Source organism: Bidens hawaiensis, unplaced genomic scaffold, assembly GCF_021521415.1.
Source record: "Bidens hawaiensis isolate Kalapana, Puna unplaced genomic scaffold, B.hawaiensis_p1.1 tig00045601_1, whole genome shotgun sequence".
Classification (NCBI taxonomy): domain Eukaryota; kingdom Viridiplantae; phylum Streptophyta; class Magnoliopsida; order Asterales; family Asteraceae; genus Bidens; species Bidens hawaiensis.
The window spans coordinates 8377-80465 of record NW_027498134.1 but is presented as its reverse complement, the minus strand read 5'-3'; the positions used below and the strand labels follow the sequence as shown (position 1 = coordinate 80465).

Genomic DNA, 72089 nt, shown 5'->3' with positions numbered 1-72089 from the left:
GAGCAGATCCAAGATTTGAATAAAAATAAAGAAAAAATCAAATTGAATTTCTTTGCAAAATAAAAAGAAAAATAAGTTGAATTTCTTTGCAAAATGAACACATGCACACACAACAATCTTTAAACTTTTAATTTCCTTAAAGTAGATATTAACTAAGCTTCAAGATGTTAATCCACTAGATTCGGCTGTATTTAGGTTTATATCACATAGTTTTCCTTCCTTGTTTGTTTTAAACGCCTACCAATGCACTGATACAATTAAGCACTCAACCTTTTATGCCTACTTTTTACTGGATTTGGGACCAAATGATCAATATACTATCATCTTCCCTTTTTGCTTCAAAAACTCATTTTTGATTTCCCTTTTTTTTACACTCTTAAATGTTTTTGAATTTTCTCAAAATTTTTATCTTCAAAAACTCATTTTTGATTTCCTTTTTTTTACTCTCTTAAATGTTTCTAAATTTTCTTAAAATTTTTACCCCCCCCCCCAAAAAAAAAATAAAAAACATTATCAAAATAAACTTGACTGTTTGATGCGGTCTATAGATATTTTTAGATCACTTTCAGTTAATCACAATGGCAGCCTCATTAACAAGAATAAACAGTTAAGCAATCCAAAATGGACATGAAAAGCAAACCGTAATGAGCTCCATCTTTCTAGATTTCCTGTGTTTGCCCGCCCTCCATTGATTTGGCAATATTTAGCACAACCATGCTCCAATGATATACATTATGACTTATAGGAGCCCCTGCACACATAGTTTAAGAAAATAGAGAAATCCAAGCCCGCTTGATCTTGGACCTCATGACATTTTCAAAAGTCTCAACAGTTTCAAACGTTTCAGACAAATTTGTTACCACAGAATGCTTGCTGTCTAAACACTCAGAATTAACATTTAAAACATTTGAATTTTCTGAAGTTTCGAATTTTTCAGATATGACAATGTTATCCGAACTTTCAGAACAAGACTCTTTCTCAACAAAATTTTGTTTTGATTTGACGTTTGAGTCCTTTTTCTTGATGATCCAATGATACAACTTTGATTTGGATCTTTTCACATAAACTTTCAAACTTTCAAACCTTTTTGCATCACAATCTTTCAAATCAACAACCTTAACAAATTTAGGTTTGATATTTGAATTGACATTTGAGCTTGCATTTTTAGATTTTGAATTTTGAAATTTTTGTTTTTCTCTTTTTTAACTTTCCTGGTTGATTTTAGATGTAACAACGTCTGATTTTTGAACGTAAGCAAAATTAGGACTCTTCTTATAACAAGGAGATTCCTCAGTTTGTTTACGTTTGACTTTTTGAACAAAGAAATCCTTGTTGGATTGATTTCGGTACTGGATTTCTTTATCACTTTCAGATGTCCTACCATATACAAATTCAACCTTATTAACAATTTTTTTGTGGTAACCATGACTGTGCTTATAACGATTAGGACACACAAAGGACACATGCCCTACTTCGTTACAGTTAAAACATCTTCTGCGGTCAACAGACTTTCTAACCAGAGGCTCTTGAACATGATCATGCCCAGTTTTTTTATTTTCAGATTTTAGAGGCTCAAGGGAACTTAGGGTTTGAACTTTCTTATACCCTAAACCATGATCATTATAACCATAGACAACTTCCCCAGATATTTCATCTTTACCTGTCGGTTTAGGGAGAATATTGTCCAGGAGGTGAGATGCTGCTTTGAAACTGTTAAGCTTCAAATCAACATTTTCATTAACAGTTTGTTTTAACATCAAAATTGTTTTCTCATTTTGATCAATCTTTTCTCCCAGTGCCTTTTCACATGTTTGAAGCTTAGCATAAGCTTCCTTAATACGTTTAAGCTCATTTAGTAAAGAGTCATTGTGAGTTTTTAACAACTTATTCTCCATATCTTTTTCTAAACATTCTTTATGAAGTAACTCACATTTTTCACATGACTTTACCTTATGAATGTTTAACGACTCATGATTAGACTCTGATTTGATTTTAACATGATGAGCAAAAGGTTCAGAGTGTAACTCGAATAACTTAACCTCTTCGACTTTCATAGTCGGGATGTCTGAACTTTCTGTTTTAGCTTGATTGAGAATAAGTTCAGTTCCCTTAGCTCCAGCAACAGCTTCCTCAGCTTCATCCTCAACCTTAATTTCCCTCAATTCCAACTTCAGAGGATCACATGTAGACTGACACCATGATTCCAAAACCAATTCTTCATCAAATTCTGAATCACTATCATTATCGAACTTTGGAGTGTTCTCGAATTCTGGTAGTGATAGTTCTTCAGATTTGACAATCTTTTCAGCAAGTTTATCAGTCATTTCAAACTTTTCAGACTGGTCATTTTGAATTTCAACCACAGGTTCATCATTCACTAACTTCTCAGAATCTTCAATAACCACATGCATCATTAGCTTCTCGATGAATCGGGAGAGATTATTGTATGTGTTGGGGTTTGAATGTATTGACAAAATGATTGTACCCAAATCAGGTGAAGTTTCAACAAGTATATCGGACAACCTGTCAATGTATTCGAACTCTCGTCTCTCAATCCCGATATGTTTCATTTCGCTCACTAGCTTGCAATATCTTTTGATTAGATGATCAAACGATTCTCCAGTCATCATCTCAAAATCATCAAATTCTTTCTTCAAAACTTTCATTCTGTTTCTTCTCGGAGTAGCTTCAACGTTAAACAAACTCGAAAATTTCATTTTGAAAATTTTTGTAATCTTAATTCAACAAATTTCAGCAACTTTTTTGACTTGTTTAGGCTCGTTTAACAGCAAAACAACAAATTTCAGCAGCTTTCGGGTTCGTTTCAGCAATTTCAAGCCAAAAACAGCACGTTTCGGCCCGTTTTAACAGCAATTCAGCAACTTTCAGACGCGTTTCAGCTATTTCAGCACGTTTCAGCACTAAAACAGCTAACAGCACGTTTCAGCTCGTTTAACAGCAGTTCAGCATGTTAAACAGCTCGTTTAAGCACGATTTCAGCAGTTTCAGCACGTTTCAGCTCGTATAACAGCAGTTTCAGCTACGAATCAGCAAGTTTTAAGTTTGTTTACTTTTGGCGTGTTTTCAGCGCGTTTTAGCAATTTCTCAGTTCGTTTCAGCACTTAACAGCGCGTTTTCAGCGGTCTCAGCTCGAAAACAGTAAAATTCAACACCGAAAAAAGCACGTTTTGGCGCGTTTTTTTACCCATTTCAGCACCTAAACAGTAAACTCAGCACGTTTTGTCACTTTTCGGCTCGTTTCAGCACTAAAAACAGTGTATTCCAGTTTGAAACCGCAGTTTCAGCGTGTTTTTTGCCCGTTTTAACACCTAAAACAGTTCGTTTCAGTGTGTTTTAACCAGGTTTGCAGCATTGCAGCACTAAAACTCAGCAAATTCTGTTCGTTTGGGCCCGTTTGCACGTTTACAACTGTGAACCAGCAGCAAGTGAACTTATACTTGTCGTACACGACAAGCCGGAATGTCTTCTTCTCCGTTTACATAGATGATCGGAATTGAAACGTGACGTGACGCAAACAGCAAATTTTAACGGAATACTAAACGCGCAACACCGAAACAAAACAGAGACAACGCGGAATCAACACGATTACCAAAACTAGAACAGTAACATAATCAGAAATTGAACGGAATGTGTGATGTACACGGATTTGAACTGAAATGAAATAATCAGAAATTGAACGGAATGTGTGATGACTCGAACACCATGAATATGAATGAACGTAATCGAATTGGAATTGGAATGGAATTTGGAACAGAATTCGGAACGGAATTTGAAACGACATGATTTGTTACATTAAAAGCAAAGGCTGCCGGAATAACATAAACTCGCCGGAAATACTGTTAACTCGCCTGAATAGCGTTTTCACCCCGGAGAATTCAGTTATGGCTGGAACTGGAACAGACTATTAACTGCACTAATTGATTAATACACCACAAAGTCTGATATGAACGGAATCGAAACAAGATAAACTTGAATATTGAATTACTAACGAAACCGAAAATGAATTGTTTGATATAAAACTCAATCTGAACATAATCAAAATTGACTTGTAGAGAGTTTTGGTGGCCGGAAATTATTATTACAGTTGCCGGAGAAGACGGTTACAAACGGTTATTAGCGGAAACACACCGCCGGAAAAACGGTTAAAGTGAAAGCTCACAACAATGGCGTCCTCACAACAATATCGTCCATGACGTCATGACTCCAAAACAGATCTGACAATTTATATAGAAATTATCGCCGGAAAAACGAAAATGGCCGGAGAAAGTTGTTAGCTCGCCGGAAAAGAAGATACTTCGCCGGAAAATCGTTTTTCATGCCGGAAAAATGTGAATTCAATCGAAACATCAAATCGAACACAAATTTAAACCCGAACACACTCGTATATCAATTCTAAACGATCCTATACGTCAAACATCAACTGATTGTCATCCGAATCAATCGAAAAACAAAACGATTAGTATGAACACACTGAATCAAAATCGAACAAGTTAGAAGCAACGTTTAAGTACAAGATTCAAGGAATAGACGTAGAAATCGAGCACCGAAAGGTTCTGAGCTTTTGGATATGATTTGACTTTAATGAATCCGAAACAAACTTTTTAACAAGTTGAGAAATATATCGAATTTTGACGTGAAACGAGTGTGTCTTGTTATTTTTTTCCGATATCGAGCACCAAAGCTCTGATACCACTTGTAGGAACGTGTTCATGTCGTGAACAAGACGTAGATCGATATCTATAATCAACGTGAAGGTGCGGAATCCCTAAACGTGATCGGAAACAACAAAGTTTCTCATTATCTTCTCTCTATTTCTCATATATATCAAGGTATACAACAAGATATGACAAATATCAGTACATATACGTTCTGGATCAAAGAGTTATGAAAACATATGTCAAAATCATTATTTATAGGGTGGTTAGAGCATTTCTGGCGTATATGTTCTCAACCAGCTTATATGTCAGGCGTATATGTTTTACCGTATATGTTTTCAATGTATAACATATACGACGTATATGTTATGCGCCGTATATGTTATCCGGACGTATATGTTATACCCTAGAAAACCAGAAAACTGTTTTGTGCATAACTTCTTCGTTATAACTCTGTTTTACGTGCCATTTTCTCCCACGTGCTCGTATTCAAATTCTCTATCACCCCATATAATAATATCTTCATTTTAACTCCATCTAAAATGCACTCCAATTTAGCTTCTTTAAGCTCCGCTCACCTTCATTTGACGAAGATGAAAGCAATAGACGTATGCACTAACAAAAATAATGTTACATGAAAAAGTTATTGACATTTTAAAATGATGGAAGAATTGACATGTGCCTTGCATGTGGAAAGATAAAGTCAACAAAAGTGGCTTATTACGTTTATGTCCTTCCCTATTAATTTACTTTCTTAAATTAATCTCAATCATTCAAATCTAAGATTAATGGATTAGATTCCTTCTCATACTTCTCATTTTTGTTGTCCTTTGTATTTTAACTTTACCATATATATATATATATATATATATATATATATATATATTATAATAAGAAGTGGAGTGTGTCTAAAAAGTGTAGGAAGTAATCTGGTGCGTTAGATTTGATGATCTGATGGTCTAGATGAAAACTTTGTTTTTTAGGCGGTGTGTTTTATTTTAATTCTTGTTTTATAACACTCCAGGGGCATATTCGTCCAGTGTGTTATAATTTTTAAACACAAGACCAAGAACATTAAGAACAATAACACACTATGTTGAATAAAAACACAATAAACATCACACTAATGCATCAACTTTAAACACTCCACGACACGTTATTACTCTTTGGCATTTCATCAAACAGTTGGCGTGCAACACACTATGTTGAACATGATGAACATAAACACAATAAACATCATACTAATACATCAAATTTAAACACTCTACGACACGTTATTCCTCTTCGGCATTTCATCAAACATTTGGCGTGCAAACTCCACTTTCCCCAACTTCACATACCCGTTTATCATCGCAATCCACGTAAAAACATCCTTATTCAAACACCCATCATACAATCTTTGACACCCGTCTAACCAACCACAAACAGCATACAAACAAATCAACCCATTTAGCACAAAATTTTAACTTTCCCATCCCAAATAACGGTTGAACACGATGGTGGTGATGACGGTGGTAGTTAAAGATGGCGGTACCTGAGGTTGAAGACGACAATGAAGATGGAGGTGGTGTTAAAGCCTATTGATAGTGAGTGGAATCCGAGGTGGTGAATTCCGGTGGTTAACGCAATGGTGGCAAGCTGAACGCGACGGTGGCGGAGTGGGCAGTGGTGGTGACTTCCGGTGGATGAACGCAATGGTGGCTGTGGATGGCTGAACGCGGTGGCGGTGGGCAGCGGTTGTGACTTCCGGTGGTTGAATGCATTGTGGCAGTGGATGGCTGAACGCGGCGGAGGCGGGGCAGCGGTGCTGACTGCTGGTGGTTGACCTGATTGGTGTTGGTGGCTGCTTGAATGACTATGATAGCAGGTTAAATCGGAGGTGGGTGGTTGTAGATGGTGTTGTCAAAATTGAAAGAGTTATGAGTAGGGTTTTTTGTTTTGATTTGAAGAGAAGATGATATAGTGGTTGGGATTATATTAAAAAGAGAGAGAAATAAACATTTTCCCATCCTACCCCCATGTGTTAGTTTTAATCCAATGGTTCTAATAACTTCCTACACTTCTTAGGAAATGTTTACTTTTTATTCTAACCTTACTATATATATATATATATATATATATATATATATATATAGGAGATTTCAAATGAGAACCACTTTGAGTTTTAGGAACTAGAAATAACTCAACATAACCATTTTTTTATATTTTTTTATACATATGTAATATATGTAGGTTACATATACGTAAAAAAATCTGTAATTTTTTTACGCACCGAGTTGCATTATTACATATGTATAACGGATGTTTAAACGTGCGAAATGAACAAAAATTAAAATTTTGGCGGTGGCATAATCGTAAATAACAGGACATTGATTCTTTACGCTCCATAGATAAACATCGCTCGACGTCTTCATCAAATTTAATTGTTTCATCAAATTATTTTGATTTTAGAATTAGAATCATTTGCCATACACTTCAATTTGGGTTTTGGGATCGTTTAATTGAGCCCACGTAATGCAATAACCAGTCGATAAAGGTTTTAAAGTTTTTAGGGTTTTTAAAGAATGTTCAGATGTAGAAGATGATATGATAATTACTCTATTTATATAACTAGAGTAATTATGAAATCAAACAAATTATGAACCCCGTTGTTTCACAAATTACTCTACTTATAGATGTTATTACTCTACTTGTAATATTTACGCTACTTGAAAATGAAAATTACTCTATTTGTAATAAAATTACACTACTTGTAATTGAAAATTACTCTACTTATAATAAAATTACACTACTTGTGATTGAAAATTACTCTACTTATAATATAAATTACACTACTTGAAATTGAAAATTACTCTAATTTTATGTTTACTCACAATACCAGTTACATAATTACTCTACTTATGACCAAAATTACTCTATTTACATGTTTAGGTCATAACATCCAATAATATAATTACTCTACTTAGGAAAATAATTACTCTAGTTATCATATGAAAACCTTTGAAGTGTAATACCCAACAATATATCATATACTCTGTTTTTTGATATTTGATTGTTTTAAAATATCTCCGTTGAAAGCTTAAATCATTAATCAACTCCATTTGCAAAAAGCTTTATTTGTTCAATTAGTTCAATTCACAAGCTTCAAATTGATGGATTAATACAATTTGTAAGCATCAATTCGTCTCTGTTGTGAACTTTTTTCATGAAATTGATTTCTTTAATTGATTGATTGATTATGTATTTACAATTAATCGATTGATTTGGTATTTCAAATGATCAATTAAGTGTTTTATAATTGATTGATTGCTTTGAAAGCTTTAATTGTTTGATATGTTTGAAGCAGGAGGATGAAAGAGATGAAACCATTTAATTACAAAAATGTCATCGCCATAAATTTGTGAAACCTTCAATTCGCACGTTTTGTACAATATTTTAGTTTGTATTTGATCAAAACCCTATATATATATATATATATATATATATATATATGAGAGATTTCAAATGAGAACCACTTTGAGTTTTAAGAACTAGAAAGAACTCAACGTAACCATTTTTTTTTAATTTTTTTACACATACGTAATATATGTAGGTTACATATACGTAAAAAAATTACAGAATTTTTTATGCACCGAGTCGACTTATTACATACGTGTAACGGACGTTTAAAGTTGTGTAATCACTGTACATCTTTATTCTCTCTCCTACTTCAATTTTTTAATCATATTTAATCTCAATCACATAATCTAATCTATTTAATTAAATGTGTGGTCAATAATGAAGTTCTTAAGCTATTAAAACTTAACAAGGTTCTCAAATATCCCTCCCCTATATATATAGGTTTAGGTTCAGGAGAAAAACGAAATTACTGCGATAAATGCGAGAAATGAATATGGGCCACTAGTTTTATTTTAGGTTTTAAAAGTTTAAAAATAAATGAAAAAATTGTAAATGCAATAATAAATGCATTCTCTCTCTTCAACTAATACAAATAATATAACCATAATAAATCACAATCTAATTAATATAACAAACTAATTTAACTACAATAGTTACAAAGATAAATCACTAATTTAGTTTTATATATAATTTGTTTACCCCCTCTTCGTTTATCCAACAAAATATAATTTATTCATATAATACTATTTCTTTTTATTAAAAAAATAATTTTTTCCACTCAATTTATTAGCATATACCAACACGCAATTTTTAACAATGAATATCAAAACATAATATTTTTTTTTTTCAATTTATATACTTAGAACAATTATTGGGATAAATAATAATAAAAAAATATCATATAAATGTGTCTATTAAATATAAACAATAAATACACAACATACACAAAATTATATAACATAAACTTGTTAATGTTTGAATAAATTGTATTTGTGTAAGATAAAATTTTCGAGTGTAGGTTATACGTTTTTTGTATGTAGGTTATACGTTTTCGTGTGCGTGTGTAGTTTATTGATGCTGAATTTTGTGTGTCGGTTATATGTTTTTGGTGTGTAGGTTATATGTTTTTGTGTAGGTTGTGTACTTTTTTGTTGATATTTAATGCAAACACGTGTAAGATAGTTTTTTGTCCTATTCATCACAATGTAACTACGTGTTGATGAATATTAATATTTTGAGTTGAAAGAAATTGGTTTTGGATAGAAATAAATTTTAATGTATGAATTAATTGTACTTGTGTAGGATAAATATTCAAGAGAGAAAAAGAAAGTTATAAAAATAAATGAATTCTTAATATTTTTCAATAATAATAATTTGATTAGTTATATTAATTGAATAGATAACTATAACATTTATTAGTTATATTAATTGAAAAGAGAACATGCATTAATACTTTCCTCATTTATCTTTAAGCATTTAAAACATAAAATAAAACTTGTGGCTTACATTCATTTCTCGTAGTAATCTCATTTCTCTCCTGAACCATCCCTTATATATATATATATATACATATATATATATATATAAAATCCTTTTATCTACATAATAAAATATGTATTACAAGCATTAAGGGCTGTAGCTTGATCGATGTCGAAAGGTCAATTAAAAACATTTATAAAATACCTTTACTAGCTAAGGCAAGTAAGGTGTCGAATCCACAGGGAATTATTGGAAAGTGCTAATCAAGTTTGATGATTTTTAATTAATTTTTCTAAGGTGGGCAAACGATGTCAAGCGATTTAAAAGGTTTGTTTAATGAAAACACTATTAAGTTGATTTGTAAACAATAAAGAAAAAGGTAACCAATCTCTAGGTTTCAGGTTTTGAAGCAAGTTGGATAGAAAATTAAACCTATTTGATTATAATCTTTCTTTGAATCAATAAACCAAAATACTAAATGTTTGACTATGTTGATTATCAGAACTCAATCCGAATGATTGACGCGGCTAAACAATAATCTAATTAATTGTTAATTTTAGGTATTGATGAATTATTAGTTCTATGGTTAAAGATAGTTAGGTCAATGACACTAAGAACTTAATCCTAATTGTTGATGACCACAAATCATTTAATTGATAAACTATAAATCAATCAATAACCAAAAACACTTTCAAGCGCACAAACAAAATCCAAAAGTTAGGTTTAGAATACCAACAATCCAACAAACAACTCAACCCTACACCCAGAGATGGTCACAAGCAGATTAGCCTTACATAGTTGTCTTTTATTAGCTATCTTGATTCTTCAATGGATGATGGCATGGATGATTATGATGATTGGGATGTGTTAAAAGGGTGGAAAACGGCTCCAAAATCGTCCAAGTATGTTAGGGTATGAAGCATAGGCGGCCTAGGGTTGAACCGGGCTTAAATATGGAAGAAATAACCTAAAAATCGCATTTTTCCACCCAGGAAACCGTAGCCTACGGTCTCCCCACCATAAGCTACGGTGGGACCGTAGCCTACGGTCATCAGACACTGCTTTATAGTGACTGCCCCCTCGCACTGTTTTGCCCATAACTTCTTCGTTATAGCTCCGTTTTACGCACCGTTTTCGGCCACGTCTGTCACACCCCAAAAACCTTAATTTAACAGCGGAAGACTTAGTCAACTAATTTCGGTGGTGACAGATGCCGTTTGGACATCAGTATTTAAGCACAACGTATTCTTATACCAGTTGGACCTTTATTCCTTATAAGCTGTCATAAAGTACACATGTCAGAGTACACGTTTTGTTTAAAATTGAAGTCCAACATTCAAGTATTACACTCGTTTTTCCCACATCATCTTCACAAAGGTTGGTGAGTTCTTAATTTAAAAACCACGATGTAATAGCTTTCGACTTTTACATCAATTATTTCTTCATTTTAATCAATGGGAATATCATTTTTAACTTTAAATCTTGCATTTTAATTAATTTTTATGTCATTGAAACAAAGCTATTCTTTGTTTAACTATTTCCATAATTGCCACTTCAAAGTCAACTTTCGTTTAATTACGAAAGCGTATGAATATAACATTTTAATTCAAAGTGTGACAATTCATATTCACATAAAATCCTCTTCGAATTCTTACGAAGATAACCTTTAATCACAACTTTCTCAAAGTTTATAATATTAACATTTTATTTCTTTAAACAAAACGTATTAGTCATAAGCTAGCTAAGAATATGACACATGTATGACTATTAAATCAAAAACCCGACACATACCATACTCAAAATATTTTCCCTCAACATTTAACCAGAGCGACTGCTCGGCAGGCAGGACGTCAACCTGATAGATCTATTAATATTTCTGTGCCCTAGACCAAGGTTAACAGTTATAACGAGCGGGCGGTTGTTTCCTCACCTTCGCGTTCATACTATATTTAGGCAGTTGTTTCCTTACCTAAGTATTTCACGCCAGTCTAATTTAACTCATCCCATTTAACACATTTGTAAAAATAAAATGCAATCCATGAAACGTGTTCTTCCCCCAAAACATTTATAACTAATTAAAACATTTAAAAAGTGGGGATTGTGAGAAACTCATCTTTAGCGGGTAATACGTCAATAACGTCCAAACACTTGTGTCCTATTGGTATATAGTGCAGGTTTTAATAATATATTCTTGTATAGAAATTTTAAGTTGTTCATTCATGTAAGGCCCCGAACCTTGGGAACCCCACAGTTGGTATTCATACAAAACACTAATAAAAATATTTAAACTTGAAAGTAGTTCATTCCATTAAAACAACTAATTCAGAGTATAATTCAGCGGAAAACATAAATAATAAAATAAGTTCCCAAAACCTGGGAATTATGCCCAAAACCAATTTAAATGTATTTAAATAAATGTTAAAGAGAAAACGTTTATTATTATTGAAACATCCGACTAAGCACGCTCTCCACCGCCCAAGTAGCTTCGTACACGTCCAAGCGGTAATGTATCCGCCTCCTATCTTGAAACTCACACTAAACATGCACACAATGTCAACTTAAGCTGAGTGAGTTCAAGTTTTAATAAATAACATTAATAATAATAATAATCATAATAGTCATTCCCAAAGGTTTTAAACTATAAAAGGGATACATCAGTTAGGCCATCATCTTCGATAAATAATCATCCTTATGTATATATGTACATATACAAACCTACATATAAACATCTTTATAAGTGCATCCCTATATATATATATATATATATATATATATCACATCCAAGTAATAACATCAGGGTCGAGCAAACGTATAACCCAAACACATAACATCTCATCAACGTATGCAAACACAAAGTAGGCATACGCAACATCCGTAGTCAATAACGACTACTAACACCGCCAAATATTGGCCATACAATAATATATACATACATACTATAACATCCCAAGGCCTACCATATACGAGCAAGCCTATATAAAACAGTTTAAATGTTTCATCAAGTAAAATCGTTTAGGTGTGCATGCTAGCCCAAAACTTAAAAAGAGTTAAAAGGGGCATCATGAACTCACCTGACACGAGACACGGATTCACCAGGAGCTAGAGAATCCCTAAGTAATCCCAAGACTCAAACACCTGCCGGTTTACATTCAATCAATACTAATGATATCAAGATGACTCGTTTATCCTACGAGACGTTCTAACAGGGTTCGGGTCACCTAAAGCCTCGATCTCATCAAACAAAATCACAACAGCCCCCGAGGCCTCACATTCACCAAAACGACCCTTAGACACTCCCGGGAAATATACATACTCTACATGCTAAAAATCTTTAAACCGAAAAGTTAGCGGGCGTTACAAATCCACCCCCTTTACAGTGGGATTCGTCCTCAAATCCCGATGCGACATGAACAACTGAGGATAGAGTTTCATCATCTCATATTCGGACTCCCAAGTAGCCTCGGGACCCCTACGGTGCCTCCACTGCACCTTCACCTGCCTAACCACTTTATTCCTCAAACGCCTTTCCTGACAATCAAGAATAGCGACCGGTTCTTCAACGTAGTTCAACTTGCTATCGAGCTCAATATCATCAAGAGGCACATGGGCCTCCTCGTCAGCTAAACATTTCATCAAGTGGGACACGTGGAAAGTAGGATGAATCCCCGCGAGCTCATCGGCCAACTCCAGTCTATACGCTACCTCACCAACACGGGACAATATATAGAACGGACCAATGAACCTCGGGCTAAGCTTCCCCCTCTTACGAAAACGAATAATACCCTTCCAAGGAGAAACTTTCAACATAACCCGATCCCTAGCCTCAAAGACAATTGGTCTTCGCCTTTTATCCGCATAGGACGATCCTGAGCGGCCTTCATAAAAACCTTAATCTTATCGAGCTTCTCAGTCGTAGCCTCAACCACCTCCAAACTACCCAACTGCTTCTGAACAATGGAACCCCAACAGACTGGAGTCCTACACCTCCTACCATACAACATCTCAAACGGTGGCATCCCAATCGTGGCGTGATAACTGTTATTATACGAGAACTCTACCAGCGGTAAGTGACGATACCAACTACCACCAAAATCGATAACACAAGCCCGCAACATATCCTCAAGAGTCTGAATGGTCCTCTCGGACTGACCATCCGTCTGCGGGTGATATGCGGTACTGATGAGGAGTTTGGTACCCATCTCCTCATGAAATTTCTTCCAAAACCTGGAGGTAAAACGTGCATCCCTATCCGAAACAATAGATACCGGCACCTCGTGCCTAGAAACGATCTCACGAATAAACACATCAGCCAGCTGGTCAGAATTAAATGTTTCTCGAATCGGCAAGAAATGAGCGCTCTTGGTCAATCTATCAACGATTACCCAAATGGTGTCATAACTACCCCTAGGAGTACGAGACAGTTTAGTAACAAAATCCATCGTAAGATGCTCCCATTTCCACTCAGGTATTTCCAATGGTTGAAGTTTCCCGAACGGCTTCTGGTGCTCGGCCTTAACTTGTAGACACGTCAAACACTTACTCACATACTGAGCCACCTCAAACTTCATCGCAGGCCACCAATAATTCTTTTTCAGGTCTTGGTACATCTTGGTCACGCCCGGATGAATGGAATAGCGCGACTTGTGTGCTTCATCCAAAATTTTACCTCTGAATCCCCCATACCTCAGTACCCATAAACGCCCATCCTTATACTTCACCCCATCACCGACATCTTCCAACAACTTTACCTGACCCCAAATACGTTCTGACATAATCCATTCCACCTGCAAAGCTTCATTCTGGACGTTGGCTATTTGTTTTAAAATATCGGGTTTAAGAATAAGTTGTTAAGATTTCACACGAATAGGTTTCGGTCTCTCATTCCGGTTCAATGCGTCGGCCACCATGTTAGCCTTACCGGGATCGTACATAATCTCCAGGTCATAATCCTTAATCAATTCCAACCATCGACGTTGTCGCATATTCAGTTCCTTTTGTTCAAAGAAATACTTTAAGCTCTTATGATCGGTGTATATAACGCAAGGAACACCGTACAAATAATGCCTCCACAACTTAAGCGCAAACACAACCGCCGCCAGCTCTAAATCGTGAGTAGGATAATTCGCCTCATGAGGCTTCAACTGCCGTGAGACATAAGCGATGACTCGGCCTCGCTGCATCAGAACACACCCAAGTCCCTGGTAAGAGGCATCAGAATAAACCACTAAATCATCGGTGCCATTGGGTAAAGCTAGAATCGGGGCATGCGTCAACCTGTTATTCAATTCGAGAAAAGCCTCCTCCTGCTCAGTACCCCAAACGAACTTAACGCTCTTCTTAGTCAACTAGGTCAATGATGAAGCAATTTTTGAAAAGTCGGGAATGAAGCGGCGGTAATACCCTGCGAAGCCAGAAAGCTACGAATTTCGGATGGAGACTTAGGAGATTCCCATTCGTTTACGGCTTCCACCTTTGCAGGGTCAACCAAAATACCACTCAGGTTAATAACATGACCCAAGAACTGAAACTCGCGTAGCCAAAATGAACACTTAGAAAATTTTGCATACAACTTATTCTTTCGCAAAGCTTCCAAAACTTCCGAGAGATGACCGGCGTGATCGGATTCGCTTTTGGAATATACAAGAATGTCGTCGATGAGCACAATAACCGAACGATCGAGCATCGGTCTACACACCCGGTTCATAAGATCCATGAACGCAGCCGGTGCGTTGGTCAAACCGAAAGACATCACGAGAAATTCGTAGTGCCCATAACGAGTGCGGAATGCAGTTTTAGGAATATCCTCCTCCCGAATTTTCAACTGATGATACCCGGACCTAAGGTCGATCTTCGAGAACCAGCTAGCTCCCTGGAGCTGATCAAATAAGTCGTCGATCCTTGGGAGAGGGTACCGATTCCTAATAGTGAGTTTATTCAATTAACGGTAGTCGATGCACATCCGCATGCTACCGTCCTTCTTCTTAACGAACAGGACCGGGGCACCCCAAGGTGAGATGCTCGGTCGAATGAAGCCCTTGTTGAGCAAGTCTTCCAACTGAGCCATAAGTTCTTTCATCTCATTCGGTGCTAGACAGTAAGGGGCTCGAGCAACGGGTTTTGCGCCCGGCACAAGGTCTATCTGGAACTCAACCTCGCGGTCCGGCGGCACATCTGACAAATCATCTGGAAATACATCTGGGAAATCCCGAACGATAGGAACATCGCCGACGGTAGCAACCTCGGTTTTCATATTTATAGCATACGCTAGATACGCCCCGCAACCCCGTCGCATCAACCTTCGCGCCTTAAGCATGGATATGATATGTGGCGTCGCATTATTCCGGTCACCAAAGACTGTAATTTAGGTCCCATCCAGGGCCCTCAGACGAACAAGTTTCTGACCACAAATGATCTGAGCATCAACACTCGCAAGCCAATCCATCCCGAGCACCACATCGAAACAACCAAGCGGCATCAAATACAACCGCACCGGAAATTTATACCCAGACAACTCGATAGAACAACCCTGAATAGCTCTAGACACGGGAACGGATTTTCCTACGGCGACCTCAACCTCAAACACACCGACTACGCGCTCGGGTGATTTATTCAACGAGGAACAGAAAGCGGTAGACACGAAAGTTCTACTGGCGCCCAAATCAAATAAGACTGACACCTGTAATTCATCAAGTAAAAAGGTACATGGGATAATATTATACAACTGCTTAGCTACAAGATCATCACATACGATTCCAAAGGAACGAGAACTTATAACGGTGGAATAAAAGCTAAATAAGGAAAAGTACCTGAAACAACATCGGCATCATCCTTCGCCTCCTTCTTGGAGATGTTGAAGGCCCTCGCCCTGGCCTTCGGCTTCTCTTCCATCTTCCCCCTCGAGGAATTCCCCTGACCGGACCCTCCCGCCATACTGGTAGGACAGTTTGATGCCAAGTGACCGGAACCCTTACAGCGGAAACAAGTCAACGTCGGACACTCGAAATGGGGGTGTCCCACCTTATCACAACGAAAACAGGAGCCAGACCCACTCTTACATTTCCCCTTGTACGGTTTCCCGCACTTCTTGCAATTACCGGACGCCGCCTCCCTCTTAAACTCAGAAGTCTCAGTCTTCACCCTTTTCTCAGACGAATTAAAATTGCTTCCCTCAGACCGCTTACCATACGAATTAGTGTTCCAAGTCTTCCTATTCTCGGTCGGCGGGAACTTCTCCCTCTGATCATACAATGTACCTGCTAGGGTAACCACCGAGTGGAAGGATTTCATGTCGGTGGTCACCACACCCCTACGAATATCTGCCGGAAGCCCCTTCACATACTTTTTAATTCTCTTGGCTTAGGGAGTAACCAAATCTGGACATAAGCGAGCCATCTGGTTAAACTTTATGGTATACTCCCGATGCATCAAACTACCCGCCTCCAAGGTCAAGAATTCCTGTTCCATCTTATCCAATTCATGCGGAGGACAAAACTGATCGAGAACCAACTTCTTCAACTCATCCCATGTCATCCTCCTGATCAAACGATCACCCATAGCCTGTGCCAAGTTGTCCCACCAACACAGTGCCTCAGAACGAAAAGAGGCAGTAGCATACGTCACCATGCCATCCCCCCTTACATTTACTGACTCTCAGAACTGCCTCCATCTCCCTCACCCACTGATGTGCTGCCAACGCATCGTTAGTACCATCAAAAGAAGGGGGGTCACACTTCTTAAAGTCACCATATGAGCAACCCCGAGTAGACACACTAACAGTCCGCACTTCGTCTTCATCCCCACTCGGCACATACAACTCTTCCTCCCCATCAACCTGCGTCTCCCTACCCTTCCTTTCTTTACCCGAACTCTTACCAACCATAGACTCCTCCATGGCCCTAACGACCTCAGCAATGATCTCGGGAATGGCGCTATGGAGCACCTGATAAACCTCGTCCGCGATAGCTGAGCGCATAGCAGGATCTAAGGCGGGGTTATCCCCCTCCTCATGAATAGGGGCTTCCTGCCGGGAAGTAGGAATCTCATTCTCGGTTTCGGCACGTGGCTTACGACCACGACCACGACCACGTACACTAGGACGGCCTCTCTTAGCTGGTCGAGTATTAACCATGACTTATCCATACAAAGACAGAATTTTAACACGGTCAAGTACAAGTGGAATTTAGAACATGTAAGGTAAGGGTAAACTGCTAATGACGTTGATCAAGTGTAATTAGTCGTTTATTTTACCCGCCCGTCCTAATCACCCCTGCCCCTAACCACATTAGCCTTCTATCTAACACTTAAACAGTTAATCACATAATGGAAAATTTTAAATTGGAAGGAATGACTAAATAATTTAAAGTTACCTCTTGGCGTGCAGCTACTCGCGGTGGGCATACTAGTCTCTTTTCTTACAGTTCGAGTCCAAGCATTCGGGGATGCTCGGATCCCTCGAACCATGGCTCTGATACCAACTTGTAAGGCCCCGAACCCCGGGAACCCCACAGTTGGTATTCATACAAAACACTTATAAAAATATTTAAACTTGAAAGTAGTTCATTCCATTAAAACAACTAATTCAGAGTATAATTCAGCGGAAAACATAAATAATAAAATAAGTTAACAAAACCCAGGAATTATGCCCAAAACCAATTTAAATGTATTTAAATAAATGTTAAAAAGAAAACGTTTATTATTATTGAAACATCCCACTAAGCATGCTCTCCACTGTCCAAGTAGCTTCGTGCACGTCCAAGCGGTAATGCATCCACCTCCTATCCTGAAACTCACACTAACATGCACACAAAGTCAGCTTGAGCTGAGTGAGTTCAAGCTTTAATAAATAACATCAATAATAATAATCATAATAGTCATTCCCAAAGGTTTTAAACTATAAAAGGGATAAATCAGTTAGGCCATCATCTTCGATAAATAATCATCCTTATGTGTATATATACATATACAAACCTACATGTAAACATCTTTATAAGTGCATCCCTATATATATATATATATAACATCCAAGTAATAACATCAGGATCGAGCAAAAGTACAACCCAAACACATAACATCTCATCAACGTATGCAAACACAAAGTAGGCATACACAACATCCGTAGTCGATAACGACTACTAACATCGCCAAATATTGGCCATACAATAATATATACATACATACTATAACATCCCAAGGCCTACCATATACGAGCAAGCCTATATAAAATAGTTTAAATGTTTCATCAAGTAAAATCGTTTAGGTGTGCATGCTAGCCCAAAACTTAAAAAGAGTTAAAAGGGGCATCATGAACTCACCTAACACGAGACAGGGATTCACCATGAGCTAGAGAATCCCTAGGTAATCCCAAGACTCAAACACCTGATGGTTTATATTCAATCAATACTAATGACATCAAGATGACTCTTTTATCCTACGAGACGTTCTAACGGGGTTCGGGTCACCTAAAGCCTCGATCTCATCAAACTAAATAACAACAGCCACCGAGGCCTCACATTCACCAAAACGACCCTTAGACACTCCCGGGAAATATACATACTCTACATGCTGAAAATCTTTAAACCGAAAAGTTTGCGGGCGTTACAATTCAACTTGTGTCCACACAAAGGCTTTATTCTTTAAAACGTTTAATTTCATTGTTTTATTATCTTTGTGTTCAAATGACCCACTACGAACTTTCAATTGGTAAAGCCCAAATTGTTAATTCTCACACAAGCACACAATTCCTAACACATTATAGTCCTCTATTATTATAAGTCTAACTTACTCATTTCTATGCACATAAAACACTTAGGCAAACTAGTAATGCACTTAGATATTACTATTAACTATTAGTTAAAGATTATTTATTTTACCAAACTTAAGTTTTAGTATAGTTTTATTACTGAAAATAAACACTTTTATTTCCAAATTTTATAAACTTTGTGTTTTTAAACGTTTTCCAGTTTTGCCGGTTTCGTGTCTAACGGAGAATCGGTTAATCTTTTATATAATGTTTTATGGTTTTAAGTATGAAAACACTTTTTATAGTTAAAATATATAGGTCTTAAAGTCTAGTTTATAAATATAGAAATATTTTTTTATTTCGTTAACATTTACGTAAAATTATCATTTTTAATGGCTTCACGTCGTGTTTCGTGACGCGAACCACCTACGATCAAGTTTTACCAACTTGACCTTATTATATATATATATACATTATAATATGTGTTAAATATTTAAAATTTGGTTTTTCTTGCAGTTTTAAAACCGTTTTTGAAACTCTTTCAGTTTTGCATCGAAAATTCGTATTTTCAACTATTTAAGCAAATAGTTTACCATCTAAACCAAGCAAAGCACGTCTTCAAAATTTTCATTTTTACATTTGATTTTGGTGTGGGTCTTTTTTTGTGTGATTTATCTTAGTGTATGAACAACTAATTATCAAAAATTTAAAAGATATCATAACTTAAATAAAAGTGGGTTTTTACCTTAGAGTTGGGGGTGAAGATGATGGTTCTTAGTGTGTGTGACCACAATTAATCTTTTTATAACTCTGTAAAGTAGCTCTAAAAGTGGCTCTAGATTAACTTCAACACTTAAACTTGAATAGTTTCTAGCATAATATTTTTAGGATGCTAAAAAATGAAAGAGATAGGAAGTTGGGTGGTTTCTAGCGTACATGTCTTGACTGGTCGGGTTTCTCGGTATGTCAAAAAGGCCACCCGAACCTTCTATATATAGTAAGTCAAGTGACAAGTCATCGCAACACTTGTCTCATGCAGAAGGGAGGCATGCACACACGTCGACACTTGTCATTCTTGTTGCGACACATGGCAACACATATTACATACACATGACACATGTCTAATAAGGTGTCATGCATGCAAGGGTGGTAGGTTCAGGTGCTGACACATGGCGTAGTGGCTCACCACATCTACCGACACTTGGCGCTGCATATTCTACATATTATAAATTTTAACTAAGAAAATGGTGTTCATGAATTCTAATAGCTTACTGGTTGAATCCGATATTAAATTCCCTACAATACTAGCTAAAGATATCAAGTTTTAGTGAAGGCTGGATCTGGTGCTCTTACGGTGTGCTATACTGGCTCCTATGCGCTTAGTTTCTAAGTTTCGTGAATCGAAGCCTTTAACTTAATAATAATAATAATAATAATAATAATAATAAGTTATGACCTATTATTAATATTTTCATTAATAATATATTATTTTGGGTCATTCCTATTGATTTAGTTTGGACTTTTAATTTTTATTCAACTCGTCGCCAGCGTTCGTTTCGCGCAGTGTCTACTAAGCGGCAAAGTTTAATGTAATAAAATATAACTCACATATTTTTGGAGATTTTGGACTAGCATAACATTATTTTAGTAAAAATAATATTTTATTATTCATAACCTCTGATTATATAAGTAACGGATTAGGCTTAAAATAGCCTGGTGTCACATTCTCTCCCCCTTTTGGAGAGGTGGTACTTATGTTTGATTATGTAGGGAAGAGGCGACAATATCTTATTTTCATCTGACGTTTTCATTCCTATGCTATCGTAGGGCCATGTTTGGAATTCAACCTACTTTGACTAGCTTGATTTTGTTTTGCCTAAGTTACTGGATTTCGAATCCGTGATTTCAGCATGTTTAACAATATAACAAAGCTTGTTGTCTATGAGGACTTTGTTAGATGGAATGATCAAAGATTTGTCGGATATGTATTTCTTTAAACTAGACGCGTGGAATGCAACAAATAGTTTACTAAATACCGGAGGTAATTCGAGCTCGCAAGCTACCAGACCCACATGATTGGCGATTTCGAAAGGTCTAACATAATGAAAACTCAACTTCCCTCAACTTTGCTTAGCAATGTGAAGATAGAAAATATTTATTTCCATATAAGGCTCCGAATGGTGGGACCCTAATACTGGAAGATAATTGTTTTAGAGAACTTAGCCAATGGAAGGCTAATATTCCAAAGATTCTTGGACAGGCTTGCCATATTCTTGACATAGAAAAGCCATATTAGAGTTTAAATGCACCTACAAATTCACAATTACGTTCTAGAACCATAATTGTCAATTTATCTTACAAGAATTCTCTAGTATTCTTTTCATCATGAACTGGTCAATTTCGATGTCTGATTCTTCGATTACGTAACTTCCTAACAAGTAGAAGTCACAATATACACCCAATATTTCACCGATAACACATTCGTGCCAGATTACTTAACGTTCCTCTTGCTAAGGAATAGATCCACCTAGCATAGAACGTTAGTAAATCACATGTATTTCTTTAAACTAGACGCATGGAACGCAACAAATACTTTACTAAATATTGGAGGTAATTCGAGCTCGCATGCTACCAGACCCACATGATTGGCGATTTCGAAAGGCCTAACATAATGAAAACTCAACTTCCCTCAACTTTGCTTAGCAATGTGATGATAGAAAATATTCATTTCCATATAAGCCTCCGAACGATGGGACCCTAATACTGGAAGATAATTGTTTCGGAGAACTTAGCCAATGGAAGGCTAATATTCCAAAGATTCTTAGAGAGGCTTGCCAGCTTCTTGACATAGAAAAGCCATATTAGAGTTTAAATGCACCTGCAAATTCACAATTACGTTCTAGAACCATGATTGTCAATTTACCTTACAAGAATTCTCTAGTATTCTTTTCATCATGAACTGGTCAATTTCTCCATCTTCTGTTCTCCTAGAGAACAAGCGAATCGCTCTACAATTTCGATGTCTGATTCTTCGATTACGTAACTTCCTAACAAGTAGAAGTCACAATATACACCCAATATTTCACCGATAACACATTCGTGCCAGATTACTTAACGTTCCTCTTGCTAAGGAATAGATCCACCTAGCATAGAACGTTAGTAAATCGCACTTATTTTTGTGTTCCAGCCTAAGTCTTACTTGACTATATTTATTTTTAATTTCAAGGGAGCATAGACAAAATAAGAAGTTGATCCTCTATTGTCAGCAACAAACATCATTATATGTTGACGTGGCAACAATATGATGTTATATGAGGGAATGACAAAATTTGTGTATATACCCAATACTACTGAAATAGTAGATTCAATGGGGGCATAATAGTAACAAGGATGGGTCCATGTACATTAGACAATCCTTTTCAATAAAGGATAAGAAGTTAACGAGGGGTTACATTGTTTAAACAATACAGAGTTATGTATCATACAGATTTGATTGAGCATTAGTATGAGTGCGCATGATGCATTTTATGTAACTAATGATCGAATTTGAAGTTAGGATGGATTTGAGATAACTGTTTAAGATCATATACTGTCCTACTAAGAAACTCGAGTGCTGCGAGCACCAAGGAGGTTTGGTTCGAATCAATGAAGAGAAATTTTAATTCTAATCCTATATTACGAAATCTTGCTACCAAGTAACGATATTAGTAATAATTGCGTGTTAGTTATCATTACTAAAGGAAGAAAATAACAAAATCATAGGTGATTAATTCCAGACGAGAGATAATATTTTTATTTCTCTGGGCAATGATAGATCGTCTGAAATTTTAGTTTTCGGGTAAAGTCTAGAAGTACGGGGGTGAGCAAGAGTTTGAAGCATAAATTCCTACCAAAGATTAGTCAAATGACCACGCGTCATTTTAAAGTCAGGCAGTAGAAAACATAATACAGTAATGATTTTACAATATTTTTATCATAGGCTTTTATAATAAGCATTATTCAAGTAACCAAGTTCTGTAAACCTAATAACTTTTTGTTTAGCCTTAATGGTATCAATGCATCGAAACTCCTTTTTAACAAAAGTTGAGTATGGATACATTTTTGTTGAAGACTTAATCTCACAAAATCGTTGTTTTGCATTGAATTAGGGTCGACATTTTCATTATGAGAACTGAGTTGTAAATTTTTACTAGATGTTGATCCCACGGTTTTGGGCTTGGATTCTACAGTTTGAATTATTAAGGATGTGATTATATTCATCATCATTATTAGTAGTGAGGGGCCTACCGATTTGAGAAAATCATGCTTAACTTAATTCCGTCAAAAATATTTTTGAAGCCAATAATAGATTTTATTTGTTGAAAATAGCATGATAATCATATAATCTACATGAACAATTGATTGGTTGGCGATAACTTATCTCTTGTCCATTAGAAGGGAATTTGAAACATGTGGGGTCAATAAGAATTTGCGCCGATTTGACAATCTTAGGCTTAGTGGGTAGTCATAAATATGGGAGACATGATTAATCAGACCACTTAGAATCTCCAAAGTGCATCTAGTCTTAAATGTGGCTTAGTGATTATTAAGAAATTACACGATTAGTGTACTATCAAAGGACTTGAGGTTGCATGTTTAGAATGTATGTATTAGACTTTTGACAAGAGCTACGATGCCTACTTGTCTCTGATTTGGTCTATACACAACATTTAGTTATCGCACATGTACAAACATGATACAAATTATTATACAAGGGTGTATAAAGAAGTGACAAATAAGAATATTAGACAGAGTAGTCATTAGGATTTGTCAAAGAACTGACGCATTTGTGCGTAGTGTCATCCTCGAGTTTGGAAAATAGGAATATCCTATTCATGCCTAAATTCCAAAGGAGACGATTTCTTTAATAAAGATATGATATATGTGCTTCATGCGCAAAATCCTTTGATGCATCTACCATAGTCAACTGTAATATCCTAAATCCGCAAAGGAATTTATACACCATTTACCCTGATAATATAATCATCAAGATTTAAGATATGGAGCAAAACTTGTTTAGATATAAGAACTGGCACTTATGCCACCAAGTGATCAATATAATGAAGACATGCGAATGCAATAATGATGAAGGGTCACCGCAAAGTACACATGAATAAGTCCAAAGAGGATATAATGATCGTTGGAATCGAAAGAAAGGATTCTTTAAGATTTTAAACCAGAGTGTTATCGCAACGAATTCCTTATTAATGAATCAAAGTTTTAAGGGAACAAACTTTTACGAATTGATGGATGACTTACCGATTACTATCGAATTCCCAATAGTAATTGACTATTATATTATATTATATTCATAGGTCATCACAATAGGATTTCCCAGAATTCTCTCGTACCTGTAAATTCACAATTACGTGATATCAAGTGTAATTGTCAATTTACCTTACAGGATCATTCTAGTATTCTCCTATTGTGGTTCATAATGTGGGTAACACAAGTTTGCACATACATACATGTATTATATACTAATCACATATTCCACCCATTCATTTTTAGAATCCATATAAGGACTTAATTTGTGTAGCCGCGTACGTTAAAGTTGACCAAGTTTTCTCGCCACAGTTGGAATATTTACACTCAAATATTAGGTGTTCTTAATATCCAAGCCATAGTACCATTGGAGAATATTTCACTGTTCTAAAACAGTGTTAACGTGTTGAGAGGTTAGTTGAGCTAATCCTTCAGAGTAGGTCGGTAATCCATATCTTCTATTAGAAAATTTTTGTCTTGTTTTTTGTGGTATGTTATCATTTATGTTATTTTCGAATAACATAGATAAAACAATATTCATTATTAATTATTAAATGTGTATGACTAAATATAGGAAATAATCACATTCGCACAATAACCAATAAATCGGCCAAAGATCATCGTGACATTTTAACTTGGAAAATTATAAATACTTGTTTAGAAGTTAATAAAACAACTACTATAATAGGTGTGAATACGCATCAGCACCAATCACAAGTTTTTAAATTTTCCATACTAAAATATCCAAGGCATGCGATGCCTATCTAGATCGACAAGAGAAAATTATTGGAGGTCCAAGTACTCCATCAATGGTTATAACAGCTTAACCAAAACAGTACTGGCATCCACAACTGAGTTATACAACCTCAAGAATCGCTAGAGATAGGGTCACATTGTCATCCTCAATCCACTTATTACTTGAATTAGCCATAGGATAGCCAACAGTAACAAACGCAAATTGACTTGTGTGGAAAGAAGACATGTAGCCAAAAGCTAGTAGGGGAGTAGGTTATAGAAGTACGTGCACGGTTATCAACATAACAGAGGCCAGTGAAAGCGGCCCGCCGACTCACTGCTAATGTTGTATATTTCGCTAATATTGTGTGAATCAGGCGTTTGTGACGTAAGCCGTACTAGGTAATCCTAATAAAATAAATTGTAAATAACATGTAAATTTTATCAATTAAATTTCACATAATACACAAACAAATTCCATGCAGCCTTTTTCTTTTGCAATTTTTTTTAGCTTCGTGAAGTGGGAAAATGTTTGTTTCAAATACTGGGTTATAGTCTAGAAATTTTCTTCAGATATTTCTAGTTCAGTATAACCATTGGCTCTGATACCAACTTCTATCACACCCCAAAAACCTTAATTTAACAGCGGAAGACTTAGTCAACTAATTTGGGCGGTGACAGATGCCGTTTAGCCGTTAGTATTTAAGCACAACATATTCATATACAAGTTGGACCTTTATTCCTTATAAGATGTCATAAAATGCACGTGTCAGACTACAAGTTTTGTTTAAAATGTAAGTCCAACATTCAATTATTACACTCGTTTTTCCACATCATCTTCACGAAGCATTCACTTTTCATTTACCTGAAAAACACGTTTTAAAATTTTGTCAACACAAAGGTTGGTGAGTTCTCGATTTAAAAACCATGATGTAATAGCTTTCGACTTTTACATCAATTATTTCTTCATTTTAATCAATGAGAATATCATTTTTAACTTTAAATCTTGCATTTTAATTCATTTTTATGTCATTGAAACAAAGCTTTTCTTTGTTTAACTATTTCCATAATTGCCACTTCAAAGTCAACTTTCGTTTTAATTGCGAAAACGTATGAATATAACATTTTAATCCAAAGTGTGACAATTCTTATTCACATAAAATCCTCTTCGAATTCTTACGAAGATAACCTTTAATCACAACTTTCTCAAAGCATATAATATTAACATTTATTTCTTTAAGCAAAACGTATTAGTCATAAGCTAGCTAAAATATGACACATGTATATCTATTAAATCAATAACCCGACACATATCATACTCAAAATATTTGCCCCCAACATTTAACCAGAGCGACTGGTCGGCAGGCAGGGCGTCACCCCGATAGATCTATCAATATTTATGTGCCCTAGACCAAGGTTAACGGTTATAATGACCGGACGGTTGTTTCCTCACCTTCGCATTCATACTATATTTAGGCAGTTGTTTCCTTACATAAGTATTTCACACCAGTTTAATTTAACTCATCCTATTTAATACGTTTGTAAAAATAAAATGCAATCCATGAAACGTGTTCTTCCCCAAAAACATTTATAATTAATTAAAACATTTAAAAAGTAGGGATTGTGAGAAACTCACCTTTAGCGGGTAATACGTCAATAACGTCCAAACACTTGTGTCCTATTGATATAGTGCACGTTTTAATAATATATTCATGTTTATAAATTTTAAGTTGTTCATTCAACTTGCATTCACACAAATGCTTTATGCTTTAAAAACGTTTATTTTCATTGTTATATTATCTTTGTGTTCAAACGACCCACTGACGACCTTTCAATTGGTAAAGTCCAAATTGTTCATTCTCACACAAGCATACAATTCCTAACACATTATGGTCATCTATTATTATAAGTCTAACTTACTCATTTCTATGCACATAAAACACTTAGGTAAACTAGTAGTGCACATAGATATTACTATTAACTATTAGTTAAAGATTATTTATTTTACCAAACTTAAGTTTTAGTATAGTTTTATTACTGAAAATAAACACTTTTATTTCCAAATTAAATAAACTTTGTCTTTTTAAACCGTTTTCCGGTTTTGCCAGTTTCCTGTCTAACGGCGAATCCGTTAATCTTTTGTATAATGTTTTATGGTTTTAAGTATGAAAACACTTTTTGTAGTTAAAATATATAGGTTTTAAAGTCTAGTTTATAAATATAGATATATTTTTTTTATTTCGTTAACAATTACATAAAATTGTCATTTTTAAAAGTTTTGCGTCGTGTTTCGCCATGCGAACCATCTAAGATCAAGTTTTACCAACTTGACCTTATTATATATATACATTATAATATGTGTTAAATATTTAAAATTTGGTTTTTCTTGCTGTTTTAAAACCGTTTTTGAAACTCTTTCGGTTTTGGGTCGAAAAGTCGTATTTTCAACCATTTAAGCAAATAGTTTACCATCTAAACCAAGCAAAGCTCGTCGAACACATAATACATAAGATATGAATTTTTCAAATGTGTTTAACTTATATATTTTTATATTATATGTGGTGACTTTCAAAAATGCATTTTCACTATTTAAAGTGTGCATTTTTGTGCATCACAATCATGTATATATATATGTAATTCATGGATGACCAAATATATATTTTATGCATACATTAAGATATAAAACTATATGTGGACTAATTTTTTTTAAACAATCATCAACATGGATCATCATTTAAACTTAACAAACTAGCATTTCTAAGTAACTAGTTAACAAAACACAAACATGCATATACACACATACATGCTCACGGCCACACACGTCTTCAAAATTTTCATTTTTACATTTGATTTTGGTGTGAGTCTTTGTTTGTGTGATTTATCTTAGTGTATGAACAACTTATTATCAAAACTTTAAAAAAACATAACTTAAATAAAAGTGGGTTTTTACCTTAGAGTTGGGGGTGAAGATGATGGTTCTTAGTGCCTGTGACCACAATTAATCTTTTATAACTCTTTAAAGTAGCTCTAAAAGTGGCTCTAGATTAACTTCAACACTTAAACTTGAATAGTTTCTAGCATAATATTTTTAGGATGCTGAAAAATGAAAGAGATGGGAAGTTGGGTGGTTTCTAGCGTACATGTCTTGACTGGTCGGGTTTCTCGGTATGTCAAAAATACCATCCGAACCTTCTATACATAGTAAATCAAGTGACGAGTCATCACAACACTTGTCGCATGTAGAAGGGAGGCATGCACACACGTCAACACTTGGCAACCAACATGACACTTGTCATTCTTGTTGCGACACATGGCAACACATATTACATACACATGACACGTGTATAATAAGGTGTCATGCATGCAAGGGTGGTAGGTTTAGGTGCTGACACACGGCGCAGTGACTCACCACATCTACCGACACTTGGCGCTGCATATTCTACATATTATAAATTTTAACTAAGAAAATGGTGTTCATGAATTCTAATAGCTTACTGGTTGAATCCGATATTAAATTCCCTACAATACTAGCTAAAGATATCAAGTTTTAGTGAAGGCCAGATCTGGTGCTCTTATGGTGTACTATACCGGCTCCTATGCGCTTAGTTTCTAAGTTTCGTGAATCGAAGCCTTTAACAAAATAATAATAATAATAATAATAATAATAAGTTATGACCTATTATTAATATTTTCATTAATAATGTATTATTTTGGGTCATTCCTACTGATTTAGTTTGGACTTTTAATTTTTATTCGACTCGTCGCCAGCGTTCATTTCGCGCGATGTCTACTAAGAGGCAAAGTTAAATGTAATAAAATATAACTCACATGTTTTTGGACTAGCATAACATTGTTTTAGTAAACATAATATTTTATTATTCATAACCTCTGATTATATTAGTAACGGATTAGGCTTAAAACAGCAGGGTGTCACAACATCTTCGTCTTCAAATTCTCTATCATTCCATGCAATAAAATATTTATTTCCATCCATCTCATATGTTCCAATTTAGCTCCTTTAAGCTCCGCTCAACATAAAACTACTCAAAGTAATCGTGTTTCCGGCATATAAACACACAAAACACATGCCATGACTCATTTAACACATGATATTTCACCCATACATCATAGCACAGTAAAGGATTGTCAACAAGGGCGTTCTAGTTCGTTGTACCTTTTTTATTTTTACTAGAAAAATACAAACTAAAAAATTTATTAATTGATATATTCCTTTTGTAATGATAGTTTATCAGTATGGGCATGGATGTTTTTATTTGGAAATCTTGTTTGGACTACTGGATTTATGTTTTTAATGCCTCAATGGGGGAAAGAAAATGGAGCACCTAACTAAGAGTATGGGTGCAAAAAAGACACACCGGCTCGAGCTCGGCTTGTTTTGACTTATTATTATTAGAGCTCGAGCTTGGCTTATTTCGAACTTTTTTGTTAAAACTTCTTGAGTTCGTTGGTCGTTTTTTCAAGTTTCGAGTTTGGCTCAGCTGGGTTCATTTATTATTTATTAATACTATTTTTATATTTGAAAAAACAAAACCCTAAAATAGGCCTAAGCTTGGTTCGAGCGCGTTTGTGCAATGTGAAATTAATACATATAAGTCCCAAATAGTTATAACTTAAAAATAAACTAAAATCGAGGGCCTAAACTGTAAGGCCCCGAACCCGGTGACCCTACTTTAGCGTCGGATTTACTCATAAACACAGTTCTTCAAATCAGAGTTTATTAAAACTTTTCGCGGAATATAAAACATCAATCATTTGTTACAAAACATTAAATCTTTTCTTTGATACCATAACACAAAACTTTATATTTAAAACATCTTTACTTCTTTCTTCAGATGCCAGCCGTTCAATCCATGCCGTGTGTCATCCTCATGCTAACTCTATAATCAGCTCACCTGCGTGCATACTAAAAGTCAGCTACGCTGAGTGAGTTCTAGTTAATCGAACGCCATACAATACATACACATACATACATATCTGTAGATACATATCCATACTTCACTAGTTACCCTTCTGTTCTACATACATACTCGCTACCATACATACATACATATCTACAATCACTAACCTCAGTCTATCGAGAGTACGTTCATAGTTCACCGTCTATACCTGTACTCAAGGTCGTGAACACGTACAAGGTTCGCAGTCCTTACCTATGTTCACCATTTATGGTACGTACAAGGATCGCGGTCCTTCCCTATACCATAGTACATCCACAACACGTACAAGGTTCACAGTCCTTCCCTATGTTGCAACCTAATTCATAGCACGTACGAGGTTCGCAGTCCTCCCCTATGCTACAAAATCAGCACGTATAAGGTTCACAGTCCTTTCCTATGCTGAAATACATCCACAACACGTACAAGGTTCGCAGTCCTTCCCTATGTTGCAACCTAATTCATAGCACGTACGAGGTTCGCAGTCCTCCCCTATGCTACAAATACAGCACGTATAAGGTTCACAGTCCTTTCCTATGCTGACGCCTATTTACATTACGTATAAGGTTCGCAGTCCTTATCTACGTTTACATATATCATCTACTTCACGTATACGGCTCGCAGTCCTTAACTACGCCATCACCAGCCGAGTCTATGTCCGACAGAAGCTAGAGGGATTTGCCATCCTAACTTACTATGTCGAACGTAGAACTCACATGCCATTCGTGTACCTATATACACATACTTACATTATAACATAAGAACACTCTAGGCATTCCTTACCTCATTCATTTAACAACCATACCCTTGTCGTTACGTGCAATATCCGAAGATCGTTCACGCCCCGACAAGTATTCATTTGAAATATTCATATATCTTCGATATATAATATTCGTACCTTTATTTTTAACCTGACAGTACGCGCAATATCCGAAGATCGTTCGCGTACCGACAAACAATCATTCATATCTATCACACATATCACATATGACATACACTTATCACTTAGGATAAATGTATTAACAACACATCGAGTATGCACACAGCCCCGAAAACATAACAAGGAATGGGGCTAGAAACTCACCTGAACACGGTTACGTTCACCGTTAATCGTAATCCCTTTCTTCAGCTGTGCACGGCTGACTGTATAACAAGTACACGTATCAAACAACTATCACTACTCATATCATCTTTCTAGTCTTAACTACTACCCACAACGAACGGGGGTCCGGGGGCAGCGCCCCTGGCAGCGGGGTCTAGGGGCGGCAGCCCCTAGCAGGGGGCAGCCCCTAGCAGTTATTTACATTAACTGTCTTAACACATTTTCCATTAGGTTTTTAATTTATTTTCTAAGCGAACTTAACTTTAGGCGAAGTTAAACCTTAAGCGAACTTAGCTTTAGGCGAAGTTAAACCTTAGGCGAACTTAGCTTTAGGCGAAGTTAAACCATAGGCGAACTTAGCTTTAGGCGAAGTTAAACCATAGGCGAACTTAGCTTTAGGCGAAGTTAAACCTTAGGCGAACTTAGCTTTAGGCGAAGTTCATCAGGCGAACTTAGCTTGCAGGCGAAGTTCATCAGGCGAACTTAGCTTGCAGGCGAAGTTGTCGTCTGCAGGTTCTGTTCGCTCTTAAATCCTTCGTTCCTTAACCAAATAACTCGATTTGGGTACCCATGGAATCGTCTGACCAGCGCCTACAAACCCCAACTATCAAATCGACCTAACATCGATGTTTAGAGGGTGCGATTTAGGCATATAGGTTACGGGTCCTTTTTATCAATCGATTAACCCATCAAATCATAACCATTTTCAGTAAGTTTAGCTTTGTTGGATTCGTTTTTACCATACAAACTCAGATCTACCATTTCTCAAATCAAACCGAACCTATACGAACGATTTCTAACCATAAACGTACCTTGAACGAGTCGAACTTACGAACACGAGCTGGTCTTGTTGCTTTGGTTCGTCACGACGATCTAGCACCAACTAACGTTTACTCTCTCTCGGATCCTGCTCGTTTATGGTGTGTGTGTTTTTGAATGTGTAGAGATTAGAATGGAAAGAGATGAGGTTTAGGGTTTTATGGTGGTTTAGGGGATATTTATATCCCTTAAAGCCCATGGATCTAAGGCCCATTCTCATTTAACCCATCTCAAATAATCTAACACTAGCCCGACTCATACCAACTCCTACTCTATTATTTATTTCCCGAACCCGAGTCAACTTTCCCTCTATTATTAAGTAATATAATAAATATCATTTTGGAAATTTCGGGATGTTACATAAACGATATTTGCATACAATGCTCGAGCTCATACTCGATTAATAAATGAGCTCGATAAGGTTCCCTTGTACCCTACTTTAGACTCATATTTCGTTAAATTTTGTTTGATCTTCCAAAACTCATTTTCCATATTTATCTTTATATATTTTTTTAATAATTTCTTTCTCTTTCTTTTATTCTATTCTATGCCTAAGAGCATTCTCAACTTATCTCTCATCTTTATTTCTATAATTACGATAAAAAACAATACATTTCTTTCTTCTGTTTAATTAAATAATATTTTTTATACTTTTATCATTACAGTTTTCTCTCTCATCTACTCACAACCAATTCAACAACTACTAAAAAATAAATAAGGGCAAATAAAGTTTTCTCAAATTTATAAAAAATCATTACCTTTCTCTCTCCACCCTATAATTTACACTCACAACTCAATCCTATAATTTATAAACTTACCTCACAAAATTGTAGAGGATAGAATGAGAATGCTCTAAGGTATGATCTTTAAATTTTAGAGAGGTGAATAGGGATTGACAATAAACAAAATCTTTATATTTAAAGATGGAAATTCATATAGAAAAGAAAAATAGGAGAAATCTTAAAACTTAGAGATGGAGGCTTACAACTATACTATATAATAAATAAAAGTAACCTATTGTCATATGTCATTCTCTTATACATTTTTTTTTACCTTTTTTCCGGTCTCTCTTTCCTATTAATTATACATATTTTAAAGTTCTTTTTATATATTTTTTGTTTAATGATTTCTCTAATTGCTTTTACAAAACGTATTTTCTTTTTTATAAACATTAGGGTTGTTTATAAAGCATTTTTATAAACTGAACATTTTCATTATTTAACTTGTATAATATAAATTATATTATTTATATATATATATATAAGAAAACATATACATATATATGAAACATTTTAGCTCCTAAAACTTAGCGGGTTCATTGTTAAAAATACGTGGATATTTAACTGAGCTCAACCCTCATTCTTTCCCCTGTAACCTTAATCTCTTTCTTTCTATCCATATATTGCCGATCAAAACCTTATTGATTCTCTTTTACTACACATTATTCGACTGATTGAAAGCTTTCTTCTATTGATGACTGGTTCGTGTTGTTCCGATTGTACGGTTTATGCTCTCATAATTCTATTTTATTTTAGTTTTATCATAGTTTTAGTGTATCGTCTATGTATTGAAATAAATATTTTGGCGATTTATGATTTATTTTTAAGATTGTGAATATTAGTTGTAATTTAACTTCATATATACTTATTTAATGTATTACTCAACTTTATTTATCAAAAGTGATCACTTAAAGAATTTAAGTTGTTAAACCCATATAAGACATGTGTACCTAACCTAGTAAAAAATATAGACTAATAGTGATAGACCAATTTTTTTCACGAATGTCAGAAACTTCAGGAGTAGGTTGCCTATCACAAAGAAAAAAAATAAAAATTTCGGTTCATGTCGGGTCGCGCCCGGTCAAATCATATAATAGAAAGACAACCAAATTAAATTTTAATAATCTAAGCATCTAGTAACAAGTTTCAATATTCAAGCTAATGCTAACATTTAGTAACGATTCAATAATCAAGCATTCTAGCAAATAATTAACCGATAAATCAAACAACCCAATCCACTAATAACAATCTGATACTTAATTTACCAATTAATCAACTAATAAGTTGAATTTAGAAAACAAAAAAGTTTTAAAAGTACAGGATGGCATAATTAAGGATTTTGAAGAATGAAAATTGGATTACAGAATGACGCGCGGTTGGGTGACTGTTAAGATGTCGGCTAATGTCTGAGTTGTTTCCAAATGTCGTTAATTGGATTACATTATTAGGCTTAATGTTAATAGTTAAATAGGCTTACTTGTTTAGCTTAGACATGAATTATTCAAATGAACTATTTTACATTTGTTAATTAGCGGTGGTCGCCGAGTAGCGGTGTGAAGGTTTTCATATCTAGGGTTGCGTTGGGGGAGGATGAAGATGGTAGAAAAAATACTGATCTATCCTTATGTGCGTTGTACATTACCAAATTTAATAAGAAAAACTAACTGGATTAGAGCCAAAAGTCAAACTGTGTAATATTAAAATAATTAAGTACAAATCTCGTCAATTTTAAAGGTAAATGACATACATTAAAATTTAGTACGAATATAAAGAACAAAATTTGCAATTTATTCTTTATAAAAAGTTTATATTTATAAGATGAGAGCACTATAGAATAGTAATTCAGTCGGTGTCTATATTTCATCAGAATAAGTGTCAGAATTAATATAGAGGTAAGTCGAAATTAAGAGCATGTTTGGCATTGAGTTTAAAAAATGCTTATTGGTTTATTTGCGTTTTCAAAAAGCCATTTTGAAAAGTCAGGATTTGGTGCTTTTGAAAAACTGCTTTTCAACCATTTCAAAAATCTAAAATAAGAAAGGTTTTTGTGATTGTCAAACACATTTTAATTTATTGGCTTTTTAAAAACACCAATAAGCAAACAAGAATTTTTCAAACTCAATCCCACGCTCAAAATGGTATACTCTATTGAAAAAAAAAGTGGCCGAAAGTTGTTTGTTGAAGATGACTAGAAACTTCGTGAGGAGCGGTGAAGGAAAACCGTATATACTATATTTTAGCTTTTAGTATTAAAAGAGCATTTTCCTTTGTATACAGTCTTTGTTATATGTTCTATTTTTCAATTTTGATTTTTAATTTTTATCATTACGTCTAAGAGAAAAACTTGGCAAACATGAAACATATACATCGACAGGAACCATTACATTTAAATCATTAAGACTAAGGGTTGGTTGTTAGTCTCTTAATGATTCTAAGGGTCGTTTGTTAGTCTCTTAATGATTTTATTAGAAAACTACCTCTTAATGCCCAGGTTGTCTCTTAATGATTCAGATAAGATTGCAAAGTGATAAATAAAAGTTAAGAACCAAATTCGTGTAATTAACCATTTTAAATATAAAAACATTTTATTTGTATACATTTTCTTTGATTAATTGATTTGGATACATTTTTAACAGAAAGCGCGCTAGTGAAGGTGACTTCAAACCTCAAAAATGAGCAGCTTAAACTGATATTAATCGAATACTATAAAAAATATTTGTAACAGCCTTTTAAACTGACCATCTTGTCCAAACAGTGTACATAAACTCGAGAAACATTCATTTGTCTTTAGACTAAAAACAAACCGACTCAGTCCCACTCTTGCATTTAGCTTCATCAACACTCAACAGTATCCAAATCGAGAAGATGCTGTTTGACATATCGACGCAAACAAGTGCTAGTGTTAGCTGTCAAAGTGCTGTTTGACATTCTTTACTTGGTCGGTTTAGTCCATGTTGTCTCTGATGTCTTCGAGTTACCATAATAAACCTGCTTTGATGATTCATCCCAATATGCCTGCATAAAGTAAGTTCATAACAGCTTGTTAGGAGAAACCAAATCGAGACATTAATGTTAAACCATTACAATATAGAATGATTAAAAAAAACTACCTGCCATCCTGTTGGGAGTTGTTTGGAAAGTTCAGCAAGATCCGGCTGTTGTTTTGATTCGTCACTGGCGTTTGCTATATTTTCTTCAGCTTGTGTTGATTTTTTAGCTCTCTTTCGCCTAACTCTCTCCCGCCTTTGTAAAAAAAAACAAAACATGAAACTATGAAAGTTATAAAAAAAATATATAAAACACAACTAAAATGAAGATGATTCAAACATCTTACCAATCACCACCAAGTGGCTGAAAGTTGGCATTGTCTTTGGCTTCTCCTGATGCAATCTGCTGAGCATGCCATAGCTGCATCATAAAAATGGGGTCCGCCATAAGCAGCCATCCAATTTTTCATAAAAAAAAACAAAAAAAAAATTGAATATCAAACCTCAATTTCTCGTTGTCGTTTCTTTTCTAAAACCTCTAATGCGTTTTCAGGTTCATCTTCTTCATCTTCATGAAATTCCTCTTTAACAGCCATCCACTGAAAGTACAACCATCAATATCTAATATGATACATCTTAGAATGTTAATTATTAAATTTGAAATGCTTAACAATGTGAAACTTTACCTTATCCACCAGGCCAGAAACTTTCTTATTCGCCCTCAAAGTTGGAACCGTTGCAACAGTTCTTTTTTTTATACGCGTAACTAAAACAACAAAGGAAAATTATTATTTGGATACCGTAAAACATAAATATTAAAATAAATGATAATGTTCCAGATTATACCTTTCGGTTGAGCCTTAGTAGCCGTTTCTGTTGGAGCAACAGACGGAGCCAACAAAACAGAAACATCATGTTTTACACTAGAACTTTCGGGTAAAGGAGAAGAAGCTGAAACAGAAGGAACCACTGTAGACGATTTGGTTTGATCAGAGACGAGATTTTCATAAACCGAATTCTGCAAACCTGAACTAATGACTGGTGCAGTTGGTATGGCCCCATCTGGTAAAGTGTAATATGTCACGGGCTCTGGGTTTACTACTGGTGCATAATAAACGGTTGGGAGGGGAGCGGCTATATGAGACCTGTTAGCGTCTACATAATAACCGTTACTTGGGATTTCAGTGTTTGTTTGTCCATAGTAATCATAGCCAGACCCCGGGTATGTATAACTATATTGTTCTCCATAAGAGTAAGGTTGCGTTGTCTGTATATCTGAAGGTTGTGGTGGAAACGGAATTTCAGGCAGCTCGTCTGGCGGTGGAGGCGGTAGCGGTTCTTCATCCGGTGGTGGTGGCGGCGGAATCCAGTCATCATTTGGAGGAGGTGGAACGCCAGACTCTTGCTCAGGTTCCCGAGAATCAAGATGGGGCATGTTCGTGCCGCCCACTTCATCTTTAGAATGACTTGCAGTAGCGGTATCTTCAACTTCCATCTCGACATCCATGTCATCATCTTGCACCGAGTGGGCCACATTCGGGTTAATATCTGTCGGAATTGCATTTTCATGTTCACCACTGTTTTCTTGAAATCTGTCTTTAGTTTCGTTAATTTCACCAGTATTTGTGAGTTGTGAATATTTTAGAACTTCATTGTTGACAGAGGATTCCAGAATCTTCAGCTGATTTTCAGAATGCAACCAAAAAGGAAGCAATGATGATCCATATGGTACTAGTGACTTAATGTCTGTAAGCCTTATGTCAAGTTCAAACATCAGCTTTTGTATCTTGTCACTGAACCCTTCAGACCTAAAATTATATCATTAAAGATATACAAAATAATATCAATAGTATGCACATGTTATGTTGCAATAATAAGCAAAAAAGGCAAGAGAAGTGTGCAACAGTAACAAAGAATAAGTTTATACCCTTCCAAAGATTTTAATCTTTCTGATAGACTTTCACAAAGTTGCAGAAGACGAAAAGAATCAGAAGATACGTCACCATGACCACCGATATCTTGAATTACAGAATCATTATTATGGGCTTCAGCATTACTCAAAGCAACACAAGATTGTGTCACAAGGCCCTCATCTTTACAATTTACCATGATATTAGTGTAGTTTTCATTATGCACTTTGGCCTCAAGAACCACACCATTTGTAGATTCATTATTAGCTTGCGTATCAACAGAAGCTGCATGTGTTTCTTCAATTTCTGTCACAGATTTAGGATCATATGCTGACTCATTTCCCTGGGTCAAAGCAACTGGAGTTTCCCAAGAAGTTTCACCAGTCACAATGTTCCAATAATAATATGAATTACTTTCCTCATGCAACACCATTTTCCAGCCCGAATCCACATCCCCTGTTGCCTGCATATCAGATGTCAATAAAACAGAGGCCCGATCCAGTGTATCTACATCATTGTGTAGTGGTTCAGGTTTATCATCTTCTATAACACTAATTTTCTCCAACTTTGGCTCGGGTTCCTTGTTCTCTTGATCAACTTTCTCAGCAAAATGGTTTTCATCTATATCTGCTTCTGTTTTATCATGAATATTTGACTTTACCTGCCAGCAAAAAACATTATTGATACACCTTTTGTAACATTAAATTATTCAAGATCTTGTAATCTAGCATACCTGCTCATCCAGCACATTTGGAGTGCTTTCTCTAACTTCATGGTTTACTTCTTTACTCAATTCTTCCTCCACTTCTTCATCACTATATTGTCCAAGCAACAACAGAGGATTTTCTGGCCTTTGATCTGAAAACAAGATATAAACATGTTAATCGTCATAACATAGAACAAGCATAACCCTGGTTGCAACTAACATAAACTTTTCTCATATTAGTAATTGACCTAAACTAATAATAAAGAATTGTAAAAAAAGTTAGATAAATCATGATGAGGGACTTTGCATATCATGTCACGGTCACCTGCAACATTGGAAATAAATTAGTAACTTAGAATATAGCAAAAGGGCAGAGACATACGAACCAATAATCTTGTTGAAATGTTGAAACTCTGCGTAGAACATAACATGTCAGGAATTTCAATCAAAGAAACAATGTGGCAGAACGGGCTAGGAAGACCAACTGAGTTCCCAATACCACAGCCACGTAACAGTCTGAAAGGATTATTGTGGAAGAGAAAACATGATGTATAAAGTAAAGGTCAACCAATACAATGATGTCGACTCTACAAAGATCAGTCCATGTAGAAATTTGACGGAACCCACCTGAAGATGATGGTGAACAGGGTGACCCAGCTTGATTTTTCCCATTGCCTCCAACTCCAACTTCTTGGTTAGACGGATCACCAAAATCTCCTATAAATGTTTCAGTAACGATAACAAATCAGATCATCAATAGCATGCACTATAAAATAACTTGGATTCTAGTAACACAAAAAATATTTTAATTCCAAAAGGTAAGTCACAAATATAGTAAATAGCATGAAGCCAACAAATAACAAAAGTATTCAGGTGTACATGATGGGTCAAAATATAAAATGATGTTTGCTTGGGTGATATAAATGAATGTGAGAACTAATTCTATATTAAAATCATCATAAGGCCATTGATTTAATTTTGAGAAATAACTGGAAGCCCTAATTCACCAACCTAGGAATCAGCCTAACGAATAGATTGAAAAAAATATATATATAACATTTTTTTTATAAAATGGAGTTCCCGATCATTTCCCTTTAAAATCCAACATGTCACATAAAATCACTCAGCTTCCAACACCACTGAAAAGATTTTAATTCCCAAAAATAACTTGCAGACATAATAAATAGCATGCAAGTTACTAAATACCAAAAATAACTACAATACTTTGAACATGATAGGCGATGATATAAAATAAGAAACGACGTTTGCTTGCGTGATATCAATGAATGAGACAACTGAATTCTGTATTAAATTCACCATATGGCCATTGATTTAATTTTGAGAAATAAATGGAAGCCCTAATTCACCAACCCTAAGAATTGGCTTGAGAAAATCTTTAAGGGTTATTGGATTTTAATACTCCCAACTTTCATCTATTGACTGGAATTAATCCCAACTCAGGAAATGCTTACAGCCAGTCCCAACTTTGAATGTATTTTCCTCCGACAATCCCATACATATTTTCAACGTCATCAAAAAGCTAGCGAGGTTACTTTTCAGTTAGTATTAAAGTTGAGACTGCCTGTCAACTTATCCAGAAATGGGATGAATCCTGGCCAATAGGTGAAAGATGAGATTATTAAAATCCGATAACCCAAGTTTTTAAATTTGACAACTTTTCAATGAAATAGATTCGATTAATTAGGTAATTAGGGCTCCGATCATTTCTATTTACTTCTTTCTAAGTACAAAAAGATCATGATGAACTTTATTCATAGGTCATATTAAAAGGCAAGCTGAAAGTTAAAAGAAGCAACATGATCACAATTTTAACATACAACGCTACATCGGTCCTGCGAAAACACAAACACACAGACGAAGACTATGCAGATAATGTGGAAAAATATCAGATATCGGTATTTGAGATATCGGTTTTCGCAGTGGGATATCGATATTTTAATTTCATGCAGAATTTATACATATATAGCAATTTAATACTAGCAATTCAGTATAGTCTCCTACCATTAAGGCATTAACAAATGAACCTTTTGCAACTTACAAAACACTAACAATTGTGGCAAGTAGGAATTGTTTTAAGACATAAAGCACTAAAAATTGTCAATTAAAACTTAAAAAAACTGATATTGGAAGCTGATATTATCAGTAGCAATATTTTGGCCGATATTATGCTAGAGGTCAGATGACCGCTATAGCACCGATATTGACTGCATAACACGCACAAACAAAAGCAAGCATTAAACAAAACACGAGAATTTTACGTGGTTCGGATCCGATGCGAATCCTTCATCCACCTGCTGCAACTAAAGTTTTCTTATTATTGAATAAACAGTGACCTAGTTTTATAAATCAATTATCATATAGGTAGGTTACAGTCTGCAATTACTAGCTACGATCACGATCAATTATCGATAAAAACAGTAAACGAAGAGGCAGAAAGAGTATACCAGAGGGTTCCGGTAGAAGATCGAGTTTGACTCTTCGATTGGCACCAGCAGCCTTCGCAGATCGTCTACGCTCCTTACGGTTTCCCATCAGCCAAAACGATGGTGTTTCGATTTCAAGTTATATAAACCCTAGGGCTCGATTGATTGATTATTCTGCTGTTAAATGGCAAATTATACGATATAATAATAATAATATGATATTATGACGTTGGTTTTCCCATATTTCACTGGGCTCTCAAGTCCGTATGCATTGGGCCTGTAACTTCTCTTTTTCTTTTTTAATATTTTAGTAGAGGTGGGGAAAAACCCGTTAACTAACCGATCGTAAATTACTCAAAAAGCCGGTTTTAACCTGAACTGGTCAAAAAACGGCCTTGACTTATGTTGATCAAACCAAAATGGTTTCAACTCGAACCGGTTTAGGGTTTGAAACTAGTTTATGCACCTCTAATTTTTAGTATGTACAGATCGGTTTATAAATCCAAACCGTCAAACCGATCAGGGTTGGTCAAAGTTTGGTCCGAACCATATTTGGAGGGTTTATATAACCATATTTGTTAAGCCGTATCCGAATTAGTTTGGATAGGGTTTATATAACCAGTTTGGGACAAAAAACGGTTTGTTGGCAATTTTAGAAATCTAGTCGGGTCCAAAAGCGGGTTGTACAGAATAAGACCACGAACAGGCAGGTTGGGTCAGGGCCAAACTGGTTTTTTGGTGACGTGGGTCTGGTTATATACCGGGTTGGTGGGCTTAGCTGGTTTTTTTTTCACCTTTAGTGACTATTATAATGAAGGATTTCATTAATTTTTTTACTTTTCTTATAGAAGCAAGAAAAAATGCTACTTCTACGGAGAGTACGATTTATGGGGATTTCAATTGCCATGCCTAAAAAAGGTAGTGTAAGACGATAAAACGACATATTATTGAATGCATATATATACTCTGTTACAACAAATTTGGGAATATGCTTTACGTAAACAAATCTCTTTTCAAAGGATTTGTAGGAAACTATAGTGCGTTGCATTTATTTTATAGTCGGTTGTAAGTCATGTACTTTTAGGTTTTATTTTAGTAATTTCACTTGGTTTTTATTTAGAATTTCGATACTTCAAGTATGCTTTTGATTTATAGGTTGGTGAGAGTTAAAGATAGGAAGATCGGAGCGTTACACAAGTGTTGGAAACAAAGAGAAACAAATTGGTTGAAATTCAGCTCCTAGAGTAAGCTACTCTGGGATCAGAGTAGCCTACTTTGATGTCATATTAGGTCAGAGTAAGGCAGTCAGATTTCAGAGTAAGGGATTTTCACCCAGAGTAAGCTATGCCAGGGGTCAGAGTAGCTTACGCTGGGTCGCGAAATTCAGTTTTAAAGCATGGGCCCAACTGCTATATAAAAGGAAAAACCCTAAATCGTAAATCAATTCACTCCAACCGTTTTTGGGACGAACTTTGGCCATTTTGGGAGCTCCATAACACCTCTAATCACTACAAAATCCATGTTTCATCATCCCGAATCAAGAATTGAAGATCATATGATCACCATGAGAGGCTAATATCCTCAAATCATACCCAGGATGTAGAGTATTGTATTTTTCAGCTTTTCTCATGTGTTAAGAACGAATGATTTGTAATTATCTTTGATTAATCTATGAGTATTGATGTTTGGTATTACTGTGCACTCGGTCAGTTTAGGTTTATTTCGATTAGAATGATTAGTTTGCCAGTTGCTATGATAATTGCTTATAGGGTTGTTTTGACTAGCTTGAATATGATAAAGCATAGAATTACCTTTTGTTGGGTCACACTGACAGGGACTGTTTGATAACCAGTGCCGTGTGTTAGCGATTGTTGATGCCTAAGGTTTGCCTAGTTAATCAATCTGATTTGATCATTGATGGTTAATATGTTAAGTGAACATGAGATTGCTGTTTATTTACTTGCTTGAACCCTTGGTGTGATTTGTCTCTGATAATTGCTTGAAATTTGTTTACTTGCTTGATCAATATTAAAACCAAATCTTTTGCTAGTGTGATCAGCACTTGACAGTTACTTCATAATTTTAGAAACTAGTTGCACGTTACACTGACCACATACTCCTGGTGGATACGATACCTGACTTACCCTATCTACTTAGGTTAATTAGGTTTTTGCATGACTCAAACGACGGTTATCAAAATGCGCCATTTCCGGGGAAATAGTGCGCTTAATGTTTTCGTGTTAATTGATTTCTTAGTTTAGTTTAGTTTAATTTAGTTATTATTTTCATTTTTAGTTTTAGTTTTAGTTTATTTTCCCATTTTACGCGGGGTGTGTCATTTGTGCGGGAACAGGTTTATGCACACTCCTAATTCAGAAAGAAACTCACTGTTGATTTACGAGCCAGAAATCAAACGTGTAGCCCGGCAGAACCAATCTCAGATCAGAGAGTCAGGTATGGAAGGTCAGAATCAGAATCAAAACCAGAACCAGAATCAGAACCAAAACCAAAACCCACCACCCAATAACAATGCCTTTCAACCGAATCAAAATCCACCCAACAACCAAAATCCACCCAATAATGACCAACTACCACCTATTAATACCAACCAACAACCACATAATTCAGCCAGACAATCCAGAAACCAAAACCTTGACAAACCTGGGCCATCAGCCCCACATAATACCCCTAGCCACAGATAGCCAATTTACCGAAACGAAGATTATGTCAGTATTCATACCGAAGGTGAAGAAGAAGGGGATTGGAACGAAACAGATCAGGGGCGTAATGGTGGTAATGAGGATGACTGGAGGGTTAGACAGAATGATGGGTTTGAACTGAGAAACGCAGAGGTGGTTGTTTAGAATGAGGAGGTAGAAGAACCGGTTAGGGTGAAGGGTGAGAGGTGGAGAAACAGGAATAGGGACAGAGATGATATTGGAAGGTTTCGGGAATAAAGAAGACCGGTGATTCAGATTAACAGGGGCAGTTTTGTGAATCAAGGGGGCAGACAAAGGAATTATGTGGCCCCGGTTCAGGGAGTAAATAGTCGGTTCAGGCTGGCTATATCAGATGGTGCATCACCAATTGTCCCACAAGTTTATGTACCGGGACAATAGTCGTTTAAGTCCAGGCCATCCTATATTAGCATAGTTCCTCATTTTGATGGGATGGCGTCTGAAGACCCGTACTCACACTTATCAGATTTTGCAACAATCTGCAGGTCTATCGGTGACGCTACGTTTGATCAGGACGAAATTTGGTTACGGTTGTTCCAGTTTTCACTAAAAGACAAAGCAAAACACTGGTTCAACTCGTTACCAATGCATAGTATTGAGAACTAGGGTGAGATGCAGCAGGTTTTCCTTAACGAGTGCTCGCAGTCGAAAACAAGCGAAGCCCGAATTGAGTTTTGACACAGTTACCGGGTGAGTTATTTCATGAGGCATTTACTCGGTTTAAGGAGATGATTAGGAAATGCCCGCACCATCAGATTGAGTTGTGGGAACTGGTTAAGAGTTTTGTTGACGGGTTGACATATGAGGATAGAAAGCATTTGAAAGCTTCGTGTAATGGGAAATTGTTGAACTAACCTGAAGAGGATTACTAGGATTTTCTTGAGTTTATGTGCTAAGATTCTAAGTCAGAAGTAGCTGCAGAAAGAAGAACAAAACAGGGGGTCACCAGATCAGTAAAATCAGCCTCAAGCAAGTCTGATAGAGTGGCAGTATTGGAAACAGAATTGGCTATGTTGAAGAAAGATAAAAAGAAAGAGGTTGGTAAAGTTGGGGTGAAGTTCCCGGTAGGGGTGTTCAAGACCGGATTATCCGATTTTCGAATATCCAAAAATCAGATATCCGAAAAGTTCGGATAGTGAATATTGATAACCAAATCCGTATCCTAAATTTCGGATATCCAAAAATTGGATATCCGAAATTTCGGATACGGATTCGGTTATTGACATGGATAATCCGGATTAAAAAAAATGATAAGAATTCGGGTATGCATATATTAAAACTAAAGCTGTATTTAATTTTCCAAGTTTCCAACATAGAGGTCAAAAACACATTCAAGAAATTCATAAATAAATGCTCCCACAAAATGGATCTTTTTTTTCAACAAGCGTATTGAAGGAACTTTCATTGGAACAGTAAACTCTACAAAAAACAACCAATATCTAATTAGTTATCAATCCTTAAAACTAAAAGGTAATTAACTATTAACAGAGCTGTCGTCACACACTTTACTTTTTATACTAAAACCTATTTTTTTTATGAAAAAGTGATATGAATAATTGGAAACCAAATCACCTTATGTAGCGATGGAGAGCTACGGCGATGGCAATGGGAGGCATCAGAGTGGAAAATGGAAAATTTATAATGAAAAAGGAAACCCGACAATTAAGTTATCACTTATAATATTTATTAATTATTTTTATTTTTTAATTTTCGGATATCAGATAATCCGATTTTTTTCGAATCGACATCCGAATCCGAAAATTCGGATTATCTTCGGATATGGATTTTCGGATATTTCGGGTTCGGTTTCGGATCCGGAATTTTTTGAACACCCCTAGTTCCCGGTGTGCGAAGACTGTGGTGAGTTGGGGCACAAAACAGAAAATTTCCTCGGGTTGATGAAGATGAGTATCCCGAAGAGGAAGAGGTGAATTATGCTTACGGTGATTCCAAAGGCCAAGGGTTTAACTCAAACACTTATCACCCGGGCCTGAGAAACCACCCGAACTTCAGATATCGGAATGCTGCTAGTCAGTTAAAACCCAAACTTTCAGGGGTCTAGCCAGAATCGACAACAGAGTAATTACCGCCAGGGCGGTTAGCAGTAGGGTTCGTATAATCAGTCAGAACAACAGTCGGGTCTATAACAGAGATTGTTTTCGGGGTAACAGTTCATCGGGTAATCAGAATCAGGACCAACAAAAGGGGTCCTCGGGTAATTCAGACGAGTCGGTGCACTCGAAATTGGATGCTTTGCTAAAGTTAGTGACAAAAAATCAAAAAGACACTCATAGACATTCGAGTTAAGAGATAAATCTTCAGATGCGATGGCAAAGCAGATTGGTCAGCTAGCCTCGGATATGGCTAAATTACAGAAAAATGCGGGTCAACTTCCTAGTGACACCACAACCAACCCACAACATTACTGTTCAAGCTCTAAGAAGGGATACAATGTGCGCATCAATGCGGTAATTCTTTTACCTCATTTTGAAATTTCTAGTGTTGATATTGATTCACCACTACAATTTGTTGAGGGGGTGGTGGAAGATGTTAGTGATGAGAGTGACTGTGTCGGTCAAAATGAAACATTTTTCCAAAACGAATCAGAAATAAAAACAAATGAAATGTCTTTTTGTGAAAATTGCACTAGTGAAAAATGTTTAAATGGTAAATTGACCAACATAAGAGATGAGGAGGTGGAGAATAATACCGCCCCAAGTAAACTCCAAGACCCGGGAGTGCAGCTTTTATCGATTCAAATTGGGGAATTTAAAACTAATCAGGCACTTCTAGATCTTGGAGCATGTGTTAGTATCATGCCCGGTAGTTTATATGATCATTATGAATTTGGCTCGGTAGAAAGGGTAAACACCACCGTGGTGTTGGCGGATCAAACTCATACACTCCCTCGGGGCATGGTGACTAATGTAATGGTTCAGGTAGAAGAATTTTGCTACCCAGTTAACTTTCTTGTACTTGACTATGCTAAACGTGTGAAAAATACACAACTTACAGTCAAACTAGGTAGGCCATTTCTTGCCACGACACATGCGGTGATTGATTGTGTTAAGGGAGTATTGGGAATTAAGTAAGGAGACCGTGATAAACGGTTACCATTGTTAGAAAATGCTACTAACTTTTTTATTGACAAGTGTGAATCCTTGAGCAAGGATTACACACAAGAGAAATGTTTTGTGATTGATAGGAATGAGTTAAAGGGTAGCATGGAGGTGAAAGGATGGAATGAGATATTGCATGGAGTTAGAGATGGTGAGGAGTAACAAGAAGAAAGGGAAATAAGACAAAAATGAAAGAGGTAAAGAAACCACCTGCATGTGATGCAAAATGAAGGTTGACAATGTTTGGGCCGGATTATGGCATGCCAAAAGGTTGGAAGCAACGTCTTGAGGAGGACCGTGTAAGTAATGAGAAGGTTTCACGGGAACGGGCCAGCCGCCCACCTTGAATGTCATAAAATTTTCAAAAGGGTGGTAATTGTACATTTTGTATATTTTTAGTTTGCATTGTTTTTATATTACTAATTGTATTTCAAGCGTACCATGTAACACCCTAGGCAAATCTCTCATTGGTCATGGACATGAGAGATCCTTGGTTCATAAGTAAATGCCATCTCTCTTAAATCACCAACGCGTTTTGGGCTAATGGTAGTGGATGAGAGGAGATCTCCACAGTTAAGCGTGCTCAGTGGGAGTAGTAGCAAAATGGGTGACCTCCTGGGAAGTCTCCACTTGGGCAACCAAAAACAAATCCGTTAGCTCTTCATGGGCAAAGCGGACAATATTGGTGGTGCGAGGGGCCGGGTGTTACAAGTGGTATCAGAACCACTCTTGTGTCGTTCGGAAAGGTGGGGCAAACCTCATCAGAGACGGTGAGTCCCTGAGGGTGTTGCGAGGTACACCTTAGGCGAATCCCACATCCTGGATTGGATGGTGGGGCAAACCTCATCGAGGACGATGAGTCCAAAATGGGGGGTGTTTGTAACACCCTAGGAAAATCCTTCATTGGTTTTGGATATGAGAGATCTTTGGTTCATAAGTAAATGCCCTGCCTCTTAAATCACCAACGCGTTTTGGGCTTAATGGTAGTGGACGAGAGAAGAGCTCCACAGTTAAGCGTGTTCATGTGGGAGTAGTAGCAAGATGGGTGACCTCCTGGGAAGTCTCCACCTGGGCAACCAAAAAAAATCCGTGAGCTCTTCATAGGCAAAGCAGACAATATTGGTGGTGCGAGGAGCTGTATGTTACATATCATCATAGCAAACGCTAAGTGTGGGGATACCGCACAAGAAAAGTTGGGATGTTGATGTGTTTGGTAAAGTTTTTTTTATCTAAAAACGAGGTTTCGAGTAAGCTACCCATAGTGCTTTGGTGTTCTTTTTGCTGTGGTAAATCCAGGTACGTATATATTTTGTTGTATTGGAACTTTGTGGGTGTAGTTCATTAATAACCCTCACGAGACCTCACTCGTCCACCAGGGCTACCAGGGGGTTTAAAGGGCTTGTTGCATACTGATGTAACACAAAGCGTACATCTTATTGCATCAAATAATCCTCATATTTATGCCGAACTCCATGCAAATTCATTGTTTTAGGTACTTATTTGAGTTATTTGTGAATTTGCAGGTCCGGGCGCCCACCAGACAAAAAAAACATGAAAAGAGGGCGTTTTGGGGACAAAATACAGCAAGCTGCCAGACATGCACACCCATGCATGCCCGTGCATGGGACCGTGCCACCTTGGAAACTCATCAGTGCAAGCCAGTTAAGGATCTAATGCTGAGAAAAGTAAAAAAAACCAGCTCGTGCACGACCGTGCCAGATCGTGCAAGCCCGTTCCAGAACAGATGACTTTTTGGTCAGACTAAAGCAATGGGTTGACTTTCCACATCGGGGCACGACCGTGCATGCCCGTGCCAGACGTCCAGAATGCATAAATACACCTCCATTACCTCCATTTCAAGTAGCCTTAGGGGAATTCTCTGAATTTGTTGGAAAATTATTGTGTGTGTGCTAGAGAGAATTCAAGGCTTCCATCTTGTGTGATCATCCTTTCAAGTAGCAATCATCATTCATCTTAGTTTGCAATCTTTTGTTCTTAACAATGATTTGTAAGATTACTTTGATTTTGGTTGTATTAAGCCTTATGGGCTAAACACTCTTGTTACTTAGATTATGTTGAAACTTTTGCTTATGTGATATTTATCTATGCATGATTTTGGCAAGTTGGTGTTCTTCAAGTTTATGACATGTTCTTGAATAGAGTTTAATGATTGAATACTTGTTTTAATTCCTAGTCTTGTTAGTTTAATAGATGCTTAGCCATAATATGTTGGAAAACTATGTGTTGAGTGTTTGTTTATGAACTTAGTTTGTGTATGCATACTTTGTTTATATCACTAAGTTAGGAATGACTAGTGAAAATTAACTTGGCTATGAATTTTAACAAGTATGAAACCTATCACTTGATATTGGAAAATTGTATGATGAAAACATGATTCTTTGAGTTGGTTGATGTTTGCTAGAGTGGCCATAATCCTTAGTTCATATTTTGTTAATTAAAAGATTCACGTGTTTAACTAGTGTTCTTGAACTTGTCTATTTTACATGATTTTAGGTGGTTAGTTTGTTGTTTTCATGCTAGCTTTTCTTTAATTGTGAGATTAGGTAGTTTTGACAGACTTACTAATCTATGGTTAATAACTTGTTGAAAACCCATCATGATGTTGTGTTATTAGTATTAGGTTGCCTTGATTAGGATTTGATATTGATGCTTAATACATGATGTTTGCCATTATTATTGTCATTTTGTCACTAAGTTTAAGTGGATGCATAGTCTAAGTGGCTTTGTTTGGATTGATTGTTAGTTGTATTTTATTTGCTTTGTTATTGTTATATGTTAGTTTAGTAATTTGAAAACCCAAGTTGATTGCTTGTTCGATTAAATCAATTACAAAGATTTATTATCAAAAGTTCGCAGTGTCCATGGATTGACACTCAGTTCTTACCGATACTTTGCTACAAACGATAGGTACACTTGCCTTTCGTGTGTGGTTTGGTTGTTGGTGAAAACCATTTTTAAAACCCGATTTGTGTGAAACTTTTATTCAAATTTTATATATATATTCACACACGTCAAGTTTTTGGCGCCGTTGCCGCAGACACGGTGTTTTACTTTTGAAAACGATACGAGTAATTGATTTGCCTTGTTGATATTTTTCTCTATGTTATTTTAGTCTATTCATTTTTATTCATCTTGTTTTATTTTTATTTTAGTTATATTTTAAGTAGTTTTCCGTGTCTTTTCTGTTTTCCATTCCGCGTTTCTTTCGGGTGATGCATGTCCACCATACCCGGTCCTGATCTTGTTTCCCCCCTTTCTGAACCCGAGCGACATCTTCGAGAAGGTTTGAGGAGGAGAGCATGCAAGATTGCCGAGGTCTTTGAAAACTAAGTTTTAGAGGAGGAAGCGAATCCCGAGGAAGAAGATATGGCGGATCCGAACAATCAAGGTCACATGGATGACTTCGCCCCGCCGTTCCTCGATGGCTATGTCAGCGGTGTTAGGGAGCCCGAGATTACTGTGAGTTTCGAGATCAAGTCGAGTATTATTCATATGGTTGAAAATTCCGTTTCTTTCCATGGCCTCTCGAACGAGGACCCTCATTCTCATGTTGCGCATTTCCTTCGATTATGTGCGACATTCAAAATTCAGGGGTGTACGGACGATGCCGTGAGACTCCGAGTTTTTCCGTTCTCACTTCGCGGGGCTGCCTTGGAGTGGTTAGAGGCACTCCCTTCCGGTTCCATCACCACTTGGAACCAATTGGTTGAGCAGTTTCTTCTTCAGTACTTTCCACCCGATAAAACTGCAAGATACCGGGAAAAAATCACTATTTTTCGTGTTGATGATGACGAGTCACTTCATGCTGCATGGTAGAGGTTGAAGGGCTTGTTGAGAAAATGTCCTCATCACGGTTTGAGTCGCGGTCTTCAGTGTCGTACGTTCTTTGATGCTTTATCCTGAGCACAGAAGCAGGCCGTTGATCAGGTTGCGGGAGGAGATTTCGGTAGGTGTACTCCTAATGAGGCGTTGGATATCTTGGAGCGAGCTGCTAAGAAGAGTTTTGCATATAATCCGCCTCGTAGTATTCCTTCCACTAAGGGTGTTCTTCATGTCGATTCTAATACCCTAGTTTCCGCTCAGTTAGAAGCCTTGACCAAAAGATTTGACCAGATGCAATCCGATCTGGCTAAGTCTAGCTCTCGTTGTGGTGTGTGTGATGGGAAACACCGGACCAGTCAATGCCAGCAGGCCATGGTGGTGGAGGATGTTGACTTTGTAGGCCGCCAAAACAATGCCTACAGCATCTCCTATAACCCGGGATGGAGAAATCACCCAAATTTCAGCTGGAAAGATAATGGTGGCTCTCAAAATCAGAGTCAAAATCAAAAGCCATCGGGGTTTGACCGAAATCCAAATTATCAAAGTCAACCCCAGAACCAATCTTACCAGCAAAAGCCTCAGTTTCAGGGTTCCAGCAGTAGTGGTCAGTCTAGTGGTGGGTCTAGTGTTGAAAATCTTTTGACTCAGCTTTTGGCTAAAACTGAGACCTCAAACAAACTAGCTGAATAGAGGAAACTAAAGATTGATGAGACTCTCCAAAGACACGATCTCGAGTTGAGGAATCAGAAAGCGTCCATTCAGACCATCGAGAATCAGGTTGGACAGATTGCTCAACTCCTCTCTGTGAGACCACAGGGTAGCCTTCCGAGTAACACTGGGATTAATCCGAATGCCGAGGCTAAGGCTATTACCCTGAGGAGTGGTAGATCCACCATTCTTGTTGATGCATCGGTTTCCACACCAAAAACGATTGCCGATGAGATCGAGACTGAGACTCCTAGTGAGGTGCACCCGAGGGTAACCCTAGAAAGTACCGCACAAACCAGTGAGCCAGTCAGAACTTATGTTCCTCCCATTCCATACCCAGGCCGTTTGAAGAAGCAGAAGATGGAAGAGCAGTACGGGAAATTCTTAGAGCTTTTTAAGAAGCTTCACATCAATCTTCCGTTTCTCGATGCATTGAAAGAGATGCCTAAGTATGCTAAGTTTCTGAAGGAGGTTCTCTTGAACAAGAAGAAATTAGAAGAACTTTCTTGCGTAACTTTGAATGAGGAGTTTTCTACGGTCCTTCAGAATAAATTGCACAAAAAGATGACCGATCCGGGCACTTTTACCATTCCATGTTTGATCGGTAGTTTTTCGGTTAGTAACGCTTTAGCCGACCTAGGTGCTAGCATAAATTTGATGCCTTATTCAGTTTTTGCAAAGCTAGACCTAGGTGAGCCCAAGCCTACTCGCATGAGCATTCAGCTTGCCGACCGCTCGGTGAAATACCCGAGAGGTATAGTTGAGAATATGCTTGTGAAAATCGACAAATTTGTGTTTCCTGTTGACTTTGTGATCTTTGTCCTTTCCTAGCCACTGTTTGAGCTCTCATTGATGTCTGCACCAGCAGACTCACTCTTAGAGTTGGAGACGAGGAGTTGACCTTTGATATTGGGAGATCCATGAGCCACCCACATGATCATGATGACGTGCTCTACATTGATACCATCGACTCTTGTGTTTTTGAGCACATACAGGACACGCGTGAGGAGTACTCTTTGGATACTCAATTGTGTTTTACAGAGGTTTCTGACTTGGTCAGTGGGCCTCTGATTGAGGAGTTGGTCTGTGGTGTGGACCACAAGCCTCCTGAGTGTTTGGAGAGGATTGAGGATGTTGATCGCGTTGTCGAGCCTAAGGAAAAACCTTTTGTGGTGGACCCACCATCTATCGAGCTTAAGGAACTCCCGTCCCATCTAGAGTATGCCTTTTTGGAGGATGGGTCCCGCTTGCCTGTTATCATTTCTGCTGGTTTGTCGAGCGAGGAGAAGGTGAAGTTGCTCGCGGTTCTGAAGAGGCACAAGCACGCGATCGCCTAGAAGATCATGGATATAAAAGGGATCAGTCCATCCTTTTGTACCCATAATATCTTGATGGAGGAGGAATTTAAACCGGTGGTGCAGCACCAACGGCGTCTCAACCCTAATATGCAAGACGTTGTGAAGAAAGAGGTCATCAAGCTTCTCGATGCTGGATTGATTTATCCGATCTCTGATTCCCCATGGGTGAGCCCAGTATAGGTCGTCTCGAAAAAGGGCGGTATGACGGTTGTTGTGAATGAGAAGAATGAGTTGATTCCTACACGTACCGTCATGGGATGGAGAGTTTGCATTGACTACCGCAAGCTCAACGATGCCACGAGGAAAGACCATTTCCCAATCCCCTTTATCGATCAGATGTTGGAGTGACTGTCGAAAGATGTACTACTGTCTTCTTGACGGTTTCTCGGGATACTTTCAGATCCCCATCACTCTTGAGGATCAGGAGAAGATGACATTTACATGTCCCTATGGCACATTCGCTTACCGGAGGATGCCCTTTGGATTGTATAATGCCCCAGCCACGTTTCAGAGATGCATGGTGGCGATTTTTCATGATATGATCGAGGACTCCATGGAGGTTTTCATGGATGATTTTTCTGTTTTTGGGAGTTCTTTTGATCATTGTTTGAGAAATTTGGAGAGAATGTTGGCCCGATGTGATGAGGCCAACCTTGTTCTTAATTGGGAGAAATGCCACTTCATGGTGAAGGAGGGCATTGTGTTAGGGCATAAGATTTCACATGCGGGGCTTAAAGTTGATCGAGCTAAAATTGATACCATTTCGAAGCTTCCGCCACTGAATTCAGTGAAGTCTATTAGTAGTTTTCTCGGTCACGCGGGATTTTATCTGCGATTCATAAAGGACTTTTCCCAAATCACCCGCCCGATGACGAAATTCCTCGAGAAAGATGTCCCGTTTGTTTTCTCCTCCGAACATCTTCAGGCGTTCGAGTTATTGAAGGAGAAATTGGTGAATGCCCCTAACATGGTTACCCCCAACTGGTCATTACCTTTTGAGTTGATGTGCGATGTGAGTGACTTTGCAGTCAGGGCGATCTTAGGTCAAAGGCGGGATAAGCATTTTCATCCGATTTATTATGCGAGTAGGACACTAAATGGTGCACATGAGCACTACACGACCACTGAAAAAGAGCTTCTTACTGTTGTCTTCGCATTTGATAAATTCCAGTCTTATCTTGTTCTTTCTAAGATCATTGTGTTCACGGATCATGCAGCCCTTCGCTATCTTTTCAGTAAACAAGATGCGAAGCCGAGGCTTATTCGATGGATTTTGTTGCTGCAGGAGTTTGACATTGAGATCCGTGACAAAAAGGGTGCTGAGAATGTCGCGGCCGATCACCTCTCTCGTCTTGAGTGCTCAGCTTCATCGGAACAAGTGGGGGTTCACATAAATGACAATTTCCCCCACGAGTTCCTCATGTATATCGAGACACGGGATGAGGATCATCCTTGGTTCGCTGTCATTTCAAATTTTCTTGCTAGTGGGATCGTGCTTAAGGGTCTTACTCACCAGAAAAAGAAGAAATTCTTTTGTGATGTTAAGCATTACTTTTGGGAGGATCCTTACTTGTTTCGTGTTGGTGTCGATCAGCTCGTGCGTAGGTGTGTGTATGGTGATGAGGCTCAAAAGATCTTGAAAGACTGCCACGAGGGCCCGACCGGAGGACACCATGGAGCCACATCCATGGCGAAGAAGGTCTTTGATGCTGGTTTTTTCTGGCCAGCCATCTTCCGTGATGCTCATGACATGTTGCAGTCTTGTGATGCTTGCAAGTGGACGAGCAACATCACATCATGAGACGAGATGCCCCAGCGACTGATTCAGTTCTGCGAGGTTTTTGATGTCTAGGGCATCGACTTCATGGGACCTTTCCCGACTTCTTTTAGCCATCGTTACATCCTAGTAGCCATTGATTATGTTTCGAAATGGGCCGAGGCGCAAGCCTTGCCCACAAATGATGCTAGGTCGGTGGTGAAATTCTTGAAGAAGTTGTTCCCCCGCTTTGGTGCCCCCAAAGCACTGATTAGTGACCAAGGGACATATTTCTTTGATGCCTAGTTGGAAAAGGCATTGTCCCGGTATGGTGTCCATCATCGCTTCTTTACACCATATCACCCACAGACGAGTGGGCAGGTTGAGGTCACGAATCGGGGCATCAAGAGGATTTTGGAGAAGACGGTAAGTCAGAACCGTAAGGATTGGTGCGAGAAATTAGATGATGCAATGTGGGCTTTCCGTACCGCCTACAAAACACCGATCGGGACGATACCATTTAAATTGGTGTACGGAAAAGCGTGTCATCTCCCTGTTGAACTCGAGCATAAGGCATATTGGGCATTGATATGTGCGAATGTTGATCTTGCGAGTGCGAATAAAAACAGGTTTGGTCAGTTGTATGAGCTTGAGGAGTTGAGAGGCCAAGCTTATTAGAATTCACGGATTTACAAGTAGAGGATTAAAAAGCTTCATGACGCCTGGTTGAAGGACCACAAACAATTCCAAGCGGGCAATCGTGTTTTGCTTTATAATTCTCGCCTTCATTTATTCCCCGGGAAGTTGAATCCCGATGGCCCCGCCCCTTTAGTGTGAGACAGGTGTTTGACTACGGTACCATTGAGATTGGCCATGAGGATGGACACATTTTCAAGGTAAACGGTCACCGTTTGAAACACTATTTGGGTGAGCCGGTTGAGACAATTTTGGAGGTTGTTGACCTCCACCCCATGATCTAGTGTGGGGAGTGTAATTCTAGCTATCGACTCCGTCAAAATTTAGCATGTTTAGGAACTTTGTAGATTTTTGCGTATTTGTTTTATTCTTGGTTGTTTTCGAAGAGTTAGATGTTGGAATATCGTATGCCCGAGACACATAATTAAGTTAATGTGGCTAGTTATGTTTGATCCAAGTCGGGTCATACCCAATAACGAGTTAGACACACACCAATTATGTATTTGTTAAGATAAGATCTTTAAGACAAATACAGAACACGAAACTTTCAGAAAATCGGGTTTCTGAATGATTACTTGAAAGTATTAAATAATTAATTGGTTAATTTATTTATTCAAATAATTATTATTGGAATGATTATTTAACTATGTATTCTTTTATAAAATGGTTTATAAAAGATGGGGTGTTTATATATTTTATAAAGTATAAAATATATATATAACATAAAAAAAAAAAAAATAATAATAATAAAATATGTTGGGGCCGGTTTTGGGTGGGCCCCACACCCCACCAACTTGGTCAAATTGTCAACATGCAAAAGGAGATGGAGTGTGGACTTGGATATAACTCTACCCTATGTATGCATGTGATGAATGATAATTTAGATAACACTTTCAAGTAATCAAAAACACAAGAAAACTTCTTTTCTTTTTCCTCTCTACCTCACGGCCAAGAAGGGAAGAAAAAAGGGCTCGGGTTTTTCGTGTTCAAGCTTCCTAGCATAGCTCGGTGCGTGTTGGAGGCTCGGGGTATATTCCGTTTGAGGGTTTTCCTTTGAAAGTCTTGCATTCATCATCATCTTCTTCAACCATCACTAAACTCTTAAAGGGTTAAGATTGTAAGTGTTTATATGCTTTGATAGTTTAGTTGTTCCCGTATCATGTGATCCTTGCTTCGGGTTTCTAGTAAATAGATTATTGGTAATCTTGAAATGAATAAACTAGGTTGTTCATATGTTTAGTTTGTCTATCACGTTTCCGCATATATTATAACTAGTTAATCGGTTAACTAAGTTTGTAAATTCCATAGAAACCCAACAAATGGTATCAGAGCCGGGATACGGGATACTAAGCTTCGGGTTCTCGGTTTTTATTTTCCCCTTGAAAGATTTTATACAAAAATTAACATGCATGATATTTTTTGTATTTAATCTTGCTATCGTTTTTGGCTAAGTTCAAAAAAAAAAAAAAAAAAAAAATATAAAAACCGGGCTAATGGGCCGAAGCCCATTTCGGGTGAAAATTGGGCCGAAGCCCATTTTTGTTATTGGGCCGGGCCCATAAGTTTTATTTGGGCCGAGCCCATGTAAGTCATTTGGGCCGAGCCCATGTAATTTTGTTTGGGCCGAGCCCAAGCAGTTTTTTAATTGGGCCGAGGCCCATAATCTTGTTATTGGGTCGAGCCCAAATGGGTTGGGCTAGGCCCGATAAAGGCAAGGGGTTTTGGAACGGGTTCCTATGACATATCGGGTTATGTTTGTTAGTACTAGACCGAGCCGTAGACCAAATGGATGTTTTGTTTGTGATTGATGGTTGTGATTGTAATTTATTATTCAAAGTATCGGTTTGTAATAATTAATTAGGGGCTATTTTGTAATTATTTATTCATATGGGCATGTAATAAATAGGTAATTTGTAATATCTTTATTTTATAGAAAAAATGTATTAGGACATTTAATTTTGTAAAATTAAAGAAGATTGCAAAGTTGAAAGTTTGGGCCTAATTGGGCCGGGTATGGTCATAATGGGTTTCACAAGCCCATTAAGGGATTCAAGCCCAAAAGGACCTAAGCCCACCAATTGAGCCCAAGTGGAAGCTTATGGAAGCTAAGGCCCAAGTTCAAGCCCAATGGATCACAACAAGGTTGAAGAAGATGCTCGAAGCATTTGGATGCGGGATCGAGTGGGAGCTACAACATCCATGTGTCATGTGTCCCTTAGGATTGGACCTAAGACACACACTTGTTTCGGCTAACAAGTGTGGTCTAACTTAGTGGCTCGTGTCTAGTATATATTGTGTGTATGCTTGTTGATTGATTGTTTGATTGTGTGGTTGTTAGATATTAGGATATCAACTCCGTCACATAGAATTAATTAACAAAGCATAAAACGGGTTCTAATAATTATCGGTAATTACGTGACACGTAGTTTAATAAAATGGAATTATTAACTAGCCGTCTCACGCCCATAATAAAAATGGTTTTATTATAAATTAGTTTTGAAAATGGTTTCAAAATCATGTTTCTAAATGCATGTTAGAACATGATTTAAAGTTTTATATCTAGAATTATTAAAACTAAAAATCCCTTTAAAATTAAGGATAATAAGTTAAACACCATCCTTTTGTATAACACTTAACATATTAGTAAGCTCTTAGTGGGAAAAAGGTCACCTAACCGCATAGAGTAAATTAACATGTTAAGGTAGTATTGGCATATAAATGGGAAAAAGGTCACCTAACCATTTGTATGTTAATATTACAAGTTGATACAAGTAGGACGACTTAAATTAGAACCATGTGAAGAGGGTCACCCAAGCATGGGGTCTAATGGGTGTTGATGGGATAAACATGCCAACACGAAATATGATTTCGAACCGGTCCCATAAATTCTAGAAGTTGCAAAAGGGTTTGCAATTGTTATGAATAACTACCTTGATAAACCGACAAAGGGAAAAAGGTCACCTAACCGGAGTCGGGTTTATCGTTGGATTCTAGATTTTAATTATTAATTATATTTGGTATATATAAAAGGGTATTAATAATTAAAAGGTTAAAACACTAAAATGAACTTATTTAAAATTCTGCAGATGGCCACACACGTCGACGACAACATTATCCCTAACGTCCAAAACGTATCTCTCCGATCTATTCTTGCTAAAGACCGTCTTAACCACAATAACTTTTCGGATTGGTTCCGAAATTTAAGGATTGTTCTAAAACAAGAAAAATTATATCATGTTTTGGAAACACCTATCCCCGAAGAACCGGAAGAGGGAACTGAGGTCGAATACATGAATTGGGTCAAACTCACGGAAGATTCCATTCAAGTATCATGCCTCATGTTGGCGACTATGGTTCCCGAAATCCAAAAGGATTTCGAAAACCATAATGCGTACGACATGATTACTCAACTTAAGGAAATGTTCCTTAAGCAATCGAGAGTGGAAAGGTTCGAAACGGTTCGAGCCTTACATGCATGTAGAATGGATGATAGTCAACCAGTTTCATCTTATGTACTTAAGATGAAAAGTTATATTGATCGGCTCACTAAGCTCAATTGTCCCATCTCAAATGAGTTAGCAACGGATTTGATCCTTAACTCTTTGTCGAAAAGGTTCGACACTTTCGTGTTAAATTATAACATGAACGGGTGGGACAAAACCATTGGAGAACTTCACTCAATGCTTAAAACAGCCGAGGCGAGCATGGGCAAAAGGGTTTTACCCGTGTTTGCAATCAATGAAGGTAGATCCAAGAATCGATCTCAACCCAATCTTAAGGCTAAGGTAGCTAAAAGGAAGGGTCCCCCTATGCATCTTAAGGGTAAGGGCAAATCACCGGTTATGGCAAAGAAACAAAAGGTTGTGGAACCAAGGGGTCATAAGGATGATCCTTGTTTTGGTTGTGGGGAGACCGGACACTGGAAACGCAATTGCCCGGTCTACCTAAAAGAGCTAAAAGACAAGAGGAATGCGGCGCATACCTCGGGTAATGTCTTTATGATTAATGTTGAGCTAAATCTTATTTCTTCTAACACATGGGTATTGGATACCGGATGTGGAACTCATATTTGCAATTGGTTGCAGGGGTTCAAAAAGAATGAAGACTTAAAGAAGGGCGAAGTGAATCTTTTCATGGGCAACGGTGCAAGAGTACACGTGGTCGCTAGAGGAGACTTCACTTTATCACTTCCAAGTGGTTTGGAAGTTGTTTTAAAAAATGTTTTGTATGCTCCTAGTTTGACTAGGAACATTATTTCTGTGCACCTTCTTAGACAATGTAACTTTGACTTTAAATTTGTAGGATCGGAAATGCATGTGTCATCTAATGGTATCTTTTATTTTAAAGCTGTACCAAACAACGGTATTTATGAATTGGTTCATGATAATACCTCAAATAGCTCATTATATCAAACTTCTACTAAAAGACTCAAAAAGGGTTTGAGTGATTCCTACATTTGGCATTGTCGCCTTGGACACATAAACAAGAATCGTATAAATACTCTCCAAAAGAAAGGTCTTTTGAAAACAAACGAGTTAGGTTCGTTTGATGAGTGTGAATCTTGTATTCAAGGCAAGATGACCAAAGAGCCTTTCAAAGGTACAAATGAAAGGGCTAAGGATTTGTTAGGTATCATACATACGGATGTATGCGGACCTTTCAAGCCAACTAGTAGGAATAGTGAAAGGTACTTCATTACCTTTACCGACGATTTTAGTCGATATGGGTATGTTTATCTAATGAAACACAAACATGAAGCCTTTGAAATGTTCAAAGAATTTCAAAATGAAGTACAAAATCAGCTCAACCGAACAATCAAGGTACTCCGCTCCGATAGAGGAGGCGAATACCTAAGTGATGTTTTTCAAAGTCATCTTAGAGATTGTGGAATTATTTCACAGCTCACTCCTCCTGGAACTCCTCAACATAACGGAGTATCCGAGAGGAGGAATCGAACACTGTTGGACATGGTTCGATCAATGATGGCACGAAGCTCACTACCGCCATCATTTTGGGGATATGCGCTACTCACAGCGGCTCGTATTTTGAATATGGCCCCGACCAAAAAGGTGGATCGAATACCCTATGAAGTGTGGCATGGAAAGGTTCCATCCTTTTCATATTTAAGGGTATGGGGATGCATAGTTTATGTTAAACGTGACACCCCAAATAAGCTTGAGACTCGATCCATCAGGTGTGTCTTCATAGGATACCCAAAGGATGATATAGGATATATATTCTATGATCCTAGTGAACAAAGAGTGTTTGTTTCACGCAAAGGATACTTCTTAGAAACTAGGTTCCTTATGGAAGGACCTAGTGAAAAGAGAGTGGAACTTGAAGAGGTTCAAGAATCACTGGATGATACACAGTTGGTCGATACTAGCTTTCAACACGAGGATGTTGAAGATGATCAAATGGTTGATCATACGCACGTTGCTCGCAGATCTAGTAGGGTTAGTCAACCTCCCAAGAGATATGGATTTCTTGTGGATGATTGCTACTTGATTGATTCGGATGAACCGATCTCCTACAAAGATGCTATGTCACAACCTGATTGTGACAAATGGCTTGAAGCCATGAGCGCCGAGATGCAATCCATGCACGATAACCAAGTTTGGGAATTGGTTGATCGTCCACTTAACTCCAAACTGGTTGGATGTAAGTGGGTCTTCAAAAAGAAGACCGATATGCATGGAAATTTAGATACTTACAAAGCTCGACTTGTCGCAAAAGGTTTCACGCAAATTCAAGGGATTGATTATGATGAAACCTTCTCGCCAGTCGCGATGCTTAAGTCGATCAGGATATTGTTTGCCATTGCAGCTCATTTTGATTATGAGATATGGCAAATGGATGTCAAGACCGCTTTTCTAAATGGATATCTTGAGGAAGATGTCCATATGGTTCAGCCTGAAGGTTTTGTCGATCCATCTAATCCTGATAAAGTTTGTAAGTTAAGGAAATCAATCTACGGATTGAAACAAGCATCACGGATGTGGAATCATCGTTTTAATGAAGAAATCAAAGCGTTTGGTTTCGTCCAAAACGGTGATGAGGCATGTGTGTATAAATGGGCTAGTGGGAGTATAATCATTTTCCTTATTTTGTATGTCGATGATATACTTTTATTTGGAAATGATATACCAAGTATGGAAAACGTTAAAACGTGGTTAAGTAGTCGTTTCTCAATTAAGGATCTTGGAGAAGCGACATATATCTTGGGAATAAAAGTCTATAGGGATAGACAAAGGAAATTGATCGGACTCAATCAAAGTGCGTACATTGATAAAATCCTAAAGAGGTTTAGGATGGAAAACTCTAAGAAAGGTTTGGTGCCTATTCCTAGAGGAACCGTATTAAGCTCATCCCAAAGTCCTAGTTCTAAGGAAGAGCAGGATAGGATGAAGCATGTTCCTTATGCTTCGGCAATAGGATCTATTATGTATGCAATGATGTGCACTAGACCGGATGTCTCGTATGCTTTAAGCATAACAAGTAGATACCAGCACAACCCAGGTGACAGTCATTGGATGGCTGTCAAGAATATATTAAAATACCTTAGAAGGACTAAGGATATGTTTTTAATATATGGGTCTGGTGAGGAGGAACTCGTCGTAAAGGGTTACGTGGATGCGAGTTTCCAAACTGACCGAGATGATTCTCGGTCACAGTCGGGATATGTTTTCATCTTAAATGGAGGCGCTGTCTCTTGGAAGAGTTCGAAGCAGGATGTTGTCGCGTTATCCACTACAGAATCTGAGTACATCGCCGCTTCAATGGCAGCCCAAGAGGCTGCATGGATGAAAAAGTTCATCATGGATCTAGGGATTATCTCTTCCATTCAGGAGCCCCTAGAGATATTCTGTGACAATGAGGGTGCTATTGCACAGATCAAGGAGCCTCGTGCTCATCAGAAAACGAGGCACATTGAGCGCAGATTCAACTACATAAGGGATGAAGTTGAAAAGAGAAAAATATGTATTCATAAAGTTCATACCGATCAAAATATTGCGGACCCACTCACGAAGCTCCTCGATAGGCCAAAGCATGAGGGTCATGTTTGTGCATTAGGACTTCGGTATTCTAGTGAGTGGATTTAATCCGTGTTTAGTGTTTGTTTAAGAACGAATGTAATGGGTATCTCATGAAATTAATTAAGTTTTAATTATTAAATGAGTTATGTTCTATTTTGCATGTTTAATCCATGAATGACTTATGTTGTTCTAAACGTCCGTAGTCGATCATGCTTGTGGGAACAAGTATGAAGGTAAGACTATTATGAACCCGGATTGGTTGATATTCATGTGATGAATATAAGGCATAGGTTTGCCACCAAGGTTCATAGATATTTGTGGGATACAAATATTGGACATGATCCGCTCTCGAGGATCACTGCATGGAGTTAGTGCAACTGATCATAAGTAATCCTTGAGTAAAGGCGAGTATCATTGTGTCCTTTGACCTGAGATGCATATTGGATCTGACTTTTCATCAAGTCTGATAACTTGACTCTCTTCTTGGTTTTTCGGTAACACGATGACATAAAAGAAAGAGCTCAGATATCATACGAGATGTCAACAAGGATGTATGCAGTCAAGATGGGATTTGTTCCTCTTATGTGTTGAGAGTTTAGATGTCTAAGGCCTGTTAAGTTAAATCAATGAGAGAATGATCAATCTATGTCTCTTCGATTTGACAGGACATCTAGTAACAAAGGGAAATAATGATAAGACTTACCTATATCATATCAAGTATGGACTTGAAGGGGATGATGTTATTGAATGGCACTTAGTCAAACATACTAGGGGTGGTGACCTGTTGTTAGGCGGTATTCACCATTAGCATTAACTTCCTATGAGTCTCGTGCAAGTGGGAGATTGTTGGAATATCGTATGCCCGAGACACATAATTAAGTTAATGTGGCTAGTTATGTTTGATCCAAGTCGGGTCATACCCAATAACGAGTTAGACACACACCAATTATGTATTTGTTAAGATAAGATCTTTAAGACAAATACAGAACACGAAACTTTCAGAAAATCGGGTTTCTGAATGATTACTTGAAAGTATTAAATAATTAATTGGTTAATTTATTTATTCAAATAATTATTATTGGAATGATTATTTAACTATGTATTCTTTTATAAAATGGTTTATAAAAGATGGGGTGTTTATATATTTTATAAAGTATAAAATATATATATAACATAAAAAAAAAAAAAAAAAAAAATAATAAAATATGTTGGGGCCGGTTTTGGGTGGGCCCCACACCCCACCAACTTGGTCAAATTGTCAACATGCAAAAGGAGATGGAGTGTGGACTTGGATATAACTCTACCCTATGTATGCATGTGATGAATGATAATTTAGATAACACTTTCAAGTAATCAAAAACACAAGAAAACTTCTTTTCTTTTTCCTCTCTACCTCACGGCCAAGAAGGGAAGAAAAAAGGGCTCGGGTTTTTCGTGTTCAAGCTTCCTAGCATAGCTCGGTGCGTGTTGGAGGCTCGGGGTATATTCCGTTTGAGGGTTTTCCTTTGAAAGTCTTGCATTCATCATCATCTTCTTCAACCATCACTAAACTCTTAAAGGGTTAAGATTGTAAGTGTTTATATGCTTTGATAGTTTAGTTGTTCCCGTATCATGTGATCCTTGCTTCGGGTTTCTAGTAAATAGATTATTGGTAATCTTGAAATGAATAAACTAGGTTGTTCATATGTTTAGTTTGTCTATCACGTTTCCGCATATATTATAACTAGTTAATCGGTTAACTAAGTTTGTAAATTCCATAGAAACCCAACATTAGAATTACCTTTGTTCATTTCCGGTTCCGTTCTTTGAGCAAGAGATTTTGGGTTAGGGCTTATAATGGTCAAAATCAAGAACCATTTTGGTGTTTGGGGTTGAATGGGATACTTCTGAGTTGGCAGAATAGTTTTGGTGGTCAAAACGACCTTGCGCGGTCAACCGCACGGTCAAGCAAGACCGTGCGCACGACCTCGAGAATCGTGCAAGCAGATTTAAAAGGGTTTTATAACCTACCTACCACCATTCTCATCCATTCACTCCCCCAAACCGCCGGTTCCGACCCTCTAGCCCCCGAATCTCTTGTTCTTTACCGGATTTTAACACCAAAGGTATGCTTAATCTTCCCTTCCATCTTCCTTTTCCTTGTTCTTGTAGATTCTAGGGTTTGTTCTTGAGGAATTTGGGGCTTTTTCAATCCTATCACTTTTGGGTCGGATTTTCCCTAATTTCTTGTTGTAGTGGTTAGTTTTTGGGTTGTATTTGACTGTTTTGGGCTTTATTGCATTGATTTTGGTCGCTTGGGTTGGTTTTCCGACCATAACCGCCGCCGGCGCTGCCACTGTAGGGCCTGCACGACCCCCGGCACGGCCATGGACGGCCGTGCGTGGTCGATTTTCCGGCCAATGCATTCCCGATCAACCAGTCTGTTTTCTGAAACCCCCTGCATGGTCCTATCGGTCCGTACTGCCTAGCACTGTTTCCGGCATGACCATGCCAAATAATCAATCGACTCGTTTTTCGTTTCCTCTTATTTATTTTTGTTATGATTATTCACTTTTTGTCATATGTCGACAGGTCGTAGTCACCCGTTTTGCCAGTTTTCAGGCAGTAGCGGCAAGAGCCGCGACGCTCCCAGCCAGCTCGGTGAGTTGTGGGCCAGAAGAGACAAGTTCGCTTTGGGCCGTGTTCCTTGCTATGAGACTCTCGAGCACATCAATCAGCGCGAGTGTTTCGAGGCTTTGCTCACGGAGCCTTGGCGGTGTCTTTTCGTCATCCACCGGCCAATCTACCTCGAGATCACCCTCAAGTTTCTAGTTTCCTTCTTTATGTATCCGTTGATCCACGAACCCCACAACAGTAGCTGCGGGGTTCATTTCAGGCTGGGGGTAAGTGGTATAACTGGTCCCATGCCACCCTCTCCAGCACTTTGGGGTTGTATACGGACGAGGAGATAGAGAAAGAGCAATTTGATGGCTTGCAGGATTTCCCGAGCACCGAGGTGAGACACGCATTCTTGAGACAGGTTACTGGTTGGCAGCACGACGGTCGGTCCTCGAAGGCCACCCTCCTACTAGACCCACTTCACCGCCTCCTGCACCACTATATATTACACTGCATAAGAGGTCGCGGTGATAGCGTAGGTAACGTCGTGACCCGAGACCTTTTTCACTTGTACTGCATCATCGATGGTCACGACTGTAACCTAGGGTATAGTGTGGCGGAGCGTTTCAAACGGGCGGGTGGTTCGACACCGGGGAGCTCCATCTGTGCGGGTATGCTCATCATTGAGCTGGCCCACCAGATAGGAGTGATGGATATGCCGGCTGCGGGCCGAATGACACGAATGGGTGAGGGAATTGTAGTGGGTATTGATCAGCTGCGTTCGATGAGGATTGTGAGGTCGATCGGGAACCGTACTCTGTTGATTGATAGGCATGGCCGCATGTGGGACCCACTGCCCCCGCCCGCGAACGAGCACATGCAGGATTAGGAGAAGCCACCACCGCAGGACCCGGAGCCGCTTGATTATGAGCGTTTAGAGCAGAGGTTTGATCAATTCAGCCTCAATCAGGAGTAGTTCCGAACCGAGCAGATGGACCTGCGGAGACTGATTGACTACACGGCTGATTACACCCGCTGAGGCTTCGAGTGGATGTACACGTACTGTCAGGCCTATGCGACACATGGCGGTTTTACGGTCCCCGCTGTACCTTCGTGGTCCTATGGCTCGTCTTTATTGAGTCATTTTGCAGGTGAGCAGCCTATGCCCTTTGATGCTCAGTTCTCTCACCCTGGCCCTTCCGCTAGCCCGTTCTTTGACCACCCTCCGAGCCCCCTCGTGCAGCCTGGCCAGTTCACGGTCCGCGACCCCTATACCATGGCGGATCCGTACGGCTCCGACTTGTTCGCGAACCGGGATGCGGAGCCTTCTGGTTCAGCATTTGGTGATCTTGGAGAGTAGCACTTTGTTTCGTTGTTTTTATTTTAGGACTTGTTGACTTTATTTTTATCTTGAATTTGTAGACAATTTTATTTTCTTGTGGATTTGGGTTAATGATGGATGTTATGTGGTTTGATGAGATGGATTGTGTTTGTGTATTGTGTTGTTTGGTGTGGTTTGGTTTGTCTTGCTTGATCCTTGCAGGTGGTTGTTATGGATGCTTAATTGCACAGTTGGCGTTGCTGGGTCTTCACTGTTGACCCTCCTGGGTCTTTTGTCCGATAGTCTTGCGGTTTTCAGGGGAGTTTTCTGTTCTCTTTCTTTTTCACTTACTTTTATAGTTTTTGTTGTGCAACAAGGGTGTTGCACAATTCAAGTGTGGGGAGGGAACTTTGTGAACTTTGTTTGTCCAGACCAAAATTATTATTTTTTTTGCAAAACTCCTAAAAATTTTTGTAGCAAATAATAACCACTAAGCAATTTTAGTTCAACTTTAATTGTTTTGTCAAAGCACAAATCTTTAAGACACTTAAGCCGAAAACCTTTAAAAGACATACCTTTAAGCATGACAAACAGATTCACATTCTTGCCTTAGTAAAGGTTACCCATTCTGCCCGTTTCCGTGAGTTGGCCTCATCATATTTTTTCTCATGTTTTTGCGGGCAATTGAGTGAGCCGGGTGATTATTGTAAGATAGAACTTGTTTTTGGGATTGCATTTTAAAACCATATACATATACGTGGCATAAACCATTGAGGAACTTAGGATAAATCCCATGTCTAGCCTTTTTCCACTTATATTTTCCTTACCCACATTATCCGCTTAGTAGCCCATGTTTAGCCTTTTTCCCGTGTTTTTCTATTTCGCCCTATTTTTATCACTACTTAGCCATATAGCCTTTTAATTTTTGCACCCATTTTTGGTTAAAAATCCGGTTCAGCTAAGTTAGTTAGTTTATTTTTGTATTTCATTTTGTCGTATTTTATTCACTTGGGAACTTTAGAAGCACAATGCTATCTCCTAAAGTAAAAAGTTTGTATGTAAAGTTTATAAGTTTGACAAAAAAAAAAAAAAACTTCTTATAAGAAAAGAAGAGAAAAATAAAAAGTTAGTTCATCACATATTAGGTGAAACGTGATTTCAAAGAGCAATTTTTGGTTTGATTAGCTCTCGACCCGTTTAAACCATTTGGTTTAGTTAGTTATATTTTGTTTTATAGCTAACTTAGTTCCGGATTTTCTAGCCGTTTTGCCACTTTTCACAAAAATTCCTCACCCTAACCCTAAGCCAAGTTACAACCCTCAAGTACTCGTGTTTTATACCATGTATGTGTCGGTTTGATTTGATCCTTAAACAAGCCTATGCCTTGCTTAGTCATCGTCTTGGAATCGAGTGTTCTCAACATGCACTATTACACGTATGATCACTAAATATAGCCGAGTGTATGAGTGAACATTGTGAGCTTTGCAAGGTGGGAATGTGATGACAAGTTGTAATGTTCTCTAGATTATGTCTTCATTTTTATTAGGCTTGTTTGGACATAGATACAAGGCTTGCTTGATATATTAAAGACTTGAATGATTATTGCTTGCGGGTTATTCTTGCGATTTTGGAGTTTGTTTCTTTTGCTTGAGGATAAGCAAAGTTCAAGTGTGGGGATGTTTGATGTAACACAAAGTGTACATCTTATTGCATCAAATAATCCTCATATTTATGCCGAACTCCATGCAAATTCATTATTTTAGGTACATACTTATTTAAGTTATTTGTGAATTTGCAGGTCCGGGCACCCGCCCGACAAAGAAAACATGAAAAGAGGGCGTTTCGGGGACAAAATACAGCAATCTGCCAGACATGCACGCCCATGCATGCCCGTGCATGGGGCCGTGCCACCTTGGAAACTCATCAGTGCAAGCCAGTGCAGGATCTAATGCTGAGAAAGTAAAAAAAAACCAGCTCGTGCACGCCCGTGCACGACCGTAGCCAGATCATGGTACCAGAATAGAGAAGTCTGACTTTTTGGTCAGACTAAAGCAATGGGTTGACTTTCCACATCGGGGCACGACCATGCATGCCCGTGCACTAGCCCGTACCAGACGTCCAGAATGCATTAATACACCTCTATTACCTCCATTTCAAGTGTGGAGCCTTAGGGGAATTCTCTGAATTTGCTGAAAAATTATTGTATGTGTGCTAGAGAGAATTCAAGGCTTCCATCTTGTGTGATCATCCTTTCAAGTAGCAATCATCATTCATCTTAATTTGCAATCTTTTGTTCTTAACAACGATTTGTAAGATTACTTTGATTTTGGTTGTTGTATTAAGCCTTATGGGCTAAATACTCTTATTACTTAGATTATGTTGAAAATTTTTCTTATGTGATATTTATATATGCATGATTTTGGCAAGATGGTGTTCTTCAAGTTTATGACATGTTCTTGAATAGAGTTTAATGATTGAATACTTGTTTTAATTCCTAGTCTTGTTAGTTTAATAGATGCTTAGCCATAATATGTTGGAAAACTATGTGTTGAGTATTTGTTTATGAACTTAGTTTGTGTATGCATACTTTGTTTATATCACTAAGTTAGGAATGACTAGTGAAAATTAAGTTGGTTATGAATTTTAACAAGTATGAAACCTATCACTTGATATTGGAAAATTGTATGGTGATAACATGATTCTTTGAGTTAGTTGATGTTTGCTAGAGTGTCCATAATCCTTAGTTCATATTTTTCTAATTAAAAGATTCATGTGTTTAACTAGTTTTCTTGAACTTGTCTATTTTACATGATTTTAGGTGGTTAGTTTGTTGTTTTCATACTAGCTTTCCTTTAATTGTGAGATTAGGTAGTTTTGACAAACTTACTAATCTATGGTTAATAACTTGTTGAATACCCATCATGATGTTGTGTTGTTAGTATTAGGTTGCCTTGATTGGGATTTGATATTGATGCTTAATACATGATGTTTGCCATTATTATTGTCATTTTGTCACTAAGTTTAACTGGATGCATAGTCTAAATAGCTTTGATTGGATTGATTGTTAGTTGTATTTTATTTGCGTTGTTATTGTTATATGTTAGTTTAGTAATTTGAAAACCCAAGTTGATTGCTTATTCGGTTAAATCAATTACAAAGATTTATTATCAAAAGTTCGCAGTGTCCATGGATTGACACTCGGTTCTTACCGATACTTTGCTACAAACGATAGGTACACTTGCCTTTCGTGTGTGGTTTGGTTGTTGGTGAAAACCATTTTTAAAACCCGATTTGTGTGAAAATTTTATTCAAATTTTATATATATATTCACACATGTCACATACGCAAATGAAACCGTGATTCCTACGAAAGTGAGTTAGGTCTTTTAACATTTTTAACTCATTTTACAAAATCTATTATGAAATTAACTAATTCGGCTCGGTAATTGTTTAATAAACTTAATAAAAAATTCATTATTTATAACTCTTAAAAGACCTTTGTCTTACACTTGTGAGAAGTTTGCTTCTACACGTCTTGAGATTTTGCATATTCTGTTAGTTGGTTTTGGTATTTGCCCGAGAAGAGTGTGCACGAGTGTTTTCGAGAGTTTACAAGCCACGTTAGCATTGCTTTATCATTCTTATCAGGTGATTTCAGTTTCATAATTTATTTTGTTATTTTTAGTTTGAGTGTTAGAAGTGTAATTGTAGTTTTTTTTGTCAGAACCATCACATTAGTGCCCCGAGTTTTTAAATGGTTTCACAGTCAATTTCAACCCCGTCCCTTAATTGCTCGTTAATTGTTTTAAAATTTTAACATTGAGGATAATGTCAACCTCAAGTATGGGGATGGGGAAATTGAAATTTTTAGACCAATAGTACCTCGAAAAGTGTTCGGAAACCAAAATTGTTAACTGGTATGCTTCACAACCTCGAAAAGAGGTTTTTGATCATGGTTGGTTTTTCAGCTTCTTGATAGTTTTCCTAACAATTTTTTTCAAAAAAGAGAGGTTGAAAAATGGAGTCGTTTAGGCGAGGATAACGAGTCAAGGGGATGGCTATACATGTTTCATATCGGCAGTCTTTATTTCTAGAAATTCTGTGAGGTTAGCCCTCATACTTAATACACGTACTATATGATAGATATAAAACATGTTTTATCATTATTTGAGGGAAACCGGTATGTTTCACAACACTAGAACTTGCTTGTTATATGCTTATCGAGATCTTAATACCACCACCTGTATGGAGATTAGGACTTTAGAAAACCCGTTCCCGTACATACACTTTCCCACTAAATAAAATTCCTTACCCAACATTATCCCTTAGGAGCCCATTTGAACCTTATTCCTTTTCGTTTGCTAAATTGAACATTATAACCATTTTAGCCTTGGCCTTTATTTTATTTTTACCCACGTGATGAAATTCAGTTCGTTATGGAGTTGTATATAATCAGTTGTAGAGCATAGTATGCAATATACATATGTCTCGGTCCGAGTGGTATTCAGTTGTAAATAGCAGTTCATTTGTATTTGAGTTTGTTTGTTTGGTTGTATAATTGGGTTTCATCCATCTTAGTCACTAAACATGCCTAATCCGCACCAAACCTAAGCCTCAGCAAAACCCTTAGTCCGAGTCTTTATGCAACCGATGGGTAATGGGTGGTGATATAACTGACTAGCAAGCATATTAAGATGAGACTCATATTTAGTATTTGAGGGTAGAGACATATACTAGCACATCCTTTGCTAGTCCAGATATTAAACCGAGTGGAGTGTTGATAGTGTGAGGGGTATGAACATGTATGCCTTAACCAGAAACAAAGTACACTTGTCTAAGTGATTTTATAGTTTTATTGTAGCATTAACTGTATTCGTGGGTTGTCAATCAGGAAATGTTACTCTGGGAAACTGGGTATGACCTTAAATCTTAGTAGTATTAATGGCGATAATTGATATACTGATGGAGGTTGATGTTTGCTTTAGAGTTTACTTGAGGGCAAGAAAATGATAAGTGTAGGGATGTGATAGTCGGTTGTAAGTCATGTATTTTTAGGTTTTATTTTAGTAGTTTTACTTGTTTTTTATTTAGAATTTCGATACTTCAAGTATACTTTTGATTTACAGGTTGGTGAGAGTTAAAGATACTATTTTGAGGCATTTACAAGCATGAATTGAAGTCTTAGGAATATTGGAGCGTTACACAAGTGTTGGAAACAAATTGGTTGAAATTCAGCTCCCAGAGTAAGCTACTCTGGGATCAGAGTACCCTACTTCGATGCCATATTAGGTCAGAGTAAGGCAGTCAGATTTCAGAGTAAGGGATTTTCACCCAGAGTAAGCTACGCTAGGGGTCAGAGTAGCTTACGCTGGGTCGCGAAATTCAGTTTTAAAGCATGGGCCCAGCTGCTATATAAAAGAAAAAACTCTAGATCGTAAATCAATTCATTCCAACCATTTTTGGGACGAACTTTGGCCATTTTGGGAGCTCGATAACACCTCCAATCACTACAAAATACATGTTTCATCATCCTGAATCAAGAATTGAAGATCATATGATGACCATGAGAGGCTAATATCCTCAAATCATACCCAGGATGTAGAGTATTGTATTTTTAGTTTTTCTCATGTGTTAAGAACGAATGATTTGTAATTATCTTTGATTAATCTATGAGTATTGATGTTTGGTATTACCGTGCACTCGGTTAGTTTAGGTTTATTTCGATCAGAATGATTAGTTTGCCAGTTGCTATGATAATTGCTTATAGAGTTTTTTTGACTAGTTTGAATATGATGAAGCATACAATTGCTGCCCTTTGTTGGGTCACACTGACAGGGACTGTTTTATAACCAGTGCCGTGTGTTAGCGATTGTTGATGCCTA

The 72089-nt window shown here is 37.4% G+C and overlaps 3 protein-coding genes and 1 non-coding gene across 4 annotated transcripts; 1 reads left to right on the top strand and 3 right to left on the bottom strand.

Moving 5' to 3' along the window:
- Positions 1-35867: 35867 nt before the first annotated feature.
- Positions 35868-37412, bottom strand: LOC143595870 (uncharacterized). The gene is made up of 6 exons (XM_077074788.1): positions 36821-37412; positions 36661-36740; positions 36478-36573; positions 36322-36395; positions 36098-36230; positions 35868-36002 (listed from the first exon to the last, which is right to left on the bottom strand). The coding sequence occupies exons 1-6, from the start codon at positions 37407-37409 to the stop codon at positions 35919-35921; spliced, it is 1056 nt and encodes a 351-aa protein (XP_076930903.1). The 5' UTR covers positions 37410-37412; the 3' UTR covers positions 35868-35918.
- Positions 37413-37431: 19 nt separating this feature from the next.
- LOC143595873 (uncharacterized) lies at positions 37432-38625 on the bottom strand. The gene is made up of 4 exons (XM_077074790.1): positions 38618-38625; positions 37902-38573; positions 37497-37782; positions 37432-37440 (listed from the first exon to the last, which is right to left on the bottom strand). The coding sequence occupies exons 1-4, from the start codon at positions 38623-38625 to the stop codon at positions 37432-37434; spliced, it is 975 nt and encodes a 324-aa protein (XP_076930905.1).
- Positions 38626-50278: 11653 nt separating this feature from the next.
- Positions 50279-52273, top strand: LOC143595872 (uncharacterized). Its single transcript, XM_077074789.1, has 3 exons — positions 50279-50719; positions 50822-51361; positions 51425-52273. Exons 1-3 carry the CDS (start codon positions 50279-50281, stop codon positions 52271-52273), a joined length of 1830 nt encoding a protein of 609 aa, XP_076930904.1.
- On the bottom strand, positions 50665-50769 carry LOC143595874 (small nucleolar RNA R71). The gene has a single exon (XR_013146604.1). It is a non-coding gene; the product is annotated as a small nucleolar RNA R71 (small nucleolar RNA).
- Positions 52274-72089: the final 19816 nt, after the last annotated feature.

Excerpts from the sequence above, each read along its gene's own strand:
- LOC143595873 (XM_077074790.1), bottom strand. Across the intron at positions 37,783-37,901 it reads AGATTAAAATCTTTGGAAGG|GTCTGAAGGGTTCAGTGACA; the intron begins GTATAAACTTAT and ends ATATAATTTTAG.
- LOC143595872 (XM_077074789.1), top strand. The coding sequence starts at position 50,279 with ATGGCGGATCCGAACAATCAAGGTCACATGGATGACTTCGCCCCGCCG. Across the intron at positions 50,720-50,821 it reads ATGACGAGTCACTTCATGCT|AAGCAGGCCGTTGATCAGGT; the intron begins GCATGGTAGAGG and ends TCCTGAGCACAG. Across the intron at positions 51,362-51,424 it reads AGTCTAGTGGTGGGTCTAGT|AGGAAACTAAAGATTGATGA; the intron begins GTTGAAAATCTT and ends CTAGCTGAATAG.
- LOC143595870 (XM_077074788.1), bottom strand. The coding sequence starts at position 37,409 with ATGCCCCATCTTGATTCTCGGGAACCTGAGCAAGAGTCTGGCGTTCCA. Across the intron at positions 36,574-36,660 it reads TTTCTGGCCTGGTGGATAAG|TGGATGGCTGTTAAAGAGGA; the intron begins GTAAAGTTTCAC and ends TTGTACTTTCAG. Across the intron at positions 36,396-36,477 it reads AACGACAACGAGAAATTGAG|CTATGGCATGCTCAGCAGAT; the intron begins GTTTGATATTCA and ends TTTATGATGCAG.